Raw genomic sequence first — 71,551 nt, 5'->3', positions numbered from 1 at the left:
GCAGCAGAGTAGCAGAGCCGATATATTCAAATTCCACTCACTTCCCCAAGACACTCAGCTGGCTGCGGCAGCCAAATCCTTAAATAGACACTACTGTTTTCTTGGCGTCCCAGGCTCCTGTATGTTTAATGCCTTGAGTATCCGATTTCTGGGCCAAACTCATGAAAAGCTAAAGGGGAACTATCCATCTCAGAAAGCAGTTGCAATGGAAATAAAAGCCATTAGTGGTACTCGGCGTTATCAGGATGTTTAATTTTTCATTGAAATTTCAAGATAAAAGTCAATCTTCAGAGTTGTGTTAACCCAGATCTCCAGCTTCCACTTAGGTGCCGCATAGAGACTGCAGGAAAAGATGCCAGGCCCTGGCCTAGGGTAGCCTTTTAGGGACCCTCCATCCACCTGCTTAGGTTAAGGGATTTGGGGGTCAAAGGATCTGCTATAATTCAATGAAGTACCATATTGCATCTGGTTATCCTGACATTTTAGATATAGTCCAGGGCATTGGAAGTCCCCCAGGAAGCTTAATGGAGAGAAAAACATGCCCATCAGGCAGGACAAGTCCCAATAATACATCTGGGAAAGTTAAAATTCTTGGGCTACAGTGGAGTGTTTCTGTGTGGAAAGTTGTTTAAAATAAGTGAGTTGCGCCAGGCTTAGCTATTTAGCTGTACGGGGTTTTGTTTTATCCATTTTGCAGTGTTGGCTTTGCTCTGTGGTGGCAATTGCAGAGGAGACTCTTGCGTTTGAACTGAGCGCTTCTTGAGGTCAAGGGTCATCCTCTTCTCCTTCTGCCCATTGCTTCCCTGGGATGCAACACATCTCTTGGCTCATAGGAAGCCAAAAGGTTGTCATTGATGATAAGGATCAAGCAAATGCCTCATCTGTTTTGGAAAGAGTCAGTTGCTAGCCATTTCTTTCTTGACTTACTATGACCCTATAATCATTAATATGTTTAAATGCCTATTAATTATTAAAAGAAAATTCTTTTCTTCAACTTGATCATTATGATCATTGGTTTGCAACCCTAAGGGAAGGAAGGAGTTCAGTGGAGCTGGTGAGCAGCAAAGACCTCTAGGTGAACATTCAGTTCCAAAGCTTGGTCTTTTTGTTTTCTGGAACCTCCCCTGGCTGCTTATTGAGAAGATGGCCAAGACTGAGGAGCAACAGGCTCGATCCACTTGAATTTACCTAATTGTGTTTGGCTTGCCTGGGCTGTTATGCCAACACAGCATTCCCATTGAACCCATCTCTCTCGTAGCAGGCAGCCCTCTGACTGATCAGCAGCTTAAGGTCTGGCAAGAACATTGTAGAAGGTTTTAGGGGATATTTCTCATCCCACAGCTTCACCATCAACCAGTTGTATGGGCCTGGGTAAGTCTCGTTATCTCTCTGTGTCATGGTTGCCTGCCACATCTGTAAGACAGGTTGGATTATGTCAGAAGTTCTCAGCTTTAGCACTACTGAGATTATGGAGCAAATCATTTGTGTGTGTGTAGCTGTCCTGCGCATTGTAGGATGTTTAGTAGCATCCTGGCCTCTACTCACTAGATGCCATTAGTACCCCTCCCTTCTTTTGTGATAACTAAAAATATCTCCAAACATTTCTAAATGTCACCCTGTGGAGCAAAATCACCTCCCAGGTGAGAACTATTGGGTCAGATGATATCGACCTCACTTTCAGAAATGACATTATTAGTTGTTAATCAAATAGGATGAATTAGGTTTAGAAGTCTAAATATTTTTTTTAACAAATATTCAATTGAGAAAATGCTATTTACATCATGGAAATCTGAATTGGAGCTAGACTGGTGTCTACACAAGCATTGCAGTAGAGTAAAAATGAGAGAGAGAGAGAGAGAGAGAGAGAGAGAGAGAGAGAGAGAGAGAGAGAGAGAGAGAGGATCCCTTTTAGATTCTTACTAGCCTTATCTGTAAAATCTCAACATTACCTATTGCTGTCAGGACCTAATGCTCAGATCTATAAAAGCACCTAGGTCATAGTAGACATCCAATAATTAAACTCATTCCCCTTTTCTCTCCCCCAGCCCCAAAGGAACCAGATCTGTACAAAACATCAACTTTATCAGCCTTGTTCTGCTATCTCTAGGGATCTACTCTTATTCCAGCATGTGTCTCCAAACCCCTCTCGAATCAGGCCAGCACTGATATGTCTTCTTAAAAATCTTGGTTTATTTTAAGGAGAGCCCTCGATCTCTTGTATTACCAGATAGGTTGGCCTGGTCCACCCTTGAAGGGATTCCTTCTCCCTTGCAAAGAAACAGATTCTCTAATGACCAGAGCTTTGCCATTGTTTCATGTTTGCTTGTGCACAAAGATGACAATAAGGAGGAATCAAGGATGAAGGAGCTCCTACTGTGCGAGTCATCAGCACTGCTCCTCCTGGGGCACTGATTTTGTTATGGGTTTGATCCTCTGTCTTGGGTTCTCAAGGGGAAAGACCATGCATTGGATGTCCAAGGCAACTCTTGCTCCATCTCCTCTAGGAAAACATCTCTATTTGGTAGCCTGACATGATGAGAGACATCGTGGAGTTCATGCCAGGGAGTTTGAATTTGCATTTTCCTCTTGGGTCAGACATTGACCAGGGGCTACAGAGCATATGAAGACAGTGTACCTGGTAAATACTAACTGCTCAATAGAAATCCATTCTTATTAATAACATGAATCATCTTAAACAGGCACTATGAACCATAATAAATATAACAGATATTAAACGTACCCAAAAAAAGATGAAAAATGATGGACGTTTGGGTGGATGGAAAGGTGTGAGACTCTTTCTGTTACTGATAAGAAAACAGGCTCAGAAAGGGGAAGCCAGGGGAAGGGGAGCCCGGGACATCACCACTGGCTAATGGCAGGGCTGGGACAGACCTTGCATCTCTAGATGTTGGTTCTAGATGCTGGGGCTGCTTTGCTGTGTTAGAGAAGAATATATTCATCAATACTTGTTAAAGATGGTAAGGCAGACTTTATTCCATGTGCCCTGAGCTCCACAATGTCTCTCATCATGTCAAGCTACCAAATGGAGATGTTTTCCTAGAGGAGATGGTGCAGGAGGTGCCGTGGACATCCAACACATGGTCTTTCCCCTTGAGAACCCAAGAAAGAGGATCAAACCCATCATGATAGGGTAGGGACTACTGCTGTGGGATTTTACAGTCAGGGAGAGAGATTGGGCTCAAGTCCAAATATAGCATGAACAAGCGGGAACAGATAGCCAAGGAGCAGGGTGCAGAGGTCAGTGGAGGGAAAATTACTAAGAGGTAACATTAAGGGAGAGGGAATTCTGGCTAATGTGACCTATCAGGATTTTTGCTGAAGACAGGCCAGGGGGATCAGACATCTCCCGGGGGATGACAGAGGATGAGGAAGCCGAAGGTTGGAGTTCTGATAAAACTGACTTAGCAGGGTTTTGCTAAAACTGGATTTTGTAAGTGCATAGTCCAAGTGCATAGATGAGCCTAGCAGGAGGTTCGGAGCCCAACAAAAGTTTAATCTTTGTCACTTGCTCAAGCATTTAGGACTGTGTTTAGAAAATTGCAAACAAAAGAAGGAAAATGTGCCTGTTAAGAACCATGTGCTGTTTCCAGAGGACTCTTTCTTCAGGGTAGGACAGAAGTAAACATTTTGTCTAAAGTGTTTCTAACTGCCTAGGAGAGAAAAACAGATTGCAGAGAGGAGGCCTCGCCCCCCACAAGGCTCCAGCCCACACCAACCTGTCACTTATGCACAGACAAGGACAATAGACACCATTGCCTTTGTCCCTCCTAAAGTTCAGTCTTTGCCTTCCAGCCCAAACCCAAGGGACTGGGAGCTGATTTTTTTGCTTTGGTTCTGATATTCAGCATTGAGAGCCACTCGGAATGACATGACAACTGAACCCAATAGGGGTCACCTTCCCAGTGAGGCTGCACAGATTTCTGCACCCTGTGATTCCTATCTTGTCTTTCACCTCTTGCCAATAACTCATACGTTTGCTTGAAAAGGAAAGACAACTTTGCAGGCTCAACGTTTCAAAGAGGAAGAGTTTAAATGGTCAGAGTGACCCCAGGTGCTTTGTCCCTCAATAGTGACCATTTGGGGCCTGCTTGGAGTGGAAGGTTGTGTGGATCTGATCAAGTGTTGGCATGTGAAATCATGTATAATTAACGTATGAATGGAACCTTGGTTAAAATGGAATGCCTTATTTCAATTAAACTCTACTGTAGTCTTAAGTGATGGTTATAATTCAGTCAAGAAGTTGAATCAGTAGTCATACTTCCTATTAGAATCTTATAGCTGGTTTTGTCTTTTAAGCTGAATTTATCCACCTGCTGTCTTTCTTATTTGAAGAGGGCTCACCATGCACCGAGCACACATTTTTGTTGTTGTTGTTGTTAATCTTCACCCAAGGATATTTTCCCATTGATTTTTTTTTTTATAGAGTGTGGAAGAGAGAAGGAGAGACAGAGATAGAGAAACATTGATGTGAGAGAGACACATTGATTGGTTGCTTCCCACACACACCCTGACCAGAGCTGGGGACCGAGCCTACAACTGAGGTATGTACCCTTGACCAGAATCGAATCTGGGACTCTTCAGTCAGCGGGCTGACGACCGAACACACATTTTCATGCTTTTCTTTTACTCCTCTTCTCCTTTTTTGTTGTTGTTGTTTTAATCCTTTAAGCATAGCAAAGAGATGACATGAAGGAGGGATTTGTGAATTATGGCCCATGGGCCAAATCCTGCTCACCACATGTTTTATAAATAAAGTTGTGTAGGCACACAGCCATATCCATGTGTTTATGTATTGTCTATGGTTGCTTTGGTAGCACAGCAGAGTTGTATGATTGCTACATGTAGAACCATACGGCCTGCAAAGCCTTAAATGTTTACTATCTGGTCCTTTCTAGAAAAAGTGTGCTGCTTCCTGATTTTGAGCAGGAGTGTTGGAGTCAAGCATGCCTGGGTTCAAGTCAGGTCCTGGTCACTTGCTAGCTTGCAGAAAGCTAGCTTTGACATTGAAAGAGCTGCATAAACTCTCTGCAACCTAATCTGTACCATGGGGATAAGAGATAGATACATACTCTATGCTGCGAGAATTCAGTGAGATAATATTTATAAAAACCTGCAGCTCTGGCCAGTCACAGAGTAAATGTTCAATAAATAGCAGCTATTATGATGACCATTCATCCCTTTATCCAACAAATGTACATCAATTGCTTTCTTTGTGCAGGGATCAAGACATAGAAGGTGCCTACTCTCAGGGGAGCTCACATTCTAAGGCAGAATATCAACAATATGAAGAAAACAAATCAACAGATTATTTTTAGATAGTGATAAGTGCTATAAGTCAAATAAAATAAAATGATATGGGACAAGGCAGGGAACAGAAAGTTGGTAACCAAGCTAAGACCGGAACTCAGAATGAGGCAGCCATGCAATTATCTAGGGAAGAAATGTTCCTGGCAGAGGGGACAATAAATACAGAGGCTCTGCGCCTGGGATGAACTTGGGATGGTCCAAGAACAGAGAGATGGGCTTGGAGACGGAGGCAGAGTGAGGGAGGGAAGAAGAGAGAGGATGAGGGAGCGGGGGTTAGCACGGGTAAGAGCAGGCCGACACTTGCAGACCCTGAGAAGATGTTTGGCTCTTTGAGGCAGGGGTGCAATCTGAGACCATAATGGGGCAGAAATGTAACTGGGTCCGTGGCCTCATTCTATGACCCTTATTATAAATATATTATTCTTCCTGTTTGGTCGCTGGCATTGGTGACTGCTGGGAACAGGTGACGAGAGGGGGCCTGGTGAGCCCTCGTCAGACGGCAGCTTTGGGTTGCGGCAAGCCCATCACACCGCCCGGCTGGACCCAGCCACCTCACTTGGGCTTTTCTCCTCACAGTACCCCTGACTCACCCAAAGGATCTTCTGGCTGATGTCATTACTTCTCTGAAATCATTCCTTATCAGGAGCCTTTAATGCTTCTCCAGGCGGAGCACTTAAGGTGAAAATCAGTTAATGTAATCTTAAAACACTCTAATAAATTTCCAGCAACATAAGACCACCAGATAATCTTTTTGTCCCTAGGGTCACTCAGAATCCACAGCTCAGTTCTCATCATTAACATTTCTTTTGTGCCTGAATCCTTGCACAGGCGTGAAGAGCCCACTGATAATATTTTACCTGTATGAGGTTTAAAAGGAAGCTTTAGATACAATCAGTTACTCAAACTGCCTCCCGGTTGCTCTAATAACAGCCATACAGTACTCCCAGTTTCAAAGCGCTGCTGCATACTTGGCTCACTCACAGGTAAAAGTACACCTTCAGTTTACCCACTTTTATCCATTTTGAAGGACTCCTCCTCCTCCTCTTATTCTCCTCTTCATTTCTCTCCTTCATCATCATCAAAACCCTTTACTGGAAAGTGCTTAGCTGGCTAAGAGTACTTCCTTTATACTTCCTTTACAATGTGCAAATATGTGTTTCTCCTCTTGCTTTAGACATTGTGAAAAGAACAAGATCTAATTTGGCTATCTTCCAAGTCATTCTCTCAAGCTATGATTCTTAATCTGGGGTCCATGACTGACCTCAGGGGGGCATTCTGAACCCCCTGAAATTGAATGTAAACTTTTACATACACATTTTTTTCCCCATCTGGAGAGAGTCTAGGTCCCCATCAGATTCCCTCTTAGGAGGTATTGCGAAAAGATTTTACTGACTAAATCAAAGTATAGATGCTCCTTGCCAAGTGATGGGGTTACATTCTGAAAAACCTATGGTTAAGTCAAAATTACCTTTAATATACCTAACCTACTGAGCATCATCTTTCAGCCTAGCCCACCTTAAACCTGTTCAGAATACAATATCCAAAACATGCTGGCAACGCAGTACACTGTAGGGTATTGGTTGGTTACCCTTGCGGTCTCCTGATTGGGACTGTGGCTTCGGGTCAGTGCCCAGTGTCACGAGAGTCTCATACAGCATATCACTAGCCAGGGAAAAGATCAAACTTTAACATTCAAAGTATGGCTTCAACTGAATAAATATCATTTTCACAGCACCATGAAGTCAAAAAATTGTAAGTTGAAGCATCCTAAGTTTGGGACCATCTGTATAGTCTGTAACTAGAAAAGAAAAACTTGCTGGGGTTGGATCCAGGGAAGCCTGAGTTTCTAAAATAACACATTTATTCATTCTAACCTGTGAAGGCAAGAGGGAGTGATACATGGGTCAAATAAAGCTTCCTTTTCAAGGACTGAACATTTCCCTAGGAACTTTTATGATAAATACAAACATTATATAGTGCCCATCATGCGCCAGGTACTGTCCCAGCGACTAACATATTTGAGCCCTGAATCCTCACAACAACCCTATAAAGTAGACATTGTTATTAACATTGTTTTACAAATGAGGAAAATGAGACACAGAGAGATTCAAACCATAGATTAACTTTGCATGCAATATTCCAAGACCCTTCATAGTTCTGCTTAATGTAGTTTGTCAAGCTGTAATGAATGGTTTAGAATGATTATCATTTTGGATGTGTCCATATGGGGCCATGATTACAACATAGTGGCCTCATTAATAACAGGATTCCTATATGTGCTGCCTCTGATTTTGTAAATAGAAACAGATGGCAGGTCACCCTGAGAGCAGACTATTCTGCTTAATTACAATTTGGCTGAGTCACTATGGTTTATGAAATGGGGTTACTGACCAAGCAGATAATTTTATTATTATAACTCTTACCGCCATTAAAAAATTCACACTGTACAGAAGGCATGTCATAACCTTGTAGGATTTAACTAAGCTTTACCTCTAGGAAGTTAAAATGGAGTCATTCCAGGATTTGATCAATTGATGGGACTTCAGATATAATTCATCCTCTACCTGGATTGTATTTATCCAAATAGTTAAGGAGCAGGTGACCTGGAAATCTAGATGGACTAGCCTCTAAAAGCATCCTATACTAGAGGCCCGGTGCACGAAATACATGCACTAGAGGGAGGGTGTCCCTCAGCCCAGCCTGTGCCCTCTCACAGTCTGGGAGCCTTTGGGGGATGCCCGACTGATGGCTTAGGCCTGCTAGAGAAATGCCAACATTATGGATATTAAGGTTGATTTAATCCCATCTGTATCTATAGTGGTGACTAGGAATTCTACAATTCGTGTATATGTGTTAAATTTACATATGTGGTCCAGTGATTTATGGGGAAAAGTAGAAACCCTGGACCAGAACTAAGAGCCTCTGGAAAAAGTAACTAAAATAATTTGATAACGGGGGCAAATGTTTTGCCATCTTTGCAGAAGTTAATGTGCAACAGGAATGAGTGAAATAACAGTCACCCTGAGTGAAGGTCAGACTCCATGACCCACCCAATCAGCTGTATAACAGAGTGGGTTAGGTGAGGGGATTAGACCCTATGACCTAGATTATGGAAACCTAATATCCAACATCTTTCATGTTGTGGAGGTCATCATTGTAATACATTTCAAATGGCTTTAAATTTTTTTTTTATTGATTTCAGAGAGGAAGGGAAAGGGAGAGAGAGATAGAAACATCAATGATGAAAGAGAAATATTGATCAGCTGCCTCCTGCATGCCCCACAATGGGGATCGAACCCACAACCTGGGCATATGCCCTGACTGGGAATTCAACTGTGACCTCCTGGTTCATAGATTGTTGTTCAACCACTGAGCCACGCTGGTGGGCAAATTTCAAATGTTTTATAGAATAATATGATGACTGTCAGAAAATATTTGGTTAAAACCAGTCAGTTGGAATAACTGAAAGGATTTTAATTAGTTGACGTGGGAATCAGGCAGAGACGTGGGGGTGTTTGACATAGTGTTGTATTTTAAATCTTCATTCTGCCCAGTGTGTGGGATGTTTGTGAGGGTGGTGAGTGGGAAGGAGACATGAGGATTCCAGGTGGTGGGTTGTTATGCTTCTCAGGTAAGATGGTGATGGCCTGAATTAGGTCTGTGCAAGTGGAGATAAAGGGATGATAAAGGTTTAAAACTAGTAAGAAGGTAAAATTGCTAGAAGTTAGTGTTGGATTGGATGTGGGAAGAAGTTAAGAATGACTCCTACGTTCCAGGTCTGTTAAGGAAAAAGGGTGGAGTAAAAATGAAAAAGGATCTTAAACCAGAAAAAGATGCCAAGAAAAACCATAAAGTAGGTGGGGAAAAATCCAGAAGGGCATAGGATTGTGAAAGCTGAGAAAAGGCCTTGCTCCTTAACACCAAGACCTTGAACTTGCTCAATAAGCCATCAGCGCCCTATAATCTGATACCAGGTTACACAACAGTAGAAAGATTCTGGATAAGACTAGGCACATGCAATCTAGTCCACATTAGGATCCCTCTTCCAGAGACAAGATGCTTCATTTCCAGCCAGCATCTCAGCTCCACAAAGCATCTTGGACAGTAGCTTGCAACAACCACCAGTGATTTTCAGGGGAGTGGTCTTAAGTAATATTTAGGAACAAAAGTATTTTTCTAAAAGACATGTTGTCTTCAGAGATGCAATGCTGGGCATGACAACAACAAACTTCTATGATGTCCTGTAGTCTAGCCTGTGAGAAGTAACTACATCTTTTCATTACCAATTGGAATGTTGGCTTTATCCAGCCCAACCAGAAGGTTCACTGAGGTTGCTCCGATAGTCATTGGGGTTGTTCATGAATGTTTAGTTGTCTTGTTTGGGGCACATAGTAGGATTAGACTTCTTCACCCACTTGCTTTAGATGACATTTTAGCTAATGAAATGGGCATAGAAGGAATGTATGGGTTAAGAGCCAGTGTGTGTTCACTGTATTTCTGTTCCCAGCCTCCACAATGCAGGAAGCAAGGGTCATGAGGGAGGCCCCCGCAGTGACCTTTATGAGCAGAGCCCCTAATAACCTGCAGTTTATATGCACCATAGACAAGAAATAAACTTTGTTGTCTTAAGACAATGTGACATTTCTTACTGTGTCATAACTTAGCCCCATCCTAACTAATACAGAAACATTCTTCCCCGAAGAAAATAAAATAAGGGTGCATATGCATTCCAAAGATTTTAGGACAAGTTCTTTACCAGAATTCAAGCTCAAAGACATAGGATCTCTCTTTTGTCCTTAGAGTCTCTGCAAGAAGAGACTAACATCTTACCTAATAATAGACAAACATGTAAATTGACCGCACCTCCGCTACACCACCAGCCAATCAGGAGTGATATGCAAATTAACCCAACAAAGATGGAGGTTAATTTGCATACACAGGCACTGAGTGACGGGGGTGGGACGCTTGCATTGTCGCCATGGCGATGACGCAGGCATTCTGCTCCACCCCCTGTCTTTCAGGGCCTCTGGGCAGCATGGGAAGGCGGGGCCTGAGCGGAAAGAGGCGGCTCCTGGAGCAGAAAGAGGGGGCTCTTGGGCTTGAGCAGAAAGGGGCTGGGCTGGAGTGGAAAGGCGGTGCGGCAGCCAGGGAAAAGAAAGCCCATTCTAGCAAGAATCTTCGTGCATCAGGCTTTTAGTCAATTATAATAGCTACCATTTAGTAAATCTCACCAGGTGGCAGGCACTGTGCTAATTATTTTTATACCTTATTCCTTTTACCTCAAAATAATTCAATAAGTAAGTGGATATTTGCAAATCTTAGGGGAACCAATGGGGGAACAGGGGAGGACATCATCTATAATGCTTTCAACAACAAACATAGATTTTTTAAAATTAAAATGATATAATTTGGGCCCAGAGAGGTTAAATAACTCGCCCAGGGTCACACAGCTAGTATGTGAGGAAACTAAGGTTGGAACCCAGGGCAGAGCCCTTAGACATTCTGCTAAAAAGACTCAGGATTATCCACTGATGTCCCAATGAGCAACTCAGTATCCTATATGTGGGTTCTTTCACATATCTGAAGCAAAGTGAAGAACTGAAGGGTTTGAAGCCACATGCAAGTGTTCCCACATTCCTTACACTTTTAGGATTTTTCTCCATTGTAATTTATTTTATGTTTTCCAAAACACTGGAGGTAACGGAAGCTCTCCCACATCCCTTACATTTATATGGCTTCTCTCCATATTTCTGATACTCAGACAGCTGTTGTGCCTACTATGAGATAAATAATGCATGAAGATTTTCCCACACACACTATAGTCTCAAGGTTTTACTCCAGGAAGAGTTTTCTTCTTCAGATAGAGATAAGGCTGAAGATTCCTTCCCTGGCTTTTGTACTGATCTTCAATGTCATGCTTATCCCATATTTTACCAATGGAGGCCAGGTTCCTGGTGGTTTCTGCATCACATTTCTGTGGACGTTGTGTTTTCAATACCATTCAGCTCAAAATACTTTCTAATTTCCATCCCTATTTTTCCTTTAAATCATGTTATTTTTAGAAATCTGCTCATTTCCAAATATAGGTGGATTTTATGGATACCCATAAGTTATTGATTTCTAATTTCTATAGTGATCAGGATATATATTTTATATGACTTGAATTCTTTAAACCTACTGAGACTTGCTTTATGGTCCAGGATATGGTCTGCCTTGGGAAATGGTCTGCGTGCACTTGAAAAGACAGGTGCTTTCCTGTGGTCGGGTGCAGTGTTCCTATAGTGCAGCGGTGTGGTGTGGGATTCTTAATGTCAACTGGATCAAATTGGTTGATAGCATTGTACAAGCCTTGTACATATTTACTGATTTTCTGCCTACTTGCTGTCAGTTACTGAGAGAGGGATATTCAAATTGTTATTTATAATCATTAATTTTTCTATTTCTCCTAGCAATTCTGCCAGTTTTAAATATATATATATATATATTTGATATATATATAGATATATATATATTTGATTTTAGAGAGGGAAGGGAGAGGGAGAGGGAGAGGGAGAGAGAGATAGAAACATCCATGATGAGAGAGCATCATTGATTGGCTTCCTCCTGCATGCCTCCTACTAGGGATCGAGCTCACAACCTGGGCATGTGCCCTTGACAGGAATCAAACCTGGGACCCTTCAGTCTGCAGGCTGACACTCTATTCACTGAGCCACACCAGCTAAGGCCAGGTTTTTATTTGTATATACAGAAGCTCTATGTTTAGAATTGGTTTTCCTCTTATAGATAGACTCCTTTATTATTATGAAATGATCCTCTTTTTTAATGGCCCTCTTTTTCAGTTGGGGTGATTATTTATATGCTAGGATTTAAACCTACCATATTTCTATGTGTTTTCTCTGTATCCCATCTATTCTTTCTTTTAAAAAAAATCCTCATTTACTGCCTTCTTTTATTATTATTAAATTTATTTAGAGAGAGATAGAGGAACAGAGAGAAACATTGACTTGCCGTTCCACCTATCCATGCATTCATTGGTTGATTCCTGTATGCACTCTGACTGGGGATCAAACTGACAACGTTGGCACATCAGGACTACACTCTAACCAACTTAGCTACCCAGCCAGGGTTACTTCCTTCTTTTAGATTCATGAGAGCTTTTTAAAAAAATTATTCTACTTTATTTTCTTTGTTGATGTATTAGCTATAGCTCTTTGTTTTGCTTTATAGTAGCTGCTTTAGGAGTTAGAGTATACATCTTACCCTATTACAATTTATCTCCAAGTATATTGGGCCACTTTATGCTTAGTATAAGAATGTTAAAATTGAATACGTCCCCCTTTCTGGATGTTCTGCTGTCGTCGTCTATATTTTATTTATACTTACGTTATAAACCCCACAAAAATATTGTTTTTAATTTTGCATTAAGAAATTATCTTTTAAAAGAGTTTTTAAAGGAAGAAAAACTTTTATTTACCTACATATGGGTTCTTGAGATCTTAATTCCTTTGACCCAGCATTCCATTTGATTGTATTTTTTTTTCTACCTGAAGGATTTTCTTTTAACATCTACACTAATAAAAAAGAAAGATGCAAATTGACTGTACCATCGTGACACCCACCAGCCAATCAGGAGTGAGTATGCAAATTAATTTGCATACACAGGCACCCAAGTGGCCAGGTCGGGATGCAGGCGTTTCACACCACCCCAGCTGCTCCGGGCTTCTGGGTAGCGTGGGAAGGCAGAAAGGTGGCTCAGGGCTGGAGCAAAGGCAGTGCTGGCAGCCAGGGGAAGGAAGGCCCATTCTTGCATGAATCTCCGTGCATCGGGCCTCTAGTTTCTTATAATGTCTGCTGGTCATGAATTCTTTCAGCTTTCATATGACAGAACACATCTTTATTTTGTCTTTTTTTTTAAATATGTGTATTTGGGAAAATAATTCTAGGTTGACAGTTTTCTTTTCAGTATTTTAAAGATGCTGTTTTACTGTGTACTTGTTTGCAAATTTCAGATGAGAAATCTGATGTCATTCTTTTTGTTCTGTTAATCCTTATCCTAGGTTGCCTCCCACATGTGCCCCCACTGGGCCAGCGATGCAAACTCCAACCCAGGTACATGCCCTTGACCAGGGATCAAACCTGAGACCCTTTGGCTTACAGGTCGATGCTTTAACCTTTGAGGCACATTGGCCAGGGCCTGATGCCATTCTTATTTTTGTTCCTTTGCACAGTAATGTATCTCCCCTCCCCTATGACTGCTTTTAAGATTTTCACTTTATCACTGGTTTTAAGGAATGTAATTGTGATGTTCTTTAGTGTGGCTTTCTTCATGTTTCTACTTAGAGTTTGATGAGCTTCTTGGATTTGTGAGCTTATAGTTTTTATTAAATTTGGAAAGTTTTCAGACATTATTCCTACAAATATTTTTTCTGTCCCCCCTGACCTCTCCTCATTATCATATTTCTCCTTTACTTCAGGGACTCCAATTGCAAATTTATTAAGCTCACGGATACTCTGTTTATTTTTATCTTCATTCTTTTTATTCCCTCTGTGTTTCATTTTGGATAGATGCACTGTTTCCAGGTTCTTTAATTTTTTTAATCAGTAATGTTTAATCTGTTGTTAGTCCCATACACGTGGTGTTTGTGTGTGTTAAAAATCTCAGATTATAGTTTTATAATGTCTAGATATTTGGTTTGTGTGTTTTTAAAAGATTTTCCACATCTTTACATAATGTGCTCAATCTTTCCTCTACTTTCTTGGACTTATAGATTATAATAATAATTATTTGTTTACTAATTCTATCATTTCTGCATCTCTTTCAATTGATTGATTTTTTCACCTCATTATGGGTTATTCTTTCCTGCTTCCTTTTGGCATAATAAATTTTTTATTGGATGTTAGGCATTTTGAATTTCACCTTGTTGGGTATTGGATAATTTTGATTTCCTGTAAGTATTCTTGTCCTTTGTTTTGGGGCATTTTGTTCTCAGAAATGATTTGATCTTTTTGGGGCTGGCTGTCTGATTTGCTAGGTAGGACCAGAACAGCATTTCCTCCAGGGTTAATTTTATCCCACTACTGAGACAAGATCTTTTGAGTCATGACTTATGAGGTTTTCCAGTCTGGGTGCCAGGATCAGGCCCCATTCCTTGTCCTGTATGATCACTCTGTTCTTCCACTTTGTTCTGTACTTCCCACTCTGGCTTGTAAGAACAGAAACAATTCTCTGCCTCATGCAAGCTCTGCTGCCTGTTCTCTTTCTCTGTACGGGTGGTTCTTTCCCTGGCCGTGGGTACCTTCCTCACATTCATGAGCTAATAAGGTGAAGACTGGAGCAAGATCTTCTGCAGGTTTCCAGAGCTCCCTCTTTCTCTGTATAGCTCTCCTCTCTCTGGTACTCTACTCCCAGCTTCGCCTGCTTTGGCCTTCCTGGTCTTCTACTTCTATCTCAACTCAGGGAGTCTCTGCCTAGTTCTTCTTGGATTCACCTTCTCAGCACAGCAGCCTGGCAACTCTCTCTAAACGGTAAGTTGAACCAATCATGATGTTCACCTCATTTCTTCCTTCTCTCTTATGGACAAGTGTCCTGCACTGCTTCCTGTTTTATTTTGCCTGTTTTTTTTTTGTTTGTTTGTTTGTTTGCTTATTTTATTTGTTTTATCAGGAGAGTAAATCCAGTCCTTCTTGATCCATCTTGGCTGGCTGGACTGGATTACTTTGGGTTATTGTGGTTCCGTTGATAAGACAGATTGCCAAGGGTGTCACTTGTTCTCATTAAATAACCTGAAGATCTGCAATCCACATCTTCTGCAAGTACAGTGAACCCTTGTGCAATGGGTGTTACAAAAGAGTCCTACAAATGAAGTTCATGTAAGACAATGTAATTTTTCCTTCTGGTTTACCTTTTAATTCCTGTAATGTTTTCTCTGCTTCATTTTTCATCGCTTTCTCTTTAGCAGTGAATCAAACCCTGAGGCTTTCCTCTGTGCCCCTCCCTCCCCCCCTTTTTTTCCTCTTTTCCTTTTTTGGTCAGGTATCAATAATCTAGTCAACATAGTCCTTGTGTACTTAGTTGTGTGCTTGGAGCTATGGTGCACATGGGGTTGATAAAAACAGGGTTTTTAACTTCAAGAAATATAGATGAATAACCACACCTACTGTTTTGGATTGTTTTAAAAAAGGGCCACACCTTCATTTTGGCTCACTGTCCTATGCACTGGAAGATCGTGGACTCCCAGTCAGGGTACATACCTAGGTTGTGGGTTTCTTTCTCACATCGATGTTCTCTCTCTCTTTCCCTTCCTCTCTCTCTAAAATCAATCCTATTAATAAGAGTGATATGCAAATTGACCATCACTCCAACATACAAGATGGCTGCCCCCACGTGTTCAAAGATGGCTGCCCCCATGTGGACACAAGATGACCACCATAAAATGGCCAGCAGGGGAGGGCAGTTGGGAGGAACCAGGCCTGCAAGGGAGGGCAGTTGTGGGCTATTAGGCCAGCAGGGGAGGGCAGTTGGGAGGGACCAGGGCTGCAAAGGAGGGCAGTTGGTGGTCAAGCCTGCAGGGGAGGGCAGTTAGGGGTGACCAGGCCGGCAAGGAGGGAAGTTGGGGGTGACCGGGCCTGCAGGGAAGGGCAGTTGGGGGGGGGGGCCCAGGCCTGCAGGGGAGAGCAGTTGGGGGGGACCAGGCCTGCAGGGGAGGGCAGTTAGGGGCAATCAGGCTGGCAGGGAAGTGGTTAGGGGGTGATCAAGCTGGCATGCAGAAGTGGTTAGGGACAATCAGGAAGGCAGGCAGGCAAGCAGTTGGGAGCCAGCAGTTCTGGATTGTGAGAGGGATCCCAGATTGGAGAGGGAGCAGGCTGGGCTGAGAGACACACCCCGCCCCCTTGTGCATGAATTTCGTGCACTGGACCTCTAATATAATGATAATAAAGTTTGTTGCTACTACAAAAACTAACAAAAAACCCCACAAAAAAACAAGAGGTCCACACCTGTATTTTGGAATAGATATAGAAACAGAAATAGAAAGTTCAAGATCAGGAATTCCTGTTTTCCTTCTTGTTCCTCAGCTTCAACAAGTTATTTATTGAGTGCAATACAACAAAGCACCTTAGTGTTACCTAAGAGACTGAGGCAAGCCATTGACATTGATGATGAGTTTATTATCTTGTAGAAGAATGACACAATAGATAAAGATCCAAGGTGTGGTACCACAGTATAGCTGTGAGATTTCATAGGAGAGGATCATTATTGAGGGCTGGAGTGATTAAGAAAGCCTTTGAGACCTAGTTCAAGGAGCAATATTTGGGGAAAGTGGTGGCATGAGCCCAGTTATGAGTATCCATGGTGTGGCTAGGGACAGTCAGAAAGGTTGAAGTAAGGGACTCCTGCTGGAGAACAGTGGGAAAAGTAGAAGCTTACTAGTATCTGTGAATGCCTCACCTGCCAGGCTCAGGCATTTGGACTGTCAGGGAGCTCTGAGGGGTTTGATGGGTGGACAGGGACAAAGATTTGTTCTGAACAGAGGATTAGGTTTAATGTATGCAGAGGAGATGAGGACTGGTGGCAGAGGTGTGAGGGCAGGAACTATTTCTCCATCATCTTTGTATTCCCAGCTGCTAGTTCAGCTTTGGCTTGCTGCTTAAGTGCATGTAAAAGGTCATCTTTCCCTTCTCACTTCCTAATGCTCTGCATAACCACCGGCCTTGTTTATAGCAGACACATACTGTGAAAGAACCTCTTTGTGCCCGCTGGTACTTTGAAGCGCTGAACGCAGGCAAACTTGGATTCAGACTTTCCAGTCTTATGTTTCTTTTTTGAATTCCTCATTTTCTTCCTTTAAGGAAAAGGCACTCGGCCACTATTACAGAAATTACACAACGGGGCCATTCCCAATCCCCACCTGCCCCATCCCTAATAAATTCTACATAATCTTAACAAACCTCGCCAGGCACAACACGCGTATCCACGGAAAGAAACCCAGGCGCACGCACACTCCCAGCCCAGCCTGGTGGAGATCTCACATCCCGGAGGAGCAGGTGACACGGCGCACACTTAGGTACACACGCGCTCACGTGACTGAGCGCGCGGGCAGAATAACCACTCGTTTGGACATCCCCACACCCTCCTTAGCCACAGGGACACACACTTGCCACACCCCCGTTAGCCACAGGGACCCACACCTGTGCACATACACTCGTGTTCCCCCCCCCCCCCCCCGCGCGCCCCACGTGCAGCGCGCAAGGCCACGCGCCGCCCCCGCCCGGCGGACTCACGGCTGCGCGCCACTCGCAGGCGCCGTTGCGTCATCGGGACGCGACGTTGCCGCGAGCGCCGGCGGAGGCTTGAAGTGCCGGCAGCGGCAGCCCCTGCGCCCGCGGAGCTGCGAGTGCGAGCCGCCGGGCGGGAGCGGGCTGCGGGAGGCTGCGCGGGCCGGGAGCGCCGGGACAGGTGCGTGGTCGTCCTCCGCGCCGGGGCCGGCGGGACTCCTGCCAGTGGCCGGGGCGGTGTGTCCCCCTGGCCTGTCCCCCCGAGTTCCCGGGGACCCTCTGAGAAATGGGTTCCGGCTCGTGCAGGGGTGGGGGTCGGGGTCGGGGGTCGTGCTCTTCCGGGAGACCAGGTGGAGGCCAGGCTTCCTCTGTGGACTCAGTACCCTACGCCCCTGCATGGGACGTGGGGGCCATGGCTTTGGCGTTGGGGCAGCCCGGGCGCGCAGAGAGGCCGGTGCTGGGGACAGTCCGACCGCAGGTGACCACGGACTGACTGACTGGACTGAGCGCTCACTGCGTGTCAGACGCCGTGCAAGGCGCTGTGTATGTGTTTCCCAGTCCTCCGGCCATCCGGGAGGTAGACGCGATCATATTGTGCACATTTCCCAGCCCGGGAAACCAGGGCACAGGAGTTACCTAACTTGCCCAGCGTCCCACGGGGGGGACTTGAACTCGGGTATGTTTCACTTCGGAGCTGCCCCTTTCAGAACCCACAGTTGGCTCCCCCCAGCCCGTAGTCTGGCACCTCCGGATTTTTTATTTTTTTTTTTAACTTTTCGACCTTGGATAAACGCTGTGGGCGGGGAGGAGCGAAGGCTATTGGCACAGATTCTCCCTCCTGTCCTCGCTGTCTTCATTTTCTCAGGCAGCGAAGGGCTCCCCCTGTCGAGGCTCCATTCTGCACCCGAAACTGAGAGCTAAGTTTTATAATCCCGGACAGCTTTCATGCCATGTGCATTGCTTTGCTAGTCTCTCCTCTCACCCATCGTGTCAGAGGATGTTCAATTGTTAAGGACGCGTGTAGTAGTTATGCTGAGGATAACAGGTGCCGCAGCAAACCCATGTGGGGATTGTAAAGAAGGCAGAGCATGGCCTCCAGGGAGCCCTGTTAACCTGCAATTGAGCTTTCAAGGGTTTGAAGGAGTAATTTAAGGCCAGGTAACAAATAGTCAGAAGTTATCTCAAAGTAATGTAAAAGTTATGTTAGGAAGCTTTTATATTTTAGATTACTGTCTACCAGTTTTCTTTAGTCATTCAGTGTTCGTGAACATTTTCCCATAGGGTAGGAAAAAATAAAGTCTTGTTGAAAAGGATGAAAACATATGAATCAGGTTTTTCAAATAGGGTGGTTTGGTTTTAGAGCTTTGTAGATGTACGTGCACATATTTCATTTAAGGCGTCACAAGAAAATTAAGAGCTTCATTCAGTTTAAGTGGGAAACTTTAGGTGTCCTCCTTGCCTTTACCCCTTTTGCATTACTGCATAGTATGTATGACCTAAAATTCCCAGCACATAATTTAAAAAATGATCTACTTATATGTATACATGTAACTTATATTTAATTAAATAAATATGCCCCCGCCCCCCAGGAAACTATTCAATTATTAACACAAACAAAAATAATTTTTCAAAATAAGCTATTATTTACTCTTACAAATTCATAGCTGTTTTGTTTAGGAAGTCTAAAGTTACAAAGATTGATTATTTTTAAATCAAGGCTGCCTAACTGGGTTCATATGAACACATCAAAGTCCGTTTTTACACTTTGACTGACCTGGTGGAAGTCTGCCAGTAGTTCATTTGACATCCTATTATGGAGCAAAAATCATGTAGAATAAGCATGCCAAACTCAAAGGCTAACATGGGCCAAATAAACGAGGCATGTGGCCCGCGGGCCGTGAGTTTGACATGCTTGATGTAGAAGTAAGACTTTTGAGTTCTGGTATTTACTGTCTGGATTCTTTATTAATTGAAATGGCATATGTATTTTCTGTAGCACATGACTTAGGAGTAACACCTTGTGACATGGAGGAATCTGCACTGACCCTTGACACGATAGATGTTTCTTACCTGCCAAGTTCATCAGAATACAGTGTTGGCCCTTGTAAGCATGCAAGTGAGGAATGGGTAAGTTTAAGATGCAGATTAAAAGCTGTCGACCTAAAATGCTCATTTCATTGTTGTGTAAGAAGGTGGAAATGCTGGAGCCAAGTTAATATCAATAATTGGGAAGAAAAAAATTGGGTAAAAAATTTAACTACAGACATTATGTTAAAAAGCAAAATACTATTGCATAGGGGAAAAAACCTACTCGTAGTTATTTTGGGTGTTGTAATTATAAACCTGGTGTACAAATGTTTCAGTATCGATTTTCCATAATTATACCTAATAAGTATAAATTTTGTGATGGAAATAAAGTTTACTTAAAAAAATTAAAAATAGAAAATAAATTTTAGTATAAACCCAATCCAAAGGGCATACATTATCTTGTATTATTTTCTCTATTTCAACTAATATGACATGTTTAAAATATTTCTTGTTAGGATAAAGGAGTGTTCTGTAAGTGTACCTTGTTTTTATTTAAAGCAAAATGTTTTAAACTGTATTGTAACAACTTGCTTACTATATAAGGCCTTGGTAGTTCTTTTGTGGGAGTGTGTACTTTAAGAGAGTAAGATTGACTGATGGGATCCAGGAGTCTGATTTTATTCATTCTGATACCTTCAGAAGCTTTTGACCCTTTTCCAGCTTTGTTTTAAAACCTTGAACTCTGCTTTGAGTGAATTGTAGTTTTTGCCAGCTATTACTATTCTTAGGTGCTCAGCTTTTGCTCATGTTCTAAGTGTTGATCATGGAGGGCGTACCTTGAATGAAAATCACGGTGAGAAGCACATAATTATGCCACTGCCCAAAGAAAAGTATGTTATCAGTTTCTCTTCTATCTGAAATATCTTAGTTTTAGAGATCACGTGGACAAGTATAATGTTGTTGCCATTTAGTGACCAGTTTTTCCTTAATATTTATTAGGGTGAGTATGGTTTCAGACCTACTGTCTTCAGATCTGCAACCTTAAAATGGAAAGAAAGCCTGATGAGCCGGAAAAGGCCATTTGTCGGAAGATGTTGTTATTCCTGTACTCCCCAGAGCTGGGTAAGAATGCTATTGCTTGTTGACCTTTAATAAACCCTTGAAATATGTGGCATAGATCTCCAACTTTGTGTGAATTTGGTATTGGGCGAATACCAAATAGACTTCATTCATTGATGTTGACTCAATTTTTCTTTCCATTCATATATTCATTAAATGTTGGTCTAGTAGTTGATACTAGGCGAGATTTGGGTTCTTTAGTGATTTTGGTATTACTTCAGGGAAAGAATAGATCTTACTTTAAGTTAACTCTTCCAAAGAGTTTGTGGGAACCTTCATGTAACTTCTTCAGCCCCGTGGCTTTGCTGTACTCTTGCTATGTGTCTATTTCGGGCTGATGGGGGAAGGGTGTCTGTTGACTCTGTGATAGTGAAGAATGGTCATTAAAAGCTTAAGTAAAGACTTAAAAAGGAGTGTGTTTGGGCTTGTTGTTTGTATTTTGGTAAAAAAAAAAAAAAAAAAAACATAAGCCATGCAAAATCTTCTACATTATAGTGTGGGTGTCATTTCTCAGCATCTATTTGAGAAGAGTTGATCAGATGAGAGGTATGCTTCTGATGTCATTATGCCAGAGGGATTAGTTAGCACAGGATGGTAGAATCTAATGTGGCCATGTCCTAAAGTAGTAGAGTTACCTATTAAAAGGTATACCTGGATGTTAAGCTCTCTCTGAGATGGGTCAGTTATCAGGACATAGAAATTCTGCCATTTAAGAGCCTGTCATTTATAGTATAGAGGTTGCTTATAACCTGTGTGAATTTTCTACTCAGGATTGGCTTGTCAGGAAGTAGAATTCTGAGTCTAGGATAAAGGGATTTACTAACCTGGGAGAGACTCTTGTGGGACCCAAGCAGTTTATATGAAACTAGAGGCTCATTGCATGAAATTCGTGCACAGGTAGGGTCCTTAGTGGCTGCCGGGGCCTCCCTTCCCCCGCTGCCTGCTGCCGCTACTGGCTGGGATGGGGCCGGCCAGGGGAGGGGCCACAGGCAGTTGGCCGACTGGCCCCGCCCCCTGGTCGAACTCCTGGTCAAACTCCTAGTAGAGGGGACAATTTGCATATTAGGCTTTTATTATATAGGATATTTAGGCCTACTCAAGAATGTCTTGATATAAATAATGTTCCTTTCAAATCACAAGTGCCTTGCTGCAAGAATTTGGTAGCATTGAAGGATCATGGAAATTTCTAGACCAGGAATAATGTCATTCAAATTAATAGGCCAATAAAGATTTAAATAGAGTATCATGTGCCTTTTCAATTTTTAAAATTTAGCATCTCATATAACTCTAATTATGAATGCTTAAAAGACCAAAACAATACCTTTACTCTAATGTGTTATTAAGTCAGGGGAGTATAAGTAATTATTTGGTGGTAGTGATGGTTTGGGGTGGGGAAAAGTGAGTAGTATAAGAGAGAATTGATTTTTGTTTAAGCATAGTACCTGAACTTTAGGTACTATAGTGCCTAAGTAAAGGAGCTGAACTTGATCTTAAAATTCTTTCATTACATGTTTACTTAAAAGAGTTTTTTTTAATTTTATATTTGCTACCCTTTCTCTGAAGTCTTATTTTCCTTTTCTCTAAAACGATTTCACTAAGTACTTTTACATGTTTTATTGAGGGTACATTATACTTTCTCAGCATTTATTTGTGCAAAGTGTACCTTTTGTCCCAATTGATAAAGTTATAGACTTTTTCTTTTCAGCAGTTATTTCTGGATTATCTCAATGATGTAAAGAGAATGACCTTTAACCATACATTATCTCAGTAAGTGGAACAAGCACTTTAAGGGAATAGAGAGACTGTACTCTTTGGAGCAAGATCTAGGATTGAATCCTAAATTTCTGCCAGCCTCAATTTTCCTGTCTGTAAAATGGGGATAAGAATTCTTATGTGTCAGTATTATTAAGAGATTTAGTAGTCTAATAATAACTACATGTTACTTTTTTGTTGTTAGTAATTTTATTTGCAGAACAATCACAGTTTTATTTCAGTGACAGAGCATGTAGCCAATAGTATTGATTATAGCCTAATACATAAAGTGTCAGTACCAAGATATAAAGCATCTCCTAGGCACATTGTGGAAACTGGCCATGAATCACTTCCCTTGAACATCAAAGATAAAGTCCATATTTACATATGAAAGTACCTGCTCACTTTACAGTTTTCAAATACAATTAGTAGTGAATGTCCTGTTGAGTTTGGAACATATGATATATTGGTGCTCCAGTGGGGGAAAAATTCTAATTTCCCTATTTTGCTTTTTTTTTTTTTTAGTTTCCTAGTTTTGGGAACACTGAAATCTCCAGTATTTCTGTCAACAACTTAAGCTACCTGTAGCTTCAACTGTTTTGGGTTGGAGGGGTGGGAGGCATGAAAGGGAGAGGTGCTCTTTCCTTTGCAAGGTGTTAAGGATTAATTTTGAATTTGTGACCTTCTTTAAAGGCTAAAAGGTACTTTTCAGTAAAACAGTTTTTTTTTCAATATTTTCATTTTGAAGCAATGTCTTAACTTTATGCTTGAATTTTGAAAGTTATCAAGTGCAAGTAATGTGAACTCTTCACTAGCAATCCAGTTGCATATTTATGTTTCTGTTTATTTTGTTTTACATAGGATAAGTTTTTCAACCCCAGTATCCCGTCTTTGGGTTTGCGGAATGTCATTTATATCAATGAAACTCACACGAGGTAAAAATAAATTTCTTGTACTTCTAATACATCTCAAAAAAACCCCACAAACATCTATAATAAGTAATGCACTAGAAGATGAATCTGATTATGTTTTTGAGAGTTAATAGGATATGAGCTCCTGACATAGGTTTTATCTAAAATTTGGAAACAATATAATCACCTGAGAGACCTATAACTATTACCACTGCTGTCCTTACATAATAAATATTTTCTTGAGTATGTAGCTATCACTTAAGCTTTCTCTGACTTACTCATTTATTGATTTTGCATCTGAAGTGTTCCATTGTGATAAAGATTTGTCTGAGGAGAGGTTTATAGGTTTTAATGTCTTATGATCTATTATGACTATTTTATACTTAAAAAAAGAATAACTATTTTATACTTTTAAAAAAAGTATAACTAGTCTAGAGTTTTAGAAGATATTTTCCTCCATAGCGCAAACGTTCTTTGATTTATTATTAGCTTAAGACTTTATTGAGAATTCTTCCTTCCAAATTCCAGGCAAGTGGGAATAGGCTATTATGCACCAGAGTGAGAGAAAAGAGGCTTTGTTTTATGTGAATCTAGGCTAGGGGATAAGGAAGGAGGGTCGAAAGGTTGTATGAATGTCTTTGAGGCATGAGAGGAACAGCAGCCAAAAATGCTACCAGTTCTTATAATTCTAAGAGTAAATGTCTGTCGTAGGGAAGCAGTAAGCTCAGGTGATGAGAAGTACTTGAATTTCTATGAAAAACTGACCCAGGAAGTAATCCAAATACTCAGATTTTAAGTCTTTCTGCTCATATTTTGATGATGAGATCATAAATGATCATGACCTGTATATTCAAGATTTTTTTTAAAAAATAGAGCTGAAGTCAGGGGACATATTTTTTCTCATTCCCACGCTCCCCCTTCCTCTTGCCCTCCCCACCCCCCGAGTTTAAAGATGAGAGAAGAGATTCTGGTTCATTGATTTTTTTTTTTTTTCTTTCCCTTGGTAGACATGTTTAAGATCCTAAGAAAAGAGATCTCATAGGGTCTCTTCTTTACGTAAGTAACATTTAATCTATAAAGCCAAGGGCTCCATCTGTTGCCCTGAGTTAGAGGCAGTTAAGAGAAAGTTACATTAACAAGGCAGAATGAAACTCATCGATGTGATAAACTGCCTGTGCAGTTGAGTTGGCTATTTAAATCTTCTGTGTGTTACATGAAGCCAAGTCTGAACAGTTTTACACATATACACACACATGCGCACACACACAAAGCTCTTAGTCCATTGAAAAGGGATTTCATAGAGAGGTTAGACTTTATACATTCTGGTAATAATTCTGAAAGTTTTCATTGAAGAAAGAGTTTAGAATAAAACACTTAACATACTGGGCCAAGTTTCCAGAGAATTGAGACGAAGGAAGGGAAGAAGAAAGAAAGAGCTGGAGGAGCATGTCCTCATAAACAGTTCTCCCTCAGATGACTTCTCCTCGCTCGAGGGCCTTTTGGTTCTTTTCAGAATAGATGGATTTATAATTGAAATCTTGCATTTACATCAATACCATTACGGAGGAAATGATAATGAGGCATTATATACTCAGTAGGAATGGTATCAAATCGTTGCATAATGAGGGTTTGTAGCATTCTTATTCTGAGATACCTGTCCCCAACCCCTCATCCAAATAACACATAGTCATTGCTAGGAATATGTCCTATCACTTAGGTATGTTGAATGTGTGTGCGTGGTTTTTTTTTAAGACTAAGAAATTCTGGCTTTGTGAGCCTAGAATACAACTTTAGAAGAATTACTAAACAATAACAAAAAATTAGTCCTGGGTGGTATGAAAACTTCCAAATTAATTTTTATAGCCCATAGCGATAGCTATAAGCTGTATTTCTATATATATCTATATATATCTATATATATAGATATATATATACATATATAGATATATATATACACACAGATATATATACACACATATAGATATATATAAAATTCAACGTATTTGCTTTGTATGGGATTAATAAGTAATATATTTTTGTTTCTTTTGCTTATATATTTGGTTTATTATTTGGCATAGTAGTACGATCTAGGCATTAATACACAAATTCCAAGTTTAAATTTTAGCTGAGAGCACATGAAAGAAATCGAGAGTAAAATTGACTGAACTTCTAGGGGAGAATTTGCTAAGGAGAAGCCCAGTCCCGGGAGTGGATGAAACAAGACCTTGTTTTTACAGGAGAGAGACCACTGTGTACTTTAAGCAGCTGTTTTAAGTGTTCTAGAGTACTTCTCTGCTAAAGGGCTTTTCCCGTTGCAGGCACCGAGGATGGCTGGCAAGGCGTCTTTCTTACGTGCTTTTTGTTCAAGAGCGAGACGTCCATAAAGGCATGTTTGCCACCAATGTGGCAGAAAACGTACTGAACAGCAGTCGGTAAGGGCAGGGACACCTTGGTAAAGGGGAGAGGCGTGGGTGGGCGGCAGGAGTGGGACCCAGGAAGTAATTTCCTTTATTAACCTTTAGTGCCTCTGGGACTCTTTCTCCAGAGATGTTTGCATTTCCAAGTTAAATGTTAAGCTCCATACAGAAACCAAGGAAAGGCAGAGCAGGTGGTTTTGGTGGGCAATGCCCTGTGGGAGCGACAGGCTTGTTGTATGGGTTAACAAGTGAATGGGTTTCTAACTCCTGAAAGCAAGTTGGAGTCAGTTGTGTACATAACTTCCAGAATTTTCTGTTAAGTATTCTATAATATGAATGTTTAAGACATTGCATTTTCTATTTTGTAGCCAAAAGAGAAGCGAGTCTGATATTTCTGTCAAATAGTTATTGTGTACATAGGCAGAAACTTTTGTACTAGAAAGTCATTGTTAGCATAGCTGGAAGATTCAAACTCACATAGCTGTTACCCAGTGAAGAGACTAAGATACTGTCCGTGCTCTTGGAGGAGCGTGCTTGCAAGTGGAAGAGACTGGCTGGGACTCAGGAGGCGTGGGGAAGTGAATCATTGTGGAGATCAGGCTTTAGGATATGGGGATGTGGAAGAAGGTTGGTCTCTGCTCCACATGGTTGGTGTGGCCCATGTTCCACATCTCCCTGGATTTGGGTAGCTGGAGACAGGGGTGGATTGAAAGATGCTCAGCAATGCAGGTGTGGCTCATAATAGGTATTCAGGTATTGAATGAATGAATGAATGAATGAATGAATGAATGAGTGAATGAATAGTTGATAATGGAGATGTAATAATCATGTCAATTGTGAAAATGTTCCTGGCCAGATTGAAATAAATGCTATTCAAAGAATGGACTCAGGGCACATCATTGTTCTGTGGGGTTGGTCTTTTCGTATTAATGAATTGTGGGGGCTGTGTGGAGTCTAATATCAGTAGCAACGGTGGGAGAAAACACAGTTATTTGAAACTCCCTTGGATTATTACATATTCTCTTTTCTAGGTAAAAACCTTCAAGTATGTTTTATTCTATGCAGGTATTTTGACTAGTAACTAGAATGTCAGAAGTGACTTAAGGAGGTTTAACCTCATGCGTTCTTCCCTACGTCATGTGGGAGGTTTATTAAACTGGATAGAATCTTCCCCTTTATCTCACTGCTTATTGTTCTGTGCTCTTTTAGTCTTGAGCTTTGCCTTTTTGAACTTACTGGTTTTATTTGAAGACACTTGTCAATATTTATGTCCCTCTTGCATCCTTCCTAGAGAGTTTTATATATGGTTCTAACAGAGTCACACTAATGTAAATAATTAAGCCCTCAAAATTAAAGTTAGACCTTACTTGACAGTGAGTTTTGGATGCCTCTGAATCATATGCCTCAATGGGTAATCTTCCTTTTTTTCTCTTCTGCGGGGGTACAGCTTTGTGTCTCTCCCAGCATAGCTGGAACATTCAAACTCACATAGCTGTTACCCAGTGAATTTGAATTAAATTCCCAAATAGGCTTCCCAGAGTCCTGAGGGGTTCATTGCTTTAGGAATATGATAGCTTTAATATTTAATAGACAACCAAAGAAAACACTTCGAACTTGAGCTTATTATCTCACTAGAGCTCAGTACACAGATCCGTGCACTGGTGGGGTCCCTCGGCCTGGCCTGCACCCTCTTGCAATCCAAGACCTCTCGGGGGATGTTGGAGAGCCAGTTTTGGCCTGATCCCAGCAGGCCAGGCTGAGGGACCCCACTGGTGCACGAATCTATGCACCGGGCCCCTAGTCTGCATATAAGATCTTTGGTTAATCTCTTCCCACCTTTTCTCCTCCCCCCTTCCCTCTGAGATTCATCAGTCTGTTCCATGTTTCCATGCCTGTGCATTGAGCATCTGCCCCTTGGTAGTCAGTGCACGTCATAGCTACCAGTTGAATGGTCAAACGGTTTCTTAGGCTTTTATGTATATAGATGTTGCCACACATTAGAGAGGAGGTACATTTTGTTTTGTGACTTACAGCTATGGTTTACAAAATGCTAAGTACCACAGAACCAGATACATTGTCTGTCTTTCCACTTCCAAATCAGAGTGCAGGATGCCATTGCAGAAGTGGCTGCTGAATTAAACCCCGAGGGCTCTGCTCAGCAGCAATCCAAAGCCATCAGTAAAGTGAGAAAGAGAGCCAAAAGGATCCTTGAAGAAATGGTCGCCACTGTCTCACCAGCAATGATCAGGTATTAAAATCAAGGCAGAAAGTTTCCAACGAGAGCCATCTGTTATGAGCCAACAGGGTGGAACCATTGGACTTCCTCTGGGTCCAAGATGTTTTAACATAGTCTGATGTCACACCCAACTCTTTATATTCTTATTAGAGGCCCGATGCACGAAATTTGTGCAAGAGTAGGCCATTCCCCTGGCTGCTGGCACCAGCTTACCTCTGGCACCCGGGACCCGGGCTTCCCTCCAGCCACCGGCAGCCTCCCGGGACCTGGGCTTCCCTTGCAGCCCTGGCTTCGTCTGGAAGGATGTCTGGTCTAATTAGCATATTATGCTTTTATTATTATAGACTCGTCTTTTATGGAAGTAGCACTATGGTTGGCTTTAAGGTACCTCCACCTCTGTTAATTGAAGCAGCCATTGCATTCCCGCTGATACTTACTCTCTAGACGAGGTGTGAGCCAGGTTTCACATACCCGTGTCTAAAAGGGAGTGGTTTTCTGTTGTTCTAATCCCTGAAATACTCACTTGGCCATTTGTTTATAAGGTCTAAGTGTTAGGTGAAATTTAAGATTTTAGTCCATAATAAATGGATAACTTTTATAAGTACCACATATGTAAAGTTAGCTGTTTAATTCCACAATTCAGATACACAGGCACACAGAGTCACTTACAAGCACTATGTATACACACACACACACACACACACACACACACACACACGTTTAAATTTGTTTTTACTTTCAGACTGACTGGATGGGTGCTGCTAAAACTGTTCAACAGCTTCTTTTGGAACATTCAAATTCACAAGGGTCAACTTGAGATGGTTAAAGCTGCAACCGAGGCAAGAAATACGGGAATGTGTCATTCCATCTTCTCCATGTTTGAAGAGTGATTTTATAATTCTTGTGAAATTGTTCTCTTGTATACTGTGGTGCTTTCCAACCCATCTGGGAAACTTCCCCCATGAAGCTAACTGCAGAGCTGTGTGTGCGAGGGGCAGTGGGGTAGAGGAGGACCTGCCAGCCATGCAGGATTCCTTTAGAAATTACCTTGCAACAATTCTGAATATCAGGTAGATCAATCCCTATTTTATAAATGAGGAAATAAGGGCTCAGATAGATTAAGACGTTTTTCCAAGTCACGGCTAATAGGTGGCTTGCCTGGGATTTCAGGCTGAATCAGGCTTGACTCTAAAACCTGTGCTCTTGCCGCATGATGAGAGCTGCTCTCAGAGACATGTGGGCTCAACTTGAACTCTTTTCTTTTAAATGTTTTTTTTTTTAATTGATTTTGAGAGAGAGGAAGGGAGAGGGAGAGAGAGAAACATAGATGTGAGAGTGAAACATGGATTGGCTGCCTTCTGCATGCCCCCTAGTGGGGACTGAGCCTGAAACCCAAGGCATGTGCCCTGACCGGGAATCAAACTGGCAACCTTTACTAACAGTCACACCGGCCAGAGTGCAACCTGAAGTCTTAATTACTTTTATCCTTCTCTAATATACATATAATATATATATATATATATATATATATATATATGCACATATATATTATTTTTGTAGTTGTTTTTAGCTAAATAAATATTAAATTGAAAGAATTCGTGTTACTGGAAAATGTTTTTAAAGAATGAGTCACGGATTAGCCAGTGTCTGAGTGACTCTAACCAAATGTGAAATTGCAAAGTATGATTGAACTGGACATTTGAACTTATATTTGGCATTTTCCTTTCACCAGATGAATTTGCCGCTTATATTTCTACCGGTTCATAGATCCCACATTGACTATCTGCTGCTCACCTTCGTTCTCTTCTGTCATAACATCAAAGCACCATACATTGCTTCGGGCAATAACCTCAACATCCCCATCTTTAGGTAAGATGAGCTTATTTTGTAATTTAAGGTATGGAAAGGATTATAGTCTGAATTTTTTTTATACCTTTTGACATGATATTGAATTTTTTTTATTTTTGTTATAAAAGTAATGCATGGTCATTGTGAAAAATTTGAAATGTACAAAAAAGCATTAAGACTATCACCGTTATTTCTGTGTTTTATATGGGATACTTGGTGAACTCTACCTAAACTTTATGGGCAATATTTACCAAATGGATAAAGGGCAATTAGAAAGATAAGATAGCAAATTACTGTATCAGGCTTGGCAATTGGGAGGTGGGATGGTGGTGATGGTGTAAAGCTAGTGAAGAAGAACTATACCTTTTAACTTCCATTTTATAATTTAGAAGGGCTAAAAACCTGTAACCACTACAGTATCACATGAAAGTGTGTATTTTAGAGGTTTTCAGGAGAGTGAAGTGCATTCCATTCAGAGGAAATCATATGTGACAAGGCAGAAATGCAAAAGCATGGTTTATTCAGGCGATGGCAGACGATTCAGTAGGGTTGGAATGTAGGATGCATTGGAGGGCTCGAGGCTGGAGGTAGTGACTGCATAGGTAGTGAGGACTAGGTCAAATGGTTTATAAGCAAGGAGTTTAGAGTATATCCTGAACTTGAGAAATGACATGGTCAGATTTGCATTTTGAAAAGTCCTTCTGGATTAGAGGGAGTAAGAGCAATTCTGACTCTATTGCAATATTCAGGCAAAAGGTAATGAAGGCTTAAATTAAAAGCACTGTAATGCTGTTGGAGAGGTGGGAATTGACTTAAAAAGTGTACTAAGTTGAATTTACAAGAGCAAATGCTAGTCCAGATGAGGGACTCAACAGAGGGGGAGAGGGGGCGAGGGAGGGAGGAGGGAGGAAGACTCCCAGCTGTTTACCACTGGTAGGTAGGGCAGCTGATCACCAATGGGCAGTTGGTGAGGAGTAGGTTCTGTTGGTTAGGGAAGTTGCAGTTTCAAACGTCATTGCTTAAAACACCTCTAAGGTCAGCTCTGTGAGTAGTAGAGAGTAAGAGGATGACTTTAGAGTGACTGGAAGGAAGTGGGCTGGCAGGTTTGCAAGCTGTGAAGTCTGATCCTCAGCCTCACAGTCCAAGGAGCTCCATCCTAATTGCTTAGCTCAGAGTTCTGTGGCCAACCAGACTCATGTGGACGACGAACGAGAAGCTATCTTTCGTGAAGTCAGCTGATACTCAGCTATGCTGTACACAGGAGTGAACAGATACACAGACCTCGCCTTCAGATAGCTCTCTAATCTACCAGACAGTGTGATATGACTCCATAGGGCAGAAGTGCTTTTCCAGGGACTAGAATAATTTACTTTTCCCGGGCACCTCTTCCCATTACTGAGGAACCTGGGGAGCAGAATTAGAAAGTCATCAGAAAGTTGCTGGTCGGCATAGATTTAGAGCAAAGTCTGGGTTCTAGACAAGTCTTGCCCCATTAAAGTTTGCCTCTTTTGTAATCAGAATAACTTACGCACTCATGCTCTACAGTTTCTCAACTTGATCTCTTGGAAGTGCTTGCTTAACACTGATAATTTCTCTTAACTCAGCTGCCCTGTCCTGTAACTCTATGCCAGTCATTGCTTAGCCCATCAGTCCTTCAGACGTGACAGACTAGATAACCTTTCTTTTGTCACAAACCACTTTCCAGGGTGGGTTATTTTAATGGGTGGTTCGTCTCATTCAATATGAACGTATTCTGCAGGTTTTACTCTCAAAGAGTGATACTAAGCTCTAGGAGCATCTATCAGTGTTACAGAAAGAGACCTGGGGTTGTGAAAAAACGTTGTTTCATTCCTGTGAGTAGGAACATGAAGCAGATTCCTGTTCCGTGTTTTGAAAGGATGGTTATACTTGATAAAAGTATCCTTGTCTCACAGAACACTCTCTGAGCAATATTTATTTGCGAAATTTCTCCAAAGTAGCTTCTGAAACATCACATTCATTTTGTAGTGAATGTGCCATAGGAAGATTTTGGGAGGTCTGAGGGTCAGTGTCTTGAGAGCCCGGACAGGGTTTTGAAGTTCAGCCGTATTTCGTAATCCTCTGAAACTCTGTGGCATGGACTTCGCAGGGTGATGTGTCAGTTAGGCTTCTTCTGGCTGGGAGCCGAGGTGGTAGAGCCGCAGTATATGGAGTGAGGCTCCGAAGGCTGACCAATAACGTCAATGACCGGAAAATGGGAAAATGTCCACGTGCTTGCTGTCAGTGGCCCCGGCAGCACGTGGTTTATAGTCACCTGGCGAATGCTTGGAAGTAACTTGGAATTTGAGTATTCTTTGTAACTTTTTGAATTTCTAGTACCTTGATCCATAAGCTTGGGGGCTTTTTCATACGACGGAGGTTGGATGAAACACCAGATGGACGGAAGGATGTTCTCTATAGAGCTCTGCTCCACGGGGTACGTCTCATCTCTAATTACCTTGAAGCCGTTATGGTCGTTACCACAGTAGATGGAAGAAGAGAGACTGTTGTCTGAGTAATTATTTGATTGATTGTTGCTTGGGTATGGGTTTGATGATTACTTTTTATCATCACCAAAATACAGCATTAGAGGAGCTGCCCTGTTAATATTTGTGCGAGTGAAGTATTTTGTCGGTAGTGAAGTTATGTAGGCTTTTGCTTTTTGTTGCTAAGGTTTACTTTGCTGAGCCTTCTGTAAGTTGGGCATTCTTGACCTCATATGTGACTTTCTCCTGATGTCCCAGCACATAGTGGAACTACTTCGGCAGCAGCAGTTCTTGGAGATCTTTCTGGAAGGCACACGCTCCAGGAGCGGGAAAACCTCCTGCGCTCGGGCAGGGCTCTTGTCCGTGGTGGTAGATACTCTGTCAACCAATACCATCCCCGACATCTTGATAATACCCGTCGGCATCTCCTACGATCGTATCATCGAGGGTCACTACAATGGCGAACAGCTGGTAAGAGCACTGCCTACCCCAGCTCTTCTTTGCTTTCAGGTCTGTTGCTTTTAGAATTGCCTCTTTTTAAAGCTTTGTAGGAAACACGGCAGGGTGGGTGTGGGGAGTAGCTTCCGTCTCCCGCCTCAGCCCAACTGGTGGTGCTGATGCGGTGCTTACCTGCACCTGGAGGAGGTGACATGCCTAGATGTTTCAGTGCTGGCCGTGGTCTTGGGATTGGGAAGTGAGAGAACATTCGGCACTGCGGCCATCTCTGCTGCGGGGGAAAGGGAAGGCTGTGAGGCTTCTTCCCAGGACGTTACTGCTTATGTGCAGATTTTTTTAACTTTACCAGAAGGACTGGTGGGATCCTGTTGACAAAGCAACTATAAGTTAATTTGAGAAATGGCAGTAATGTTTTTTTATAAGCTTCTTACTGAAGTAAGTATAAGAGTTATAGAAGAATGCACAAATCATAAGATGGAGCTTGAATTATCAGAGTGAACAACCCCCTGTAACCAGCACTGAACTCAAGAAAATACTCTCAGGACTCTAGGAACCCCCCTGTGCCCCTCTCATTGCTGTCCCCTCAAGGGTAACCACTTACCTTGACTTCTTAAGGAGTAGAGTAGTCTTGCTTATTTTTTAATTCAATAAATGGCATTATGTATTGTGTGGTCTTTTGTATCTGGTTTCCTTTGCTCAGGCAGGTATTTGTGCGATTCATCCTTGTTGTTGCATTTGCTTAGCTTGTTTATTCTCATAGTATTCCCGTGCATGAATATGCCATAGTTTATCCTATTGTAGAAAAACAGTTCGGGTTCTGGTTTTTGACTGATCATTTCTGTACAATACTCTTGATGACCATATGTGCATTCTGTGGGCATGTATCTAAGAATTTGGAATTGTTGGGTCATGAAGTCTATACATGTTCAGCTTTCGTAAATACTGCCAAACAGTTTTCCAGAATGCTTTTACCAACATACCATTCCTGTCGGCATTGTGAGAGTTCCAGAGGAATTTAGTGTTGTCCTTATTTAGTGTGGAAGTGTTGGGCAAGGTGCTTATTTCAGGCCTGCTGCCCAGAACATGTCAGCAGCTCAAGGACCCTTGATAATTGGAGGCTTTAAAAGTTAAGTGATCGACACAGATTATTATCTGTACCTGTTGTGAGATTTCCCCCTCAAGTTTGTTAGGTGTCTGCTCTGAATGTGTGTTCCACTCACGCTGACTGTCTCATGAGGTCATATCTGAGTCCTGCGTCCATTATCTGGCCGTCATTGTGCCATATGCATATTAAATATTCAGTAAGTGCTTACTGAATGAATAGTTAGCTTAAAGGCCACCGTGGGGCTGGATTTGACCCTCGCTGCCTAATATTAGGTATTTGGACTCTGGTGATCATTAGGCCTCTGATAAGTGACCTCTTTGACATCTTATTTTTATCTGAGCACTGCAGAATATTGTTCAACCTATGTCATTTTTATCCATCATTAGTTTGCAGTTGTGTTTTTGTGAATGCTGTAAATAGTGTGCTGAATGAATTAGTGTTAAGTGTTTGGTTTTTCATTGACCAAATCACCTCTCCGGATGACATGATTACATCTTGTAGACTCCATGAATTCTAAATATTCTGACAGGTCTCAGTCAATGAATACTTATTTCCCGTGTTCATGCGCTCTTGTTTTTTTTTTTCTTCAATATGAACCATGAAAAACAAAAGAAACAAAAAAACAAAACACTTTATTCTTTGGATAACAGAATGTTTGCATATGTGTGAGCTTTATTTCTTACCATGTCATTCTTTCAAAATTGGAATTTAGGGAAAACCTAAGAAGAACGAGAGCCTTTGGAGCGTAGCCAGAGGCGTCATCAGAATGTTACGGAAAAACTATGGGTGTGTCAGAGTGGATTTTGCACAGCCATTTTCCTTAAAGGTGAGTGTCTGTTGGAATGAAACTGTTTTAAAGCATTGGGGTAGCTCGGGGTCAGGTCTGGGCCCTAGTCCTGCCTGCCTCTAGTCCTGCTTCTGTCGCCTCAGTTTCTTCTCTTGGAAAATGAGGACTATGTCAAGAATGGCATTTCCTAAATTTTTCCACCAAAGTGCACCTGCTAACAAAGGACAGTAAATATCTTATCTTTGGGCGACATTGGGTTCAATGTTTATTGCTTTTTTTTTAAACTCATGAGACTTTTGCATATTCCTTTATAATATATATCAATATTTTATATCGTGTTTTTGAATTGCCTTTAGGGGAAGTTTTTCAAAGCACAATCCTTAAAAGCTGGGCCCTAGTCAAACTAGGATGAGGCTCTGATTTACCGAGTGGGATGCAGGCCCCTCGTGTTCTGAGGGGTGGGGCTCTCCTCGTGGGAAGCCTGGGACTGCCGGGCCCCTGAGGTCCTGGTAGTATAAATTCCTAAGATTTTTCCAGTTGGTTAAAGAGAAAGAGAAGAATGGGTGATGGAGTTGGGAACCCAGGGGGTCAGGGACAGAGTCCTGCTCCTGCTCTTCCACTTCCTGGTTTTATTCTAAAAGATTCTGATTACTGTGCTAGATGCTTTCTGACCTTAATGCTTCCAATTCTTAAGAACCCCATCATTCTTACTATTAAAAAAAAAAAGATTGCACAGCTTCTCTCTCTTGTTATGATTTGCTTTTGGGTTGAAGTTCTTTTGAATATTATGTGACCCACAGGTTTTCAGATTTCCTTTATAAAGAATGAATGGTTATGTCAGTTACCAGTAATAATATTGGGGATGTCAAATAATTTATTTAAGATGTGAGAAAAGTTAAATGTTCTCCTTTAATTTATAAATGATTTTGCTTAAGCATCATTCTGCTCTTTTTATTTTCAGTTCTGAGATTTCGTGTTTGACAGCATCCTCCGGGTCATTCTGGACTCCTGAAGATGGTTTAGGATATAAGAAGTAGTTCTCTGTAGCATAGCTGACTTGATGAAACAACTCCCTTTTTACTTTTTGGAGATCGAGTATATTTTATATATGTTTATGTAAATGAGACAGTGAGAGCTAATGTTTGGTTTTTCCCCCTCCAGGAATATTTAGAAAGCCAGAGTCAGAAACCTGTGTCTGCCCCACTTTCTATGGAACAAGCCTTGCTCCCAGCTATACTTCCTTCAAGGTGAGGTTTGGGGGAATTTTTTATACTGGCTAAACTATCAGATATCTATTATGTCTTACATTGCAAAGAAAAATAGGTTAACTTGAATGAGAACATGCATGTTCTTATTTTCACTTCCAACCTTGAGTAACTTTTCTCTTGGTTGTATATGGGATGGTGAAGTGATTTGCTTTCATAGTTTGGAGGTTTTTGACTTATTTGCATTCTAAAATCTATTTGATAAATTTTCCTAAATGTTTTAAAATGAAGTATCTTGCTTTATTCATTTTTTTTTTTCAGCCAGTGGGTTTGGAAATGATGTGTCAGTAGACTGTTTAGTTATAACTAAATAATGTGTTTCCTCCAAGAGAGTGAATTGGGCATAGTAGAGTATATCATGGAGAAAAACAACCCATATAAATAATCTGCTTGTGGTTTAAATTTAGAATATATAGTAACTTACAGTGTGTTATATATTCATTCCTTAGGCCAGTGGTCGGCAAACTCATTAGTCAACAGAGCCAAATATCAACAGTACAACGATTGAAATGTCTTTTGAGAGCTGAAAACCGACTTCTGCGCTTGGGCCACGAAGTTTCAATCGCACTGTACATGCGCGCCCGCACGTGGTATTTTGTGGAAGAGCCACACTCAAGGGGCCAAAGAGCCGCATGTGGCTCACGAGCCGCAGTTTGCCGACCACGGCCTTAGGCCATCATAATTTGCTTTGTGAAAGAGTGGGGTTGTAGAAGTCTAATTTTTAAGGAAACTTTTCAGACCCAATGATGCTGCTGCTGAAGGCGCCGAGCCGTCCCCTGACGAGTCCAGCAATGAGACAGAGGAGTCGTTCCGGAGAAGACTGATCGCGAATCTGGCTGAGCACATCCTCTTCAGTAAGTGGAACAACAGTCTCTGTGGTTTGCGGTGCAGACCGGCGTGGTGCAGGGCAGACCGTACAGGTTCGGGAATCTGCTCTGCTTTGGTTCCACTTCTAGTTCTGGTACCTGATACACAGGTGGTGATAGATGGGTTATTAGCCAGAAGGTGATTGGTGGGGTAATCGAGTAAAACATCTCACACAGTGCCCGATGATTAGTGGGTGCTCATGCTTTAATAGTATACAGCACTGCCACAGTGATTTGTTATCTCTTTTGCTCATGAATGTGCTTCCTTGAACTAACTGGTAGTGCAGCTCTAGGTTTATAGTTGCATGTCCCTCCCCCCTCTGACCCCATGATTATTCGGCAAATACCGAGGGGCCGTTCTGTGTAACGTTTGCGTTAGCTGTGGGGATACAGATTGAGGAGCTAGTGGTTCAGCGCCTACAGAGCCTGTGCTGTTCTCAGGGGGGACGTTGTACACAAACACTGTATGTGGAAGGGATCCAGAGCGGAGTGCGGTGAGTGCAGAGCCAGTCTTCCTTAAGGACCAGATTGCAGTGTCCTGACCTGCGGGAGAGGTGGCTTTATAGTCCTGGGGCAGCATCAGAGTCCCTTGGTATGCAGCCCCGTAGGCTCTTGTCTCCACTTCCTGTTGCCCATCCCCCATCAGCTCCAAATCTCAGCACTTCCTGCAGACATTGGTGTCCACGCCTCCTCTGGCTCCTTCCACTTCAGCTGCTGCTGCCTCGTGCGGGACAGAGCACAGAGCGTTCTTTCTCAGGCACATCTGACGTGTCTCCCGTGCTTGGATTCTGGATGCTAACATAATACATCCTTAATGCTGGGGAGTTGGAAAATAAAGACAAAACCCACTGTCCCAGTAACCAGCGGTGTTGCTGTCTAGTCTCTAAAAATCCTTCTGGCAGTTTTGTCTTGTGCTCTCTTCCATTTGTAGCACAAATATACGTTTATGTTTTTAAAATACTCTTTATAAACATTCTTTTTGATGGCTATAAATATAGAACTGGATACTGTTTTGTTTTTTTTAAATACTGGAGACAATATCAGCTGTGAGTAAAGTATTCCTGAATTCATTATCATCTCAGAAAACTCCCCAATGGTGTTTAGTTCAGATTATTCTACAGATGTTCTCGTATTTGATTTATATGATTATAATTTTCTACAAACTCAGAGTATAGTGTATGGACTAGAGTCATTTCAAATGTATTTACGTCCCCTTCTTCCCCACCTCTGACCTACCTCTGGGCCAGGTTGAAAGAGGAGGTGAAAATACATTGAGCAGCATCACTGTGGGTCCTGTGGCAGGCCGTCCATTTCATTCTCACGCAGCCCACGGACTAGGCAGTGCTCTCATTTGACCCCTGAGGAAGCTGAGGCTTAGGAATTTAAGTAATTTCCCTCAAGTTGTGAAATTAGTCAGTGTAGAAGTTAGGTTTTGAGCCCAGATTTTCTGACTTTCAGTCCTGTGGAATGAGTATAGAAGTACAGTTACAGTAGACTGTCACCTGGGACAAGTCAAGAAATAGCAGTGGGATGTGCCGTAGAGCTCGGAGAACAGGCTCAGGCTTTGGGTCTTGGTATTTTCATAAAGGTGTCTCTAGGTCATTCAGAAACTGAACTCCATTATCCTCAATTGAAGGTGCACCTACCTTAGACTGAATTGTGTTATATGACGAATAGTGATCTCTAATGGCCCAGAACACAGTATAATGTAACTTCCTTTTGACAAATCACCTTTATGGGGAATGTGGTAGGGGACTTTTATAGTTTTAAATACGCCTATTTAAGTATTAGGTACTTTTAAAAGTTTCAGCTCTCTCTATATATATATATTTTAAAAAGTGCAACTAAAGCTCTGTGCTTGCCTTTCAGCTGCTAGCAAATCCTGTGCCATTATGTCAACACACATCGTGGCCTGCCTGCTCCTCTACAGACACAGGCAGGTATGTCCGCCGCGTCACCTGCAGCTAAAGACTACGCATGAGACTGCTCTGTCAGCTGTGCAGATCCGATTCACTGATAGATTTGGCCCACTCCTGGCGAGGACTGTGAGACAAACAGTAATATAAGCTAGGGACCTTGCCCACAGGAGCTTACAAATCCAATGACAAAATCTACATGAAAAAAACTCAGAGACTGTGTTTATGTATATACTAGAGGCCCAGTGCACGAAATTCATGCACTGACGGGGGGGGGGGGGGCATCCCTCAGCCCAGTCTGCGCCTCGTGCAGTCTGGGACCCCTCGCTCCTTACCGCCTGCCTGCTCGCTGCTCCTTAACATTCAGCTGGCTCCTCCTTAGTGCTGCCACAGAGGTGGGAGAGGCTCCCGCCACCGACACTGTGCTCACCAGCCTTGAGCCCGGCTTCTGGCTGAGCAGGGCTCCCCCTGTGGGAGCACACTGACCACCAGGGAGCAGCTCCTGCATTGAACGTCTGCCCCCTGGTGGTCAGTGCGCATCATAGCAACTGGTCGTTCTGGTCATTCCGCTATAATGGTTGCTTAGGCTTTTATTATATAGATATGCGTATGTGTGTGTGTGTATATTAGAGGCCCGATGCACAAAATTCATGCAAAGGGCTCCCCTGCTGCTGTGGCAGCCGCCTCTGTCTCAGCCCCCATCCACTGTGGCTTCGCTCTGGACGTCTGGTCTAATTAGCATATTATGCTTTTATTATTATAGATTATTATAGATACGGTAATAGTAAGGCATAGTTAATGTAAATAACTAAATATATATACATATATATATATGTATATGTATACACACACACACACACACACACACACAGACACACACAGTAATAGTAAGACATACTTTGAGTGGTATAGTTAATGTAAATAAGGCATATTTTAATTGACATGCAGATAGCGAATGGCTTCCCTGCTATTTGATTTGTGTTTAGGACCACTTTCCACCTTCCCACAATGCACCTATGCTATGATGGGACTGGCTGTGTCTGTCATGTTCTCACCAAATACAGTGCCAGTATCTATAGGCACCCAATAAGTATTTGTCAGATAGGTATTTAATAGGGGGAAATTCTTGCTAAAAATAAGCACTTCTTTCAGATGGTGGCTTCTCTCTGTGATCTTATGTGCTCATCACATGTGTGGCTAGAGTGCTCTCTGGATGCGGAATATCAATTTCATGACATTCTGGGGGACTAGCTTTTTAATCTTTTTTTTTTTTTTTTTTTTTACTTTCTCTGCATTGGTGTTGTGACCCTTTTTCTGTATGTGCTGACATGAAGCTGCAGGAAAGCCAAGGCAAGAAAAAATCCTCTGAATGGTCTCTCAGCCTTTTGGGAAGTAGTTTTCCACTGTCATGAGGCCATTTCTGTGTGTTTCTCTAGGGAATCGATCTCTCCACATTGGTGGAGGACTTCTTTGTGATGAAGGAGGAAGTGCTGGCCCGTGATTTTGACCTGGGGTTCTCGGGAAATTCCGAAGATGTGGTCATACATGCCATACAGCTGTTGGGAAATTGCGTCACAATCACCCACACCAGCAGGAACGATGAGTTTTTTATTACTCCCAGCACAACTGTCCCATCAGTCTTTGAACTTAACTTCTACAGCAACGGCGTCCTGCACGTCTTTATCATGGAGGCCATCATAGGTATGTTGGGCCCTGGAACATTTTCATAGAAAATACAAGGGCCTAAATCACCCTGGGGTCTACTTCAGTTTGGATGATAACCCCTGGTTGAGGGAACGTGTTGCTCTATTTTTAAACCTCAAATAAGAATATAATCTGTATCACTGTTTATAGCTTATTTTTACATCTATTATTCAGTAAGTAGCTCATGAATTACGGCATGGTATTACACTTATGATTGAGGGAGAGAGGTAAGGTGTCTTGCTGTCCAGGAGCTGAAAGACTGAGTGAGAGGAGACGGACACGTGGCGGTGATGTGAGTGATGGGGCTCAGTTGTGATCAGGGGCGCAGGGAGAAAGAGAACAGAGGGGACGGGCCCCAGAGGAAGGCCTTGGATGGAGTTGGGATCACATGGACTCATGAGAAGTGAGTCCTGAGGGGATTTACTTAAATTTCACCCTGCAATGCAGGTAATTATTTTTGATGTGGCAGTCTGGTAAGGTAGTCCAAGCTATCTGAGCCAGTTGAAGTTTTCCTTGGAGCTCTGAGACTGCGGCTTCATTGATGCTTGCATCTCCTCAGCCTGCAGCCTTTACGCAGTCCTGAACAAGAAGGGTGCGGGCGCGCCTGCCGGTGGGGCTCCCACCCTGATCAGCCAGGAGCAGCTGGTGCGGAAGGCGGCCAGCCTGTGCTACCTGCTGTCTAACGAGGGCACCATCTCTCTCGTAAGTAACAACTCTCTGCCTGTTCTTTTTTTCTTGAGCATTTTTATGAAAATACGAGTAGCTTGCTGCCGCTTGCCTCAGCTGGCCACCCGCCCACCACTGCTGGTAGCTCTCCCCTGCTCATAGCTCGCTGCCCCGGCCTGTAGCTCCCTGCCCCACCTTCCTGCTCATCCATGGTTCAGTGGTTATGCAGTTGGTCGTTATGCCTCAGGCATGACAGATAATTGGCATATTCCTCTCTTATTATATAGGATAAACCAACTTTGTCTTTTTCTATTACATTCTACTCCTGACCCCCAGACTAATACGTTGTTTACTATGTGGATGTGGCTTTTGGGGTCACTGCTCCAGTGACTGCTTTGTGCCCTTGTTAGGTGTGTTGGGCAACTGCTCGACGTTCTGCACCAGTCAGATCCAAGGTTACCGAGCTCTTATTCCGCATAAGGCACTGGGTCAGAGGTTTGTAAATAATTAACATGCTCACTCATGGATGATGGAACCACAGAAGATAAGAGTCAGAAACAGTCTTAAAATCATCTGCTCAGCCCCATCCTCACTTTATAAATGGGGAGACTGAGGCCCAGCAGTCCTGATGAGCATGCATATTATGTCTACGCACTTGCAGACATTTGTCACGAGGCATACATGTTAAGCAGTAGAGAGAATTCTTTCCTCAAAGTCATCAACAGGTAGAACTCATATTCTAATTAAAGTCTACTGTCCTGCACGTGGGACGTCTGTGAGCACGTGTGTGATGAGGGCCCACCTCCGCGGGCTGCTTCATGGGAGGCATGTTGCTGAGCCTGTTGGGGAATCTGTTTTGCCTCAGCCTTGGGTGGGCAGAGTCGGAAGGGAGAGGGTAAATAGGCTCTCGAGAGTGCCTTTTGCCTTTTCCTGGATCTTTTTTGAATATTGGACATTGTGTTTCCTCATCCACCACCTTTGTGTACAGTATCTACACAAAGCTTTGACAGCTTTTGCAGAGAAATTGTCTTATAAAGAAGAAGAATAGGTGGTGGGGTGTGACAGGCGGCCCCTCTAAGGGCTGCTTCCCTTAGGGTAGGGGGGAGGCTGAGCTTGGGAGCACCCTTTTTCAGATGCTGCCACACTGTGTGCTCTGCCAGTCTGGAGAACGAGGCCTCTTCTGTGGCTTTGCCCATGACCACCCATATTTATCAGGAGGGTGGGCATTGGAAATCATAGGACTGGCCCAGTCCTAAGGTAGATTACATCATGGAAATATTTGGCAGCTACTTTGTACGATGTTTGTTTGTTTTTACTAAAAGAGGTATAGGATCGTGACATTGACCTTGAAATGTCTCTTCTTTCCAGCCCTGCCAGACGTTTTACCAAGTCTGCCATGAAACAGTGGGAAGGTTCATCCAGTACGGCATTCTCACGGTCGCAGAGGTAAGGGGAATCGCTCGTCTTTGTTTGCCTTTGTTTAGTTTAGTTTCTTGCTCTTCATTTCCTTGTCCTTTCCACCAACTACTTTAACCAATATTACAACCACTTATTTTAACCAATAATGACATTAGATCTGTAGTCAAATCCAGGTGAACAGAAGAGAAAAATCAGCGTGGGGAGAGTAAACGTCTTTGGGATTGTGTGACATTTTGGTTGCTTCTGTGTAACTGGTGTTGTCTAAAACACATCCTGACAATTCCGGGTCCTGAAGTTGTTCTAAGATGAGATGTTTTACCTCTCAGTGTGCTTGTAGCCTGCGCATACGCTTTTTTCTCTTTGGAGAGTTTGTTTTAATGTTGGTAAATGTAGTAGAGTGAGTATGGCCTGGAAAAGGGGAAGGTGTTTGTATTTGATGTGTTTGGTAGCTTTCCCCCCGTCCTTTCCTTTGTTCTTTCCTCGCTCTCTCCCGAGTGATTCTGAGTTTGGAGAGGGAGGTGGATGGACCTGGTAAGTGGCGGGCAGAGAGGAGTGGAGAGGGAATGAGAGAAGCTGCCGTGGTGGGTCCAGCTGGCAGTGGCGTGTGCCTGTGCCTCTCTGCCGACTCTTGCTTGTCCCCTGGCATAGCAAGATGACCAGGAAGATGTCAGCCCCGGTCTTGCTGAGCAGCAGTGGGACAAGAAGCTTCCCGAACCTTTGTCCTGGAGAAGCGATGAAGAAGACGAAGACAGTGATTTTGGTGAGGAGCAGCGAGACTGCTACCTGAAGGTACTTTGGGGAAGAATTCTGGAGGACTTTACAGTGACGTCTTGAGGTTCATGTTGCCACTAGCTAATGAGGCTGATAAACTGGGACCCTGGTGACTTACTCATAGCCAGAGCACCCACAACCCAGCGCGGTGCTTTCTGCCTAGTGAATAAAGGCTCTCGAGCTGTTGAATTAATACCCGAAATTGTCCGGCTTGAGTATAATTGAATGGAAGAGGAAACAAGAGTGGACATTGAGAAAGGTGAATGTCCCGGATGGTGCCATTCATGACCTTGCACAGAACAAGCAGGTGCAGACCTGTGCCCACACCCTCACTCGCGCCTGAAGAGGCGTGTTTGTGTTCAGTCACCAAGTAAGGGGGTACCACACCAGCTGTGGGAGAGAATACCACCCGCTGTCCTTGGCCTGGCTGCTCCTTTTGAGTCATGGTCAGTCTTGCCATCCCTTCTGAATGTTCTGCATCAGCTGTTTGTCTTCGATGAAAACAAATCCTATCACAGGAGAAAATTGGGATTTTTAGAAGTTTGGTTGTCCCTCATTTAGAAAAACCAGTTTTGTCTAACTTACCATTTTGGAGATCAGTAATAATGACCCATCTTTTCTGAATACCCTAAGTGGGTACTTCCTCTGCAGTGGGATGACACGCCTAGTTCACACACACACACACACACACACACACACACAGTCAGGAGGTATGGCTTCTGGAGATTCCAAATGACACATTTTTCCATTTGGGGTTTTATTAGTTTCAAGATGGGCCAATGATCTTGCTTCCACACACGAGAGCGGCTTATCTGAACATGCATGTCTTGGGGGGGTACAGGGAGAGCCTCACCATCACCCGTCCTCGCTGGACTGTGGGCTGAAGGACGACACGGGGGGGGGGGGGGGAGGCAGGAAGTGGGGACTAGGGAGGACAGAGATGATCTTGTGATCTTGTCTTGTCATGTGACCTTTTTGTGTCCTTGAGTGACTATTGAGTCAGGCTTCCAGTCCTGTAGAAACTAACCTCAGGACCAGCCACTTTCAGTGATGACAATGTGTCATCATTATGCTATTCAAATACCACGGTTCCTTCTAGGCAGCTGCTCAATGAACGCAAATCTCAAGTCCTGTAAAAGTCAATGACTGCGAAAAAAAACGCATTTCAGCACCGAGAGCCATTTCCCACAGAGGCTCTCCCTGTGCGCACGAGTGGCAGGCGGCTCTGTGCAGGGACCGTGAGAGCCATCTTCTCAGTCACTGGTTCTCCCAGGAGGGTCCCCCGTCAGCCTGCCGTTGCTCCTGTGCCGCCTCATGCGTTGTCTCTGCTCTTTCACAGGTGAGCCAATCCAAGGAGCACCAGCAGTTCATCACCTTCCTGCAGAGGCTGCTGGGCCCGTTGCTGGAGGCCTACAGCTCCGCCGCCATGTTCATCCACAACTTCAGCGGGCCCGTCCCGGAGCCGGAGTACCTGCAGAGGCTGCACAAATACCTCATAACCAGAACAGAAAAAAGTGTTGCCGCCTATGGTACGCATGCCACTAGTTTGGCTTCTTTTAAATCTCTGACTTCTTAGATTACAGGAATGCTAATTATAGGGGGGGAAAAATTGCAAAATTACCCTGACCTCTCACTGTATAGTCCCATCATTTGTGAGGTTCCTGCATGTTGTTGCACGTAGTTGTTTGTTTGTTCTTATTGCTTTGTAGTTGCCCATTGTATGAATATTTAGCACATTTTATTCAGTCATTCTGCTGTTGATGGATATTTGGGCTGTTGGCAGTTCAGAGCCCCTGGGAGTAGCACTCTGGCACAGGTTTGCACACACGTCTTTGGGTGGACATGTTTCGCATCAGGTTGGGTGCATATCCAGGAGCAGAGTTGCCTGGTCACAGGGTGTGTAGGTTCAGCTTTAGTGGGTCCTGCCAGATGCTGCCCACTTGGTGGGCCAGTTGGCACTCCCACCAGCTGTGCCTGCTCAGTTGCTCCACCTCCTGGTATTGTCTGTTGTATAAGAGGTGTGATTGGGGGGGGGGGGGTAGCATTTTATACACTTAGGGTTTAGAACTGAAACTACTGTGAATAGGAATTTTTAGAGACAGAGGGACCTAGAGATAGAGTTCTACCTAGAGAGATGTACAGATCCTGTCTAGATCGGTCACTTTCTAGGTGAGGCAGCCACCCAGCTCACATAGCTGGTTCATGGGCAGAACTGAGTTCGACCTTCTGACCTCCAGGCTTGTGCTCTTTCTGGCCCCACTGCTGCAGGAATCACCCGTGCATTAAACAAAGGGATTTCTACGCATCTCCTTTGATTCTCACAAAACCCCTTTAAGGCAGATGTTTAAGTATTTCTCCTTCCCTTCCTCCCCACTTCCTCCCTCCTCTCCCTTTTTATTCTTCTCTTTTTCTCCTTATTCTTCTCTCCCTTTTTTTCCTTCTTAAACGATGGTAAAGTAGGTTTAACGTGGAGCTGCCCCGCTGCTGACTCGCTCTGATGCTCTGGCCTCCGCACTTCTCACTGTGGATATGGGTTTTGCTGGGCCTGAACATTTGACAGGGTCTCACTCTTTCTCTGCAGCTGAGAGTGCCACCTACTGTCTCGTGAAGAACGCTGTGAAAATGTTTAAGGATATTGGGGTAAGTGCCCGCCCCTGTCCTCTTCCCCTTTGGACCTGGTCTGTTTGAGCCACCTTTGGGTTGGGTGGACCCCGAGGGGGGCCGTTTCTGCTGGAGGCCTTTTTGGGGACGGGTGGGGCATGTTGAAGGTGAGGCCCGCCAGTGCAGATTTCTTTGAAAGTTCCCGAGTTTTGCTGGTTTTCACCTCCATTCTAAACCTGTTTGCATAGAATGTGTCCCTGTGTTTCCAGATGCTCTGGCCGCTGGCCGTGGGTGTTGATGGTGCCCCATGGTCCTGGCTGATTTCGCTGTATTTTACTATAAGTATTGCTAGAAGAATCCTCAGCTGTGCTTTACTTTCTCGTATCACGTGGCGCTGGGTTCCACGGAGGTACCAGTGGGCTTTGTCAGGGACCGTGACTTTATTCCACCATAAATGTTAGAGGCTAGTGCACTGGCTGCCCTCCCCGAAACCAGCACCACACCTGCACCCACAGCCCCCGCCCTGCTCGCAGACACGGGCAGGGGCAGAGCTTGTGCTTAAAGGCAGGAGACAGTTGGCTATGTCTTACTGCTTCTGGGGTTTTCGGACACCAGTTAGGGTTGGTGGCGGGAATGTCCTTTTTTTTGTTTGTTTGTTTGCATTTAATTGAAACTTTCTCTCTAGGTTTTCAAAGAGACCAAACAAAAGAGAGTGTCTATTTTGGAACTCAGCAGCACTTTCCTACCTCAGTGCAACCGGCAGAAACTCCTGGAATATCTTCTGAGCTTTGTGGTGCTGTAGTAACGAGCTGCCAGCAGGTGAAGGGCGTGCATGGCCCCTGGTGGGCTCAGCTCTTTATGGCTCCAGGTGGGAGGTGCGTCCTGTGGCCAGGCCTGCCCTGCCCTGACGTGGCCTCCTGGAAAGCAAGTGCCTTCTCCCCTCCGTGGGCCCGTGACCATCCCGACTCTAAGGCGCACAGCGTCCCGCAGATAACGCTCTGGGGGCCCCCAGCCTCCGCTTGCAGTTCCTAATCAGTAGATTACAAAATGAAATCTCAGAAAAGATTTTGGAGTTTATTAAAGATTTACATTTTAAGTATAACTGTTAAGGACTAATTAATGTGAAGGACAAAAAAATGTAGTTGTACTAGTATTCTTGAACTGAATCTTGGTGATACGTAATGCTGTCGGGGAATTCATTGGTATATTTTCTGATTAACTGTTAATCTTCCTTTAAAAATAATTGTCAACCCAAAGTGCTTTACGAAAGAATGGGCAGGTGTACATCACATCCAGGTATCCCTGTGCTGGCCTGCGCTGGTCAGATTTAGGACGTGTTTTCAGAGCTACATGAAAACACCATGTTAGATTAGGTCAGGGATGGCGATAACATGAAGACATAGCTGACACCAGGAAGTACCTTTGGCTGGCAAGATTCAAGGTGAACTTGGCCAGAAAACTGACTCGGAAAACTTTTGCTCAGATAAAAACGTACCATTGCGTTTTAAATGACCAGCAAGTATTTAGGAATGACTTCCGTTTCCTGGCTGTACCCTTCCCCACCCCTCAGGTGGTCCCTGCCTCTCACAGGCACAGCTGTCCCGGCGTGGTCGGCTCGGCTGGGAGACTTGGTGGCAGAAAGGGCTCTGGCTGAGGCTGCCGGCGCTGGGCTCCCTGTGCTGCACACGGCGTGTGCACGAGCGATCCTGGTCGGGGGCCTGGGACCCACTCGGGCCGGGCAGTGTGCTACCGTGCGGCCTTCGTGGTGGCCTGCTGCCCGGTGAATGGTTGGAGACATTTGTGGATCTTTAGCTGTGAGGCAGAATCAAGGTTCTTTAAAAATTTAACGAGTTAATACGCCTCAACCCTGACGCCACGTAGCAGCAAATCATGAAAACTTGTCTGTTCATAATAGAGGTGCCTTTTTGTGCGTGGGGAGCATAAGTGTTCATTAATTTTGGTAATTCCTGGTGATTTCTTTAAGATGTGATATTAAAACATTTTCTCACAGCTCGTTCCTCCTCTCCAAGGTATTATGGAATGAGGAACTCTCCTAATGAATATTGCATATCGTCTTTGAATTTAATATAGAAGTACTGAGAATGAAGTTTGTGCTTTCATAAGCTTGGATTTTAAACACTAATCATATCTCATGAATATTCTGTGTTTGGGAGAGGGAAGGGCACTGACTGATATTTCACTTTGAATGAAATATCTCGTTTGGAACTCACAGCAATAAGGTTGTGCTGCTGCGACCTCCACTCTTTGCAGATCCCCCGTTTGGAACGTACTTTCTTAGTAGGAACTCGTGTACCATTCAGCTACCGTCAGTGTTGTCGGCTCCGGGGTGGAGTGTGGGCTTCACCTTGTGGCTTCCGTTTTACTAACTGGGCGTTCTGCGTCGGGGGGAACACACGGGGAGGCTTAGTTATCCCCTCGGGTGCTCCCTATGTGGGCCAGCCAACATTTCGCTAGACTCTTGCATTCATCCCCTAAAGATTACTCAGACCGCCTCTCGCTTCTCCGGAATGTCCGGTTGGCAGACTTCCTAGTGGCTGACGCTGCTGCCCAGCTTGTGATTCTGCTGGAGCCGCGGCCGGGCCAGCCCGAGCAGGGACCACGGCTTCGGCTTCTCCGGCTCTGTTTCCCTCTCGGTGGGTTTGTTTTCTAGGAATCAAATCAGATGCTTTGGGAATGCAATGTATGGTTCACTAGGTCTCTCGCCACTCAGCTCACTGTGAGAATAAACACGCATGCCTTTTTTGTAATTAACTGGTGCTTCAAACCCTTTTTAAGGAAGAAAAATCTCAACCAAAGTTATGCTCACCCAAGCAAGCTGACCCTCGCGTTGTTTAGCACAACCCATGCTTCAGGGCCTCGTTTCGAGAACACCGTATCATGACAGTAAGGTTTCCAGGTTTGCTTAGATTTATTCTCATTGTTTCCCCGAAGCGGATGGCTTCCCTGTACGATTAAACAAACTAGGTGCTTGTAAATAATGTATTACAGTTTACTCTGCATTTCTCTGAACCGGAAATGCATGCCTCCGGGGAAAGGCTGTGAGTCAAGTTACAAAACAAACAAAAACTCCAATAATAAACGATATGAAACTGCACTCTTTCAAAATGAGAATGTCCCAAGTCACTCAGAAAAAGGGAAGGACTTTTTGATCTCTTACATTTTAAGAAAAACAAAGGGAAAGAACTAGAGTGGAATGTGTGGGACTAGTAACAGAAATACCAGGAGCCTCCCTTCTGAGTGGAGAGAATACCTGGGAAAGGCCGGGAATGCAGGCTCAGCTGTGGAATTCCCGTCGTACCTGGAGGGAAGCATTTTCCATCATTTTCGGGGGGGGGGGGGGGGCGTGCTCCGGGATGTCGGGGCTGTTCTGCAGAAGAAAGTGTCCCTGGGAAAGCAAGTTTGGCCGTGGGTCCTCTTCCTGGGAACTCCCTGTGCACTCAGCACAGTGAGGGCGCAGGTCTGGGAGGACACAGCCTTTAACCAGCGTTTCCAAACTCAGACCCCAGGACCCTTTCCCCTTCAGGACGTCTGGGAACCGCTCACTGGTTCCCCCTGGAAAACATTTTGGGAAACACTAGGTTAGGCAGTTCTGTAAGGGGCTACAACAGTAACTGAGAGGGCGTTGAGGCATGAACTTCATACATTTAGTGGCTATTTCCTCCCCTACTGACAGCACAGAAAACTAAGACAGGTGGTCAGGCCCTGTCCTCAGTGGGAAGATCAGCCGTCAGCGGTCCCGGCTTTTTCACTGAAAGCAATGAAATTAACACAGATTAACTGGGGTAAAATTTTCATTCAGATTTAGAAAAGAAAAATTGCACAGTTGGATGTAGATTTTTATCCACAGATAGTTCTAGTGTTTAGAAGTGACAGGACCTATGACTGAAGTTTATAAAACTTAATTTGGATGTAAATCTTTTTTTAAAACACTCTTTTTAGGAACTGGAGACTTGGCATCTGGCATTTTAGTTTAATACAAACTAATGATTGCATTTGGAAGAGGCTTTTGAATTTCTTTCTAATCACCTAAAGCACAGAAATGCCCTGAGGGAAGGTATTAAACTATGTGCCTGTTGTATAAAGAAATACTGAATTGTAAAAGGAATTACTCTCACTGTGAAATAACACTGTGTGATTTTGTGAGCAACACTTATTTGGAAACATTAATTGATTTTTATGCTTGTTAATAATGTATTGTAAGAAGCACAGACTTGTAGTTTTGTTTTAATAAACCAAAAAAAAAAAAAAAGAATATATTCTTGATGTCTTGCATTTGTAGTTAAAAGTCCCCTACATGTAATCCATTATACAAACATTTGTTCTTGTTTGACTTCACACAGAACTTTATTAAAATGCTTTAGAAGAAACTCTCTTACATAAATTGACAAGCCTTCGGTGAGTGGTTTATTACTGACTCAGAGCTCTGGAACCGTGATCAAGCACCCGGGGAGGTAGGCATATAGCTACGTCTCAGCTGTTGCTCCCCTTAGAAAATTAATGTTCACGTCACAGATACGTTCTTTGGGTGTCTGTAAATACTCCTTTACACTCGGTGCTTCTGTCATAGTTTTATAAAGTTGATGAAAATACATACTGAAGTGTTGGTTTTTCCCTATTAATTCATAATAATTGCTCAAAAATACTAGTTTAAGGAAGGCAAGCATATTATTAAAGCACTGTTTTCTGTGGATCCTTATAAAGCACTCAGATGCAGCCTTCTCTCAAGTGAGCACCCTCTGGCAGGGGTGGTCAACATGTGCCCATTGATGCTGCCCGTGACCTTTGGGTGCCTGGCATGGCTGGGAACCTAACACCCAAGACCACCCTATCGCTCTCTGCCAGCCTCTGTCCCTGAACTTTGGACTCGAACCCCTCTGACTTCCTCTGGATGTCATTACCATGACTATGCCTTCACCCTTTGGCCCACTCACTCATTTTTTTTTTTTTTTTGCTTTAGTAATTCTCTTGCTGTCCCCAAACATGACCTTCCCTTATAGCAAAATTCTAACTTTTATGACCACTGTCTCTCTATTATTATTATTTTTAATCCTCACCAAAGGATATTTTTCCATTGGTTTTTAGAGAGAATGGAAGAGAAAGGGAAAGACAAATATCGATGTGAGAGAAACACATGGATGGGTTGCTTCCTGCATGCGCCCCCACTAGGAAACCAGGCCCCGGGGGAGCCTGCAACCGAGGTCCCTGCCCTTGCCTGGAATCGAACTTGGGACCCTTAGGTCTGCAGGCTGGCGCTCTACCCACTGAGCCAAACCGACTAGGGCCACTCTAAGTAGATACTAATTTTGAAGCCTAGTCTAATGTTTAGTCCTGTACTCACTAATTTTAGTCCTTCCCTTTTCTAACACCTTACAGTCTGTCTTGTACTCGTGTGCCTAGTAAAATTCTAATGTTTCTTCTTGACAAAAGGGTGTTTTCTTACCTGTTATCTCAGCAGCCGTGATGTCCAGACTACTTTCTTTCTTCTCCAACTCTTCCTCGCCTCCTCCTCTTTACAAGACGGCCCTGGAGGTGATGCTGGATTCTCTATTTTTTTTTTTTAAATAAAGTTTTGTCTAAAATTTGTATTTTTTTAATATGAAAACCCCCAATGTTTATATATCGGTACAACAAACTATGTGGATCATGTAAACTGCCTCTCCGGGCCATTTCTGTCTTCGCTGCCAGTTCATGCCTTCTGGCCCAGGAGAGAGGTGAAGGGGAAGATCTGCTCACGGTGCCCCTTCAAGGGGCAGCCCACTGGTGGGGGAAGGCTGACATGCTCATCTGGGCTGAAGTCTGAAGCCAGGCTTTACGGAGGCCCCTGGGCAATGTTTAACTGCCAGTGGGCATCCGAGTCAGCCTTTGATGCCCAGCTCAATGCCTAGCCCATGTCAAGGAAAGCCTATGTCAAAACAAGCCAGTATTGCCACTGTCTGTGGGCTTGGTTCTAGTGTAAAAGCTGCTTATGACTCCCAAGTGATTAGAATAAATGAGTGAGCGAAGTCAGCTTCCGGCCTTCTGGGAAAATGCCTTGCCCCTTCGTATTGCAGGTTAGTTGAAAATTAGAAGGAGAAGAACTTGCCCTGCTGAGAGCCCTCAACTTACGAAGCTGAGGTACAGAACTCGGTAGACGTGAGGTGGCCACTTAAGGCAAGAGCCGACATGGGTACCTTCTCTTCTCTCTGGGGTCTTTATAGGTGGGCTCATCCTACACCTAGATCCTTGTCTGCCTGCAATGGTCCCTTTGCTCTCAAAGGGGGCTAGTTTGGATAATAGATTATACGTATACAAACACACACATACGTGCATATATACACATACACCCTCGTGTTTATCACCTGAGAACTTGAACCATCTTCAAATTTACCTGTAAGGAACTGCTGATAAACATCTAACAGCTGCTTCTGGACCCATCTTGGCTCATATTGGGAGACAGCAGAGAAACAGCCCAGATGTTCCCCCCATAATGTCTCCCCTTCACAGACCCCCACAATGTGCACCTCCTCTAGTGCTTTGGGAAGATTTGAGGCCACATTCACACACTTCATCACTTCTCCGTTGTTGCAATGGTGAGCAAAACACCCCCACTTCTATTTGTGTGACTCTAGGTGTGCATGGGGGGTGGCCAAAGAGCTGCCTGTCTCCTCATAAGAAGGTAGAACAGTCATCATGAGCAACTCGAGGAGGGATTGACTGTGGTCTCGGTGGACCTCAATCATGATTGACAGACCAGCAGCAGCAGCTGTACCTGGGAACTTGTTGGAAATGCAGATACTCCGGGCCCCACCCCAGTGCCCAGCAATCTGTCTTAATAAGCCCCCAGTGGTTCCAATGCACATCAAGTTTGAGCACCCCTGCTCTAGACACATTTCCTTGGCGAAAACGGGAGTCTCGCAGCTCTGCACTGTGTGTTCAGGAAGTGGAAACAAGGGAGGGGAAGGGGTGATAAATGTCTTTTCCCAACTGGCTTCTTCTCAGAGAAGAATTAACGCCACCAAGTTCACTTGACCGAATTGAGGTTTAAGACAACGGTGCTTGGACCCTCGATGGACGTCCAGGTGCTCCTACACTGGGACCCGGTGGTCTTGGGCCTGTTCATTGCTTAGCCATCTCTCCAGCTGACAGCACGGCCTCCTGAATGAGTGACCTGCCATCTGGGTGCTTCCCAGCCCTCAGTCTATGAAAGGAAAGTCTAGTTCAAGTTTTCTGTGTGTGAGTTTAATACAGCCTTTCCAATCAGTTTTTGTTATTTTAAGTAAAAAGTATAACAGAAAGAGCATGGAGTTCGGGGAGCAGTAAACCTAGGGTTGAATCTGACTCCCTTTTGCACGTGCAGGAAGACGACCCTGAGCTAGTCACGCCACCTCAGTGAACACAGTTGTCCCCTGTGTTGTATGGAGGTGGCCTCACAGTGGATTCTTGAAGAAGAAATCAGGCGGAATGAAAGCGTTTGGCATGTGTGAAAGAGCTGCAACCGTGTGGTATTTGGTTTTCACTCTTTCCTATTTAGGACAAATTTTCGCTCTGAAAGTAAAATTAAAGTCACCAAGTATCCAGCCCTCAAGTTTAGAGAAGAGAAAATCCCTTGCTCCCACAGTCCGTCTCAGACAGGAGCATCAGTGTTTTGACTTTCAGTCCCATGACCACCAACCAAATGGAATGTGAACAAATAAATAAACAGAATGTTTAGCTCCCGTCCAGTGAAGTAGAGATCATCCATGTGTTGGTGTGGGACATGGAAAATTACATCATGTTGTGCATCTGGAAGGAAGTTCATTGGCTTCAGTAAAACAACATGTTAGACGTGCTCCCACCTAGGAGGTGTGTGTGCGTATTGAGTTAGGCGCTGTGCTAAGCATCATGGGGCAGGTGCTCTTAGCCCCATCTTACCAAGGATGAAACTGAGGCTCAGGGTGACGTGGCTGGCTGAAGACGTCTGCTAAGGCAGAGTCCAGACTTACTCTAGACCAGGGGTCCTCAAACTTTAAACAGGGGGCCAGTTCACTGTCCCTCAGACCGTTGGAGGGCCGGACTATAGTTTAAAAAAAAAAACAACTATGAACAAATTCCTATGCACACTGCTAAGTCAGCTGCTAAGCAGGACAGGCAGCGGCGGCAAAAACACCCGGAGGGCCGGATAAATGTCCTCGGCGGGCCGCATGTGGCCCACGGGACATAGTTTGAGGACCCCTGCTCTAGACCATGGTGACTCACTTCTTTTTTTTTTTTTTTTCTCCAGGGCTCTGCATTTATTTATTTATTAGATTCCCCAAATTGTATGCATGGTTTAAATAGCTGCAGGGCAAAAATACAATAAAATTGCACTAGTTGAAAATATAACCAGTATCAGCAACATGAAAACATAACAGTAAAACAGCATGAGCATATACATATAAACATAGTCATCATTTTAACACTCCATTGGGACAAGCTATATTACAAAGATAGATTGTGTGCCAAGCCCTGAAGCTTAAGCAACTGGGGCTCTGGGGACCCACCCAGTCTTGGAACTCAAGTTGGAATGGTCATCACAGGCTCCTCAGAGAAATGCAGCTTGTCACCCAGGGGAAAATCAACAACCGTTAACGGAAGCTTATTTCATTTGGCACAGTTAAGGAAAAATACAACTCCACGATGGTTTTCTGTTTTTTTTTGGCAGAGGACAACATTTCTAAACACCAATACATACCCAAACCCAATAGACATTAAGAAATAAGTTTAGGGTACTTTTAATTTGTTGTGAAGGGGTGGGATGAAAAGAGGGGAAAAGAAGAAACATAAAAGTGTGTGTGTAATAGTCTACCTCACTTTAGTATAAACTTTGAATAGTCAAGTGAATGAAATAGATGCATAATATATATATATATATATATATATATATATATATATATATATAAATGCATTATAAATCTAAGGAATCTTGGAGATGTTTCCCCTTTCTATTTATGGTTTAAATGATTCAAAAGTGATCTACGTAAACTGGATATCTAAGCATATCCGAATCTAGTTGAAGGCCTTTCTGGATTCCCAGTTGCCGTTAGGGTTAAATCCAAACCATTTAGCATAGCATACAAGGCCATTCAAGGTCTAGCCATGGCCTCCTTTTTCATTTTAACTTTATCCTCTCTTGGCATCACACACTACACAAAATTTTATGACTGCTGTTGACTTTGTTCAAAATATATTTTGTTCAATGCCACTTTTCCCTCTGTCGTGACTCACTTCTTCCTGGGGCTTTCCAAGCTCTGGGCCAATTGACAGAGGCCTGGGAGGCAGGGCAGAGTGTAGTACGTCTTGTCAGGACAGGGTGGGGTGGTGGTGGTGGGGATCATGTAAGGATTCTTTCCCTTCATCCCACCCAATTTCCTCTTCAAGGATCCGTTGTGAGATGGTTCTCATAGAACACAGAGGACAACCATGCTCACCGAGGTGACATGGAGTTCGCAGAAGCCCTCTGAGACTGTGCCTTTGAGGTTGAAGAGGCTAGAATTTGCTGCCATTTGTTGCATGTTTCTTAAAGCCAAAACTCAGCCGTGAAGAGCACATGTGTTGGAGGGAGTCATTGGGAGGACAAGACCTCTGGTTGACCAGAGATCAGGATCCTGCAAAGGGGGGCTCCTTCCCCATCCCTGGCCTTGGAATGCATGGCCCGCTCACTAGTCCTGCACTAGCAGCTGTTTCAAGGACACAGCCGTGAGACAGGAAGGTGGTGTTGAGACCATCTGGACTGTGCAGGTGACCGAAGAGCCAAGTTAAGGCCTCTACGTAGACTTTTATGATCCTGCCAAGAGGGTGCAGAGATCTGCTTGTCTTGTGGCTGCCCAGGTCAAGCCCGGTATGTAAGAGCCTTGCTTAGTAAGACTGCCACCTGCCCACCTGGAGTGATGGCTTCTTCCTTCCCTCTCTCCTTACTCTGTGATCGAGGGCCAGTTTAAGACCCAACCATATGATAATATTTTTATTATTCTGTGTGCCAGCCCCATGCTGACCACTTGGTGGTGGTCCTAAAGCAATTACTCAAGGTCACGCTGCTGAGGGCTGGGGACTAGGGGCTGGCTTTTAGACTTGATCTTCAATACCGTGTTTTACAAATGCTCCGTGGGGGCCCTCGGCATCCCTGGTGGGTCCAGGTCTGGAAGAGAGAACAGAACACATTGAAACCGAGTCTGCAGATGGAGTTACTTTGGAAGGTGCTCTGAGCGCAGGGCTCGCTTTGAATTCTTCTCCTGTGTTCACTGGGTTGGAAAAGCCGCTGTGTCTTGTGGGAAGACAAGGGAGACACCACCCTGTACACTCAGGCTGCAGTCCTGACCCCTCTGACGGGTCAGGGGGTATATTCTTCTCTCCAACGCGATGAATGAATCACTTCTAAATCTGAAATCCTGTGACCAGAATGATATTAACAGGGCCACGGTCACCACATTTGTGGTGGGATAGGAATGGGGGTGGAGGGAGAAATAAGGGGGGGTGGGTTTGATGCCTTCCTAGACTCTCAATTCCAATAATTACAGGCTGTTGTTGTTCCTTGTGATTAAGCCCCTATCTAGAGGCAGTGGTGCTTCCTGATTACCTCCATTACTTAAAGCCCGCCTCCCGGGACCCACATATCTGCCTCAGCGTGCAATCTGGGAAGTGGCCACAGCTGCTGTGGGAGGGGCAGCCGGGCGGGCATGGAGGTGCTGGATGAATGGATCCATGACTGGGGTTTCGGGAAGCTGAAAAGAAGGCTGGGCCTCGGAAGTCAAGGGTGAGTCCATTTCCATGACTTTCTTAGGGTACAGCACCCCAAACTGCCAACAGACCAGAGTTTGGACAGGTAGGGTCCTGCGCAGGAGTCCGGGGTCTTTCGGGTTAACCGTGTTTGTGCCGTGCTTGCAGCTGAGGTGGTTTTTGCTTGTGATTCAGCCTAGAATCTGGCAGAGGCCGCCTGTTCAGATTCCAGCCCTGCACTCGCCAGCCAAGCGCCCTTGACCCTCTGTTTCTTGATTAGCTGCCCCCACATAAGAGGGATACAATGACATAATGAACCTTCACGAAACATTTCGCACCAAGCCTGGCACACAGTAGATGCTTTATCAATGTTTGCTCTGTTAAGAGTCGGTCTTTCCCCGTAACTCAGAAAGTTTTGGCAGCGCCCTCTGCTTTTTCTGCCTCCCCATGCCCACTGGCTCCCTCGGCCAGGGTTTCTGGAATTCTCTGACAGACGCTATGGTAGCCACGGTGGAGACGGGTTCCCCGCCCTCTTCAGCCTTCTGGGCATCAGGACGTTTCAGAGGCGAAGTTGCTTGAATCTGACCCACCTGCCCCAGGGTGCAGGGTGTGGCCACGCCGCGCATTCCAGCTATGTCCACCAGGTGGCGCTAGAACTCCACCAAGGGCTTCTAGGCCCAGACCAGGGGACTAAAGTGTGCTTCCCAGGAGGGCCTGGGGGTCCTCCTTAGCATTGGGGCTTCTCTCGGACAAATGAGACCTCAGGATGGATCCTCCAAGTGGAGGGAAGGGAAGAGAAGAAGTGGGGAAGCTGGGAATTAAGGAGCAGCCATGGGGCCCAGGTCTCCTGTCTTCATCTCCATCTCCCTGGGATGCCTGGGTGAGCTCCTCTTTGGTCTCCCTACCCACCTCTGCCTTACAGTCCATCTTCCATGAGCCTTCCTGCCCCTCTGCTAGTGACCCCCTGAGGCCTCCATGATGCCCTGTCCTCTCTTTGCTGTTGCTCTGTTCACCTCTGTCAAACCCGACTCCTCCGGACACCTCCCCCCCCACCCCCCCACCCCGCCCGCTCTGCACCTTTGCTGCTGCAGTTCATCACCGCCTTTGTCCTTGAGTCACCCGGAGGTGACTGTTCCTTCTGCTGAGCTCTCATTCCATGACCTTTTTAATTTATTCATTGCAGCATTCATTGAGCGCCGACTGTATGCAGCAAGGGGCTGGAGGTACCGCAATGAAGGGTACTGACACCTGCCTCTCAGGCAGCTCCCGTTCTAGGTGGTGGGACGGGTCCGAGGAGCAGACAGGAGTGCACACCGAGTGCTGACTGTGATGGGGGCAGCGGCTGAAACTCATGGTGCGGGGGGTGGGGGGTTGGGGAGGGCTGTAGGGTGTTACTGTGGGATGTGGGCTGGAGAAGTCTTCTCCCAGCAAGGTGAAGGCTGAGAAAGCCAGCTTTGGGGAGAGGCCAGGGAGTGTGGGTCCTTCCTGCAGGGGGACAGGGACAGTCTCTCCCCCTACTGGGCGGTAGAGGAGCTGGCGGGAGGCTGGGATCCAGCAGCTGAGCCAAGAGGGCGCGGAGCACAGGCAGGGAAGCCAGGGAAGGGACACCATGGAGGCACCAGGTTTTGAAGGGTGTGCACAGGGGCCTGGTGGGAAGGGGAAGCAATGAAGCTGCAGCACAGAGAGAGCAGTGGCGCCTGGGACAGGGTGGGGAGGCGGGTGGATTGTGATGGACGGGCAGAGGGATGGGGTCCAGAGTCACGCTGAATACTAACTCCAGTGGCAAAGTGACAGCTTGAGCAGCCTGCTCTGTGTGGGCACGGGAGAGGCAGTATGTCGTGGACCATGGATTTCACATTTGATTGATGGACTCAAAGCTCCTTGAGGGCAGGGACTATGCTTGATTGACCAAAGCGTCACGAAAAGGAATTTTTGGCGTGGCCTCCCTTCGGCAAACTTCTGCAAAGCTTTGACACTGTTGGAAATATAGGACCCAATGGGTGAAGCAGGCCCCTAGCTGCCTGCCACCCGCTGTCTTAGGAGCACGTAGGGATGCTGCAATGGTGGCAGAGGGTGACTGACGGGGCCAGGGCGGCCGTGGCTTCCTCCTTTGCTCTGTGCCCGGGACTCTAAGCCGGCATGGCCCCCACTGCTATTGGTGAGGCAGGGAGTGCCGATCCCTCTTCCTCCCCTTCTGGTCCCTCTGCCTACTTCTCCTCTGGCGAGTGGGGTGCCTTGGTTTCAGGAGCCCTACAGGTGGGTGTGCCCTGCAGAAGGGGAGAATGGGCGCTGCCCATGCCACCCAGAAACCACCTGGAAGCCTGGGCGCTTCTCTCCTAACCGGCTTTGCCAGCGGGGGCTGACTCCCTCCTACAAGGACTCTGAGTCTTACTTACAGTGTGACCTGTGTGCTTTAGTGAAGCTGCGATCCACGGAGCAAGGTGGGAAGGGCCTAGGGAGGACGTGTAACTTTGTGGCTGGACCTGTGGGGAGCTGGGGAGACGCTGAGGAGGGCGAGGGGAGGGATGCTGGGGCTGGAAGGCAGTGTCCTGTGCTTCACAGCTTTGCCCTGGAGGGGGTGTGGGAGGGGGTGCCTCTCTGGAACTACTCCTCCCTCTGGGTACCCGGAAGCAGGTCCTAAAGCTGGAGGCTCCCCGTGGAGCCCAGGGCGCAGGGCCCCTCAAGCCACTAGAGGGCGCCTGCACCGTCCGTGTGCCTGGAGGGTGGGTGACAGTTTCCAAGTTGCTGATAGTGGGAGGCCTTTGGGGTGTCTCAGAACCTCAGAAATACTGTGGTGCCTGGAACTGGTGCCTCACACCCTTTGCACCCCCTCCTCCCATGTGCTGCTCAGATGTGGCTGCTGTTTCCTCCAGCATCCCACAGACCAGCTCTAACCAACCACAGCTGGTGTGACCCTGGGGACTGCAGACCCTAGCCAGAGCCCTGGGACCTTGGCCTGCCGGGACGAACAGCAGAGGGGCTCCCCGAGCTTCCCCAGTGTGTGTAGTCAGGTCTGCTTGCCCCAGAGCCTGAGGGTGCCTGTGGCCTCCTCCCTGGATGGTGAGTTTCCTGGGAAAGAGAACCTGTCTTTGGCATATTTGTCATGTCCGTTTGTCTGCCCTTCAGGCCTGGCTGGGCCCTGCACTCATGGGAGCTCATCACATCCACTGGACCTGCGTGCCTACTGGGTGTCGGCTCCTGGCCAGCTGCTGGGTCGGGTGCTGGTGGTGACAGTGAGTGGGTGAGGAGGCGGGTCGCCTGGGGCTCAGCTGGATGTTCTCAGCAGCTGGGGTACTGCGTGAGCAGCAGGAAGAAGGGGAAAGTTCATGCCTCCCCCAGGTCTCTCCTCTTAGAAAAACAGCAAAATCCAAGTGGAGAACCCCCCATGCTCTCTGCCAGGTTGGCGTTTGAATCGCTCGATCTAGCCCAGCTTTTACTTAATGATAATTAGGGTGTCCGCTCTATTTTATTTTAAAGTGGAACTTTTCAAATCTTCCTAGCTTTCCCACGGCCAGAGCCGATGCTGGTGGGTCACGCTGTCCGTCTGCAGCCTCTTCCTCCCCTCGCTGCCCTTTGATTCTCTCTGTCTGGGGACCTGAGACGATGGGGTGGAGGCAGCAGAGCAGTGTGGGCACAGTGGAGGCCTGGGACCTCACTCACCTTCCGGATGTCTCATTAGACTGCCCACCCCATCAGGTGAGGCCTACAATCCTGGCTTTGTGCTGGGCACACGGATGGTGCCTGATTAAGGCTGACCGAGGAGGGAATAGGCAGGGGTGGTGTGAGTACCTGCAGTTTAGATGGTTCTTTTTGGAACTTGCCCACATGCCGCATCCCCATAGTCGCCCTCACTTACAGACATGTAGCATCTCAGAGCTGGGAGGACCTGGAGCCCATCCCCCCCACCTGCTCAGGGGGGACCCTGATAGTCGTCCTCGTGCAATATCTCTCCTCCTCCTCCTCCTGCAATCCACCATCCGACACCCGTGGGCGTTCTCCCTGCCCATCTGAATGCCCCTCTGCTCTCCTTCGCCTTGGCCACCCTCTCAGCCCAGGGGCCCCACCACCTCCCGGCTCCTCAAAGAAGCCCTTTTACTGGCGCCTGACACCTTGACTCCCATATAGTCCACGTTTCACAGACAACTTTAAAAGGGGTGATGCTTTTTATTTTTTAATATACATTTTTATTGATTTTAGAGAGGAGGGGAGAGAGAGAGAGAAACATCAAGGATCAGAGAGAATCATTGATCAGCTGCCTCCTGCACACCCCCTACTGGGGATTGAGCCCACAACCCCGCCATGTGCCCTGACTGGAATAGAACCCTGACCTCCTGGTTCATAGGTCGATGCTCAACCACTGAGCCATATGGGCCGGGCAAGGGGTGATGCTTGTTAGATGGAAGTCTCTCCAATCATGTCAGTTCTCTGCTGAAACTGTCAATGGCTTTCCATTGCCCTTGGGATAAAATTCCGACTCCTTCCAGGGACACAGGTGGGGCCTGCACGCGTGGGTCTAATTGAGTAATGGGTTACTGGGCAGATTAGTCTTCTTGAATTATCGTTAGCTTCCTTGTCCCAAACACACAGAGACACACCCCCCTCCACCCCGGGAGGGTGGGACAGATGAATGTTTGCTGTGTATTTTTGTCACTTTGTGTCCTGGCAGGATAATTTGGGGCAATGCGTTGGCTATAAATGCGAAAACATGGATAAAACTTGCCAGGAGGAGTAGACAGGACGGAGAAGAGACCACAGACTGGTTTCTGGAAGAAGGAGCCTGAGCCAGCAGGACGTTCCAGTCTCGATGTCGTGAACTTGGTAGGAACGGCCTCAATTCCTTCAGAAGTAGGCAGGCTCTAAGTTATAACTGTGAGAGCGTGTCCTCTCTGGGCCTTAGTCTCTTCCTCTGGAAAGTGGTTTCCAGAGGGTACAGAGCGACTCCTCACTTTCCCCGAGTTCTTGTTGAAGTCGGATTTCCCACGTGAGACCCAGGTGATTCTGACTCCCAGCCGGACCCCCTGGATGAAAGGGGTCAGCTGCTCTCTCCCATCTCCTCTTCTTGATACTAATTTCTGGCTCAAGCTCTTCCACAAGCACTTGCTGTGTCTTTGGGCAATGTGTCCCCCGTCTCTGAGCCTGTTGCTTACCCTGTGGTAGGATCATATTGATGGAATATTAGTGAATTGTTATTTTTTTTCTCCTTCTTGGTCTTTTCTTCCCTTTGCTGGGTAAAGCCCTGTCTTTCTCCATGTGCCTCCCCATGGTGGCAGGAGACGAACAGGAGCTCTCTTCCTGGCTTTTGAGTTTCAGACCCTTGGGGAACAGAAAGGCCTCGTAGCAGAGGAAAAGTATTTAGAAGGAAACAAGACACATGAGAGAAAGGCCCTCTTTCCCTCCCTGCCTCTGACCAGGGATGCGGGCAGGGAGGCAGCTGGAGGGGAGGCAGGGACAGGGATGCGGGCAGAGAGGCAGCTGGAGGGGAGGCAGGGACAGGGAGGCAGGCAGGGAGGCAGCTGGAGGAGAGGCAGGGACAGGGGTGTAGGCAGGAGGCAGCTGGAGGGGAGGCAGGGACAGGGGTGCAGGCAGGGAGGCAGCTGGTAGCTGGAGGGGAGGCAGGGACAGGGAGGCGGGCAGGGAGGCAGCTGGAGGGGAGGCAGGGACAGGGGTGCAGTCAGGGAGGCAGCTGGAGGGGAGGCAGGGACAGGGGTGCAGGCAGGGAGGCAGCTGGTAGCTGGAGGGGAGGCAGGCAGGGAGGCAGCTGGAGGGGAGGCAGGGACAGGGAGGGGGGCAGGAGGCAGCTGGAGGGGAGGCAGGGACAGGGAGGCAGGCAGGGAGGCAGCTGGAGGGGAGGCAGGGACAGGGAGGGGGGCAGGAGGCAGCTGGAGGGGAGGCAGGGAAGGCGTAGACATGAGAACCCAGTGGGGCCTGGCTTTCTGCCCGAGGCGAGCCCTGGAGAAGTGGCAATGTTGCCAGAGGTGTCTGTGGGATGGAGGGCGGAGGAGACTCAGGTCTGTTTCCAGAGCAGCAGCAGGACGTCAGGGAGGGCGGCTTCCTGAGGAACACGGGCCAGCCTCGTCCACGCTCGGCCTAAACCGGGAAAGGAGCAGATGGTGCTAGAGGGGTTCTGAGAGCAACACGGGCCTCGGGCAGGACCTGCATAACAATGATGTCAACATCCAGGTGCCCTTTCCTCCCTCCCGCCAGCAAACCTCAGCATTGCACTGGCCTTCCGGAACCTTCTGTGCAACTTCAGGGGAAAAGGGAGGGTGGGCCTGAGTTATCTGATGTTCATCCATCATCCTAATTAGACCAAAAAAAATAAATAAATAAAAAAATAAGAGTATTTGCACACCCCTGGCTGATGCAAATTTGAGGTTGGACTTAAAAATGGGAACAAAATGCCCCTAGATGGTTTGGCTCAGTAGACAGAGCGTCTGTCTTTGGATCGAAGGGTCCCAGGTTCGATTCCAGTCAAGGGCATATGCCTGAGCTCAATTCCCAATGGGGGGCATGCAGGAGGCAGCCAATCAATGCTCCTCTCACATCACTGATGTTTCTATCTCCCTCTCCCTTCCTATCTGAAATCAATAAAAATATATATATTTTTTAAAAGGGAACAAAATGGAGTAGGGAGTTTTGAACTAATGAGAAAGTTGGCTTGGAATGAAAATGCAGAGAGAGGGGGGGAGAAAGAGATGGATTGGAAATCAGCCCCCCAGCGCTGGCAGCCCCGCTGGTGGGCACAGGTGGGAAAATGACTGTCCGCAGATCGGTCCTGTTAACGAGGCTGATGGCAGCCACGGGAAACCACCTGCAACTCTGCCCAAAGCCTGGCTCCCGGGCCTGGGGCTGTGAGTAATCCATCTCGGAAACGCCGAGCCACGGGCCTGTTAAGTGGTACCCACTGGAGACTTGTTCAGCTCACACGCAGCCGTGGACGGCCGATCTCTGCCTCCAGAAGGCCAGATGGCGCAGATGGTGGCGGTGGTCCCTCGGCCCCACGGCAGCGACCACGGCCTGTGGCAGATGCCTGGGTTGGCAGCTCCTGGGTCTGCTGAACCCATGTGGCTGTTGCTCGGAGAGATGCAACTGTTCCTGCTCACTCCGTGTGTGTCCTTTTCTCCCTTCCACGTCCCCTGTCCTCTGCCCAGCGTCTGCCCCTCAGCTCCCGGGAGCCCGGTGCGCCTGCTCCCTCCCCCTGCGAGGACCAGGCTGGTCTGGATGAGGAACGGAGGCTGTGCAACCACAAGGGATGACCCCAGAGCATAATGGATGCGAGGGCTCTGGGCTCCAATGGACTTGAACCCCCATCCTGGTTCCTCCTCTCTCTGTGGGACTGTGGACAAGTGACCCAAGCACTTTAAGCCTCATTTTCCTTCTCTGTCAAAGGGGGGCACCTACCTCATGGAATGGATGCCCGGATTAAATGGGGCCATATCAACAGTACTTAGTTCAGCACCTGGTACCTGGTACCTAGTACCTAGTACCTAGTACCTAGTACCTAGTCAGCGTAACTTCAAGACAACAAACCACACCCATCTGGGGTGTACCTTACCCTTGACATAGTAACAGCCCTCAGGAAGCTGACACAGCCCAGAGTCCCCCCCAGAGCAGGAGCCCAGCACATGGCTTTCCTGGGGGGACCATAACTCTCCCAGACCTTGGTGATCTTGTCTTTTAAGCCCGTTTTTCCCACTCCTTTTATTCCTTTTCCCCAGGGCAAATCTGAGCGCGTCCCAGCTGCAGGGGATAGTGGGGGCTGACTTTTCCCAGGCAGAACTGTATTAGAGGTTTCCATTTCCTGCAACCCTGCCCATCGGATATCGCCTGTTTCCAATTACCGTACCTACCCATAATTAGATGAGAACAGACCAAAAAAATGGCTTTCCTGGGAGCCACTGGCACTGGGTTGGCCTTGAAGCTTTTAACCTCATTATTATTAATAACCACGTTAGTGATGAACTTTTGACCATGTGTGTGCATCAAACATCCTTTGCTCATCTTCACTGGAGAGGCAGAGTGTGTGGCCGCAACGCACTGCCCGGAAATCGGAAGGTTTGGCTCTATCCACTGAGCCAAACCATCTAGGGGCATTTTGTTCCCATTTTTAAGTCCAACCTCAAATTTGCATCAGCCAGGGGTGTTATGCTTGAAGACTCAGTTCCTCCTCGTGTGCCTCAGTTTCCTCATCTGTAAGATGAGCTGGTTGGACCCCATGACCTCTGGGGTCTCTTGGACTGCCTTTTGGAATTGAATGCTTTAAGGAAAAAATTAAACATCCCCGAGCTCAGAGGGGCAGGGACCAAGCAGTGCCCTTGGCCCTTAAAGTTACTTCTCCAGGAGTGGACCTTCAGCGGGTCCAGTGTGGGGAGAGGTTGAGAAATGACCCCGTGGGTTGACACAGTTTTCATAAGAATATCTGTTTAGTCCAAGGGTACTCTGTGTTGGATGTAATTAGACCTTCCTAAGTAGTTCTTGACCTTGGCTTTTCATTAGAGTTGTCTGGGGAACTTTACAAAAATTGGATGACCAGACCTCACCTAGCAAGTTACAACAAGATCTCTGGGCCTGGGATAAGGCATCAGTAATTTTCGATTCCATGTGCGAGCTAGTGTGAGAATCACCGTGCAAGAACAGCCCATGTTAAATTTTCATGTGGACGGGAGTCACTGGGGCTCTTGCTAACATGCAGGTTCTGATCCAGGAGGGCTGCAGTGGGGCCCACGTGTCTAACAAGCTCCCCAGCGATGCTGCTCCTGGATCCAGGACTACTCCTTGTGGAGCAGGACTAGGAAGACCTGGAGAGCATCATGCTAAGCGAAATAAGCCAGTCAGAGAAAGACAAGTACCATATGATCTCTTATGTGGAATCTAATGAGCAAAATAATCTGATGAACAAAATAGATCCAGAGACATGGAAGCATGGAACAGACTGTGGAATCTCAGAGGGAAGGCAGGGCAGGGTGGGTGAGTGGGAAGAGATTAACCAAAGAACTTGTATGCATATATGCATAATCCATGGACACAGACAATAGGTTGGTGAAGGCCTGGGGTGGGAAGTGGGGGTGGGCTAGAAGCAGTCAATGGGGGGAAAAGGGGACACATGTAATACTTTCAAGAGCAAATATTTAATTTAATTTAAAAAAAAAGATTAGTAAGGCCCAGCATCTGACTCTGCTGCAGAAACCACAAATTCCTGGGAAACTCGGGCTGCAGGCGTCCATCGGGGTCACTTCTCCGCTCACCCTCATCAGCAGAAGGAAACAGAAAAGTGTGAGTTCCCCCACTGGTCTCATAATTTGTCCCCTCTTCAAAGGGATAGTCTTCCAATATTTGTTTTTGAGTGAGGTGGCATTGCTTTTGGCAAGGACTTTTAAAAATTGTGACTTGAATGTTCTGACTGACTCAGCGAGTGTGGGGACTCACCACTCTTAGGGCTGGGCAGCATCAGAAGCTCCCTCGAATGCTGTGGGAACCACCCACCGTGCATCTCACTGGGCAGCCTCATCGCCAGTCATGGAAGCTGATGTGGTCAGATGACATCCCGCCCAGGGGGCAGCCTGGGAAGGGCCTTGGCCTGAGCTTGGAGGATGGATGCTTCTGTCTAAGACTTTGACCTGAGCAAGGAAGTGCCTTAAAGGTGCAAGAACACTCCGAGTTAATTGAGGCAGTTAATTTTCTGCTTAAATGGGCTTGATTTCTATTGTGTGAAATCAAGATTCCTGATTGGTACCAAGGGTTGCTATTGGATTAAATGAGATAAACCCTGTTGTGACTTTAGAGTTCCATCCAACATAGAATAAATAACTAATGAATGTTAGTTACATTGATGGAGAAGAGGAAGAAGGACACAGGGAGAAGGGGAGAAGGAGGAGAAAACAAGTAGGATGCTGAGAGGGACAATATTGAAGGACAATATTGCTTTCAATAGAGGTCAAGAAGAGTCCTCCAAGGACATGCCGTCCAAGTTCTGAAAAACGGAAAGGAGCCAACCATGTGAAGATCACATTATTAGACGGAGGGAACGGCATGTGAATGAGCTCCGAGGAAGTGACGAGACTAGTATGTTCCAGGAATTGTTGGAAGGTCATTGGGGTGGGATCAAGGTGACTGAGGGGGTCTAGGCATGAGTTGCAGTTTGGAGTAATGGCTGGGAATTGAACCCACAACCTCTTGGTGTATGGGATGACATTCCAACCAATTGAAGACCCAGTCAGGGTGTGAATTATATTTCAATAAAATGGACATATATGAAGAGAGAGAGAGAGAGAGTTGAGAGAGAGAGAGAGAGAGAGAGAGAGAAAGAGAGAGAAAACTATAGCAATTAACTAAAGAAAAAATCCAGTGTTCATTATTTCATAAGTAATAATGGTAGAATGTCTCCCCCCCAAGTTAATAACTAATCATGTGTTAGATCTCTAATTCTTTTTAAAAAATAGTTTTAAAAAATGTATTTTTATTTATTTCAGAGAGGAAGGCAGAGGGGAGAGAGAGAGAAACATCAATGATGAGAGAGAATCATTGATTGGCTGCCTATTGCACACCCTCTACTGGGGATGGAGCCTGCAACCTGGGCATGTGCCCTTGACTGGAATTGAACATGGGACCCTTCAGTCCGAAGGCCAATGCTCTATCCGCTGAGCAAAACCAGCTAGGGCAGGTCTCTAATTCTTTATACTAATTCATGAAAATTCTTGTTTTTGAAGAGGAAGTTTTAAAATTCTTAATTTCAAAGACAAATATGTAAACCTTCATCTTGGTGGTCCGGTTTCCTGAGACCATGTTTGCTGTGGGAAGTGGATGGTGCCCTTTCATTACGAGGAACTGGGAGGCACCTCACAGCTCAAAACAGAAGAGGACAAACGAGACTCTTAAAAGTTCAATTTCTCTCCCACTTGAGAATAAAAAATGTTATCATTTAGGAGAGCAATTCAATGTGTTTTACTAATCTCGGCTCTTGCCTAGTATGATGACTTCCAAGCGCTCCATTCTGCCAGGGCCCTGCTGTCTTTGGCGTTAGTGCTGGGGCCAGACCTAGAGGCCACTCTGAGGTCGGTGCAGGGAGACCAGAGGGAGACTCTGACAGAGTCAGCATCAACGTCCTTGGCTAATCACGAGGACAGGATCATCTGCAGTTGGCTATGAGCAACTTGACGTTAGGGATGGGTCCCAGCCCACCGTATAGCCTTAGGACCCAGCACAGCGCCTGACATGTGGTAAGCTCTCAATATTCTTTTCTTGAATGTTATATGTTAGCTAAGATACAATGAGGGAGACACACAGACATAGACCCTTGCAGAAATAGTAGGGAGATGTTGACAAAATCATCACGTGCAGATGTAGCTATAAACTGTAAAAGGGAGAAATATGCGGGGCCCTGTGGAATTATTGATGACCGTATGGCCACATGAACTCCTGTGAACTTGACCTCTGGGACAATGTAGGTCTCTACAAGGGATTGTGTTTAGACAGAGGGGGAAGTTCACCTCAGCTGTCACCGGGGCTCAGATGGGCAGGACGGATTTGCTGAGAGGAACACTGCTTTATCCCAGGCTGCCTCCTGGTTGAAGGAGGGAAGGCCAAATAGACAGGGCCTTCTTGGGAACGATCTTGCAGGTGGACATTGGTGTTCTGTGCCACCAACTAGGGACCAAAGGCAGTCAAGAAGCAGGAGAGTAACTGATGCTTGAGGAGGGGACTCTGTGCTGCCCCCGTGTGGTGAAAGCAGAGCATGCTCCTGCCCGTGGCCTTTGGGGTTTGTGTTCAGGTCTATACTGGTCCTTTTCCAATGCTTATTACCGTTGTTGTTTTGATAAGTGCTGGTTCTAAGGAACTCTGACCCCATATCCATCAGCCTACTGAATATGTCTTTGCTCAGAACTCTCTAAGGTGTAAATTATTGTTTATTAATGCATCAATGAACAGATGTTTGCCTAACACCTGGAAGTTTAACTTGGATGGAAAATCCTTGGGGAGCTCAAACCAGAACCACAGACCCTGGATCTCTGGGCGTGGGAGGAGCTACTTGACTATGTGTTGGTCGGAGTTCAGGGCTCAAGTCCACGCTGCCAGGCTCCCATCAGGGCCATTACCTTCAGCTGAGGGAGATTCATGGCCTTCCTCCAATCCCTGCCTCTGCAATGGGTCTTTGCTTCTCCCTTTAAGGGGTAGAATGTGTTTTCCTACCCCATGAATATGGGCTAGCCTTTGACCTGCCCCAGTCAACAGCACGTGGGAAGAGTGATGTTGTGTGAATCCCAAGGCTATGACTCAAGAATTTTATATACTCTGCTTTCACTATGAACTCTGCTGCTAAACTATGGATGTGCCAGAGCCAACCTGCTGGACCACAGCCAGCCGACATGCAGAAACTGATGCCTAGAAACATCCAGAAACATCAACCTGCCATTGATGGCAAAAGCAGAGTAACCTAGTCCTGACTGGTTTGGCTCAGTGGATAGAGCATTGGCCTGCAGACTGAAGGGTCCCAGGTTCGATTCTGGTCAAGGGCATGTACCTTGGTTGCGGGTACATCCTCAGTAGGGAGTGTGCAGGAGGCAGCTGATAGATGTTTCTCTCTCATCGATGTTTCTAACTCTCTCTCCCTCTCCCTTCCGCTCTGTAAAAAAATCAGTAAAATATTATAAAAACACACACACACAAAAAGCAGAGGAACCTAGCCAAGGGGAGAAAGCAATGCCTAGCTGAGCCTGGCTTACATTTTCAGGAGTTCCTGTAACTCTGCAATAACTGAGACATTAGCGATGTGATCATGGGCCTGTAGCTTCATGTCTCTGTCCCTGTTCCCTCAGCTGTAATAATGTGATCTCAGAGCTTGTGAAGCTCTTGGCTCAGGGCCTTGTGCATGTGTGTGGTAATGGGCACCAGGCATTATTCTGAAGGATGGATTTGTGGTGAGGCTGGGTCTGCGCCTCCTTTGCAGGGTGTGGTAACCTATGACAGTGGGGAGAGCTGATTCAGCCTTTGTCTGTGTGCCTCTGTGAGAAAGAAGAGCTATGGGCAGGCGGATGGAAGTCAGGCCTTTTCTCCCAGCTCTAGGAAATAGGAAGACAGAGGCAGGTCTTAGCTCTGGAGGGGAGTCTGCCCCAATTCCTGGAGGTGGGGGCCCCTAGGGCAGCGGGGGTGGGGTGGGGATGTGTCAGGTCCAGGCTGTTGGCTCTTGCAGCCCAGACACGCCCTCACTTGCTGTACAGAATCTGAGCTTTCAGCACCAAGCGAAGCAATCGTTTATTTGATGGAATTGGGGGCATGGAGAATGTTGTGAGCACTGACTGTCTTTGCCTGAGTAGGCGGTAAGTGTGAAGTAGAGCCAGAGTTTGGAGGAAGAAGAGGGGGCTGGGTCAAAATGTGCATGTTGGTTGCGTGTCCAGTTTTTGCTTCCAGTCTTGTTGGACTCTCATGGCCTGTACTACAGAGATGGGAATACCAGTCCCCACTTGCCTGGAGACAGCAGGGATTTAAAAAAAAATAGTTTTAAAACTTTTGTAAAGAGCCTCTGAGCACCTTCATGGCAGGAAGTGATATCGTCACCATGCTGTCGGATGGCCCTGGAAGCTGCAGGCTTTACTCAGCTGTGTGTCTGCATCCTGACTTGACAAACAACGTCATCCTTATCTTTAGGGGAAGAAGGGTGCTCTCCAGCTTTGCTTCGCTTCCTCATGCCTTGGTTCTGTAGCCCCAAAGATCCATTTCTGCACACAATTAGTTATTTTCCAAGCCCTTGAATCATTTTCAGGGAGCCGCTGTACTGACTCGTCTGCTTTGCCAGAAGGTGGGTCAGGTTTGTTTGTGAACGCGTGTGTTTGTACATCGAAAGGGTGGGGAATTGAAGCTTGGGGGTTCAGAGCTTTTAATATAAACATCTTGTCATTAAAAGAGACTACAAACGCTCCCAGAGGAAAAAGAAAAGCGTGGCGTATCCTCTCTATAGTCCCTAGCATGGCCCTGGGCTTACAGTACGAGCTCTGTAAATCCAATTTGACAGAAAATAGATGGACTGTACCCTCTCCAGGGCTGGAATGCGCACGGCCCCTAGAGGACTTTGGGCAATGCACAGAAAAGGTCAATTTCACTTGTCTGTTGCATGGCCTCTTCTAGGCGGGGTATTTATCTCAGGATGGCATCTTTCCCCCTGGCTGACATCACTAAAGAGCAGTTTACAGATACTCTAAAACAACACAGCTTCACTTAGCTGAAGGTCATGAACCTGGGGAGGCGGACTATCCAGATGCAGCTAAGACACAGGAAGTAAGCAGCAAAAGACCTTTGGAGCAGGTGGAAGGCATAAGAAAACTCTCGCATTAAATTTCCTCCTATCAGCCCTGGCCAGTGTGATTCAGTTGGTTGGGTGCACTGGAGGGTTTCAGGTTCGATTCTCAGACAGGGCACATCTCCAGTGTGAGTGCATGAGGGAGGACAGATGGATTGCTTCTGGAAAGGTTACAGAGAGCCCATGATTGGAGGAAATGAACCAACTTCATCTTGGCTTGTCCGTTTTTAAAAAAAGTAACACTAGTACTTCTGGGTGTTGAAATTTGAGTTTCATTTATTTTTTATGTATGCTTATCTATATTTTTGAATATGTATAATAAGCACATTTTATTTTCCAGTGGAAACAGTTCTATAAATGGTTTGTTTGTTTGAAAATAAAGAAAGACATGTTTGTTGTCTGAGACATTAATTTAGGTGACTCAGAGCTTCTGAAAATGGCATGTACATCTTCCTGAAGCACCATGAATCGAACATAATGAGGGATTGCACAGTTATCAAGGCTTTATTTAGATTGCCAGAGGAAGATGGTTCTCTTCAATGTGTGTTATTTTGGAAT

The 71,551-nt window shown here is 45.3% G+C and overlaps 1 protein-coding gene across 1 annotated transcript; it reads left to right on the top strand.

Moving 5' to 3' along the window:
* Positions 1–17,669: 17,669 nt before the first annotated feature.
* Positions 17,670–50,539, top strand: GPAM (glycerol-3-phosphate acyltransferase, mitochondrial). The gene is made up of 21 exons (XM_028149424.2): positions 17,670–17,782; positions 19,598–19,728; positions 20,629–20,751; positions 23,362–23,435; positions 25,730–25,843; positions 27,930–28,076; positions 28,807–28,903; positions 29,797–29,933; positions 32,268–32,367; positions 32,675–32,887; positions 34,690–34,803; positions 35,926–36,011; positions 36,768–36,883; positions 38,765–38,835; positions 40,248–40,512; positions 41,075–41,217; positions 42,550–42,627; positions 43,249–43,389; positions 44,711–44,900; positions 45,953–46,011; positions 46,658–50,539. Exons 2-21 carry the CDS (start codon positions 19,627–19,629, stop codon positions 46,772–46,774), a joined length of 2,487 nt encoding a protein of 828 aa, XP_028005225.2. The 5' UTR covers positions 17,670–17,782; positions 19,598–19,626; the 3' UTR covers positions 46,775–50,539.
* The last annotated feature ends 21,012 nt before the right edge of the window (positions 50,540–71,551 follow it).

This window comes from Eptesicus fuscus, chromosome 17 (genome assembly GCF_027574615.1).
Source record: "Eptesicus fuscus isolate TK198812 chromosome 17, DD_ASM_mEF_20220401, whole genome shotgun sequence".
Taxonomy (NCBI): domain Eukaryota; kingdom Metazoa; phylum Chordata; class Mammalia; order Chiroptera; family Vespertilionidae; genus Eptesicus; species Eptesicus fuscus.
The sequence above is the reverse complement of the archived record's forward strand: the minus strand, read 5'-3'. Positions and strand labels throughout refer to the sequence as shown.

Bases quoted from the DNA above. Each gene is read 5' to 3' on its own strand.
- GPAM (XM_028149424.2), top strand. From the start codon at position 19,627: ATGGAGGAATCTGCACTGACCCTTGACACGATAGATGTTTCTTACCTG. The intron at 32,368-32,674 runs GTACGTCTCATC...CTGATGTCCCAG, and splicing joins ATAGAGCTCTGCTCCACGGG to CACATAGTGGAACTACTTCG. The intron at 40,513-41,074 runs GTATGTTGGGCC...GCATCTCCTCAG, and splicing joins TATCATGGAGGCCATCATAG to CCTGCAGCCTTTACGCAGTC.